The sequence below is a fragment of the Panthera leo genome, chromosome D1 (genome assembly GCF_018350215.1).
Source record: "Panthera leo isolate Ple1 chromosome D1, P.leo_Ple1_pat1.1, whole genome shotgun sequence".
Classification (NCBI taxonomy): Eukaryota; Metazoa; Chordata; class Mammalia; order Carnivora; family Felidae; genus Panthera; species Panthera leo.
Window position 1 is genome coordinate 106220950 of NC_056688.1, and position 64366 is coordinate 106285315.

The 64366-nt window shown below is 49.5% G+C and overlaps 11 protein-coding genes and 1 non-coding gene across 32 annotated transcripts; 5 read left to right on the forward strand and 7 right to left on the reverse strand.

The window, feature by feature from the left end:
• Positions 1-268: 268 nt before the first annotated feature.
• On the reverse strand, positions 269-2517 carry CD1H11orf98 (chromosome D1 C11orf98 homolog). The gene is made up of 4 exons (XM_042906017.1): positions 2378-2517; positions 2100-2224; positions 700-797; positions 269-615 (listed from the first exon to the last, which is right to left on the reverse strand). Exons 1-4 carry the CDS (start codon positions 2414-2416, stop codon positions 506-508), a joined length of 372 nt encoding a protein of 123 aa, XP_042761951.1. The 5' UTR covers positions 2417-2517; the 3' UTR covers positions 269-505.
• CSKMT (citrate synthase lysine methyltransferase) lies at positions 2513-5286 on the forward strand. 5 transcript variants are annotated; one of them, XM_042906013.1, is made up of 4 exons: positions 2522-2593; positions 2869-2958; positions 3052-3193; positions 3383-5286. In XM_042906013.1, the coding sequence occupies exons 3-4, from the start codon at positions 3118-3120 to the stop codon at positions 4036-4038; spliced, it is 732 nt and encodes a 243-aa protein (XP_042761947.1). In that variant the 5' UTR covers positions 2522-2593; positions 2869-2958; positions 3052-3117; the 3' UTR covers positions 4039-5286. The 5 variants fall into 5 exon arrangements, with proteins under 5 accessions (XP_042761946.1, XP_042761947.1, XP_042761945.1 ...); XM_042906012.1 differs by having other exon boundaries at positions 2513-2585; positions 2869-3193; XM_042906011.1 differs by having other exon boundaries at positions 2869-3193.
• Positions 2645-2792, forward strand: LOC122201531. The gene has a single exon (XR_006194228.1). It is a non-coding gene; the product is annotated as a small nucleolar RNA SNORA57 (small nucleolar RNA).
• Positions 4459-6982, reverse strand: LBHD1 (LBH domain containing 1). Its single transcript, XM_042907221.1, has 4 exons — positions 6173-6982; positions 5934-6093; positions 4553-4780; positions 4459-4463 (listed from the first exon to the last, which is right to left on the reverse strand). Exons 1-4 carry the CDS (start codon positions 6320-6322, stop codon positions 4459-4461), a joined length of 543 nt encoding a protein of 180 aa, XP_042763155.1. The 5' UTR covers positions 6323-6982.
• A 406-nt stretch (positions 6983-7388) lies between these two features.
• On the forward strand, positions 7389-8897 carry LOC122200432 (ubiquinol-cytochrome-c reductase complex assembly factor 3). The gene is made up of 2 exons (XM_042906018.1): positions 7389-7679; positions 7771-8897. Exons 1-2 carry the CDS (start codon positions 7560-7562, stop codon positions 7918-7920), a joined length of 270 nt encoding a protein of 89 aa, XP_042761952.1. The 5' UTR covers positions 7389-7559; the 3' UTR covers positions 7921-8897.
• Positions 8898-10358: 1461 nt separating this feature from the next.
• On the reverse strand, positions 10359-13016 carry UBXN1 (UBX domain protein 1). The gene is made up of 10 exons (XM_042904922.1): positions 12933-13016; positions 12738-12825; positions 12545-12598; positions 12350-12456; positions 12197-12266; positions 11766-11957; positions 11620-11671; positions 11365-11478; positions 10668-10860; positions 10359-10501 (listed from the first exon to the last, which is right to left on the reverse strand). The coding sequence occupies exons 2-10, from the start codon at positions 12794-12796 to the stop codon at positions 10452-10454; spliced, it is 891 nt and encodes a 296-aa protein (XP_042760856.1). The 5' UTR covers positions 12797-12825; positions 12933-13016; the 3' UTR covers positions 10359-10451.
• Positions 13017-15005: 1989 nt separating this feature from the next.
• Positions 15006-17851, reverse strand: LRRN4CL (LRRN4 C-terminal like). The gene is made up of 2 exons (XM_042904765.1): positions 17070-17851; positions 15006-16490 (listed from the first exon to the last, which is right to left on the reverse strand). The coding sequence occupies exon 2, from the start codon at positions 16483-16485 to the stop codon at positions 15763-15765; it is 723 nt and encodes a 240-aa protein (XP_042760699.1). The 5' UTR covers positions 16486-16490; positions 17070-17851; the 3' UTR covers positions 15006-15762.
• A 72-nt stretch (positions 17852-17923) lies between these two features.
• Positions 17924-30255, reverse strand: BSCL2 (BSCL2 lipid droplet biogenesis associated, seipin). Of its 9 annotated transcripts, none has more exons than XM_042904762.1 (12): positions 30113-30255; positions 27679-27884; positions 25929-26245; positions 24421-24502; positions 20697-20840; positions 19545-19679; positions 19266-19363; positions 18980-19121; positions 18753-18819; positions 18499-18588; positions 18315-18395; positions 17924-18177 (listed from the first exon to the last, which is right to left on the reverse strand). In XM_042904762.1, exons 2-12 carry the CDS (start codon positions 27784-27786, stop codon positions 18017-18019), a joined length of 1425 nt encoding a protein of 474 aa, XP_042760696.1. In that variant the 5' UTR covers positions 27787-27884; positions 30113-30255; the 3' UTR covers positions 17924-18016. The 9 variants fall into 9 exon arrangements, with proteins under 9 accessions (XP_042760696.1, XP_042760694.1, XP_042760697.1 ...); XM_042904760.1 differs by having other exon boundaries at positions 18499-18591; XM_042904763.1 differs by having other exon boundaries at positions 18499-18582; positions 30113-30254.
• Positions 27491-29591, forward strand: GNG3 (G protein subunit gamma 3). 2 transcript variants are annotated; one of them, XM_042904767.1, is made up of 4 exons: positions 27491-27519; positions 28272-28493; positions 28923-29022; positions 29305-29591. In XM_042904767.1, exons 3-4 carry the CDS (start codon positions 28924-28926, stop codon positions 29431-29433), a joined length of 228 nt encoding a protein of 75 aa, XP_042760701.1. In that variant the 5' UTR covers positions 27491-27519; positions 28272-28493; position 28923; the 3' UTR covers positions 29434-29591. The 2 variants fall into 2 exon arrangements, with proteins under 2 accessions (XP_042760701.1, XP_042760700.1); XM_042904766.1 differs by lacking the exon at positions 27491-27519 and adding an exon at positions 27826-27907.
• Positions 30256-35260: 5005 nt separating the features above from the next.
• Positions 35261-45736, reverse strand: HNRNPUL2 (heterogeneous nuclear ribonucleoprotein U like 2). Its single transcript, XM_042904888.1, has 14 exons — positions 44691-45736; positions 42521-42656; positions 42155-42231; positions 41816-41955; positions 41422-41512; positions 41212-41324; positions 40493-40756; positions 40208-40330; positions 39703-39831; positions 38985-39153; positions 37093-37293; positions 35935-36008; positions 35572-35679; positions 35261-35456 (listed from the first exon to the last, which is right to left on the reverse strand). The coding sequence occupies exons 1-14, from the start codon at positions 45229-45231 to the stop codon at positions 35379-35381; spliced, it is 2244 nt and encodes a 747-aa protein (XP_042760822.1). The 5' UTR covers positions 45232-45736; the 3' UTR covers positions 35261-35378.
• A 534-nt stretch (positions 45737-46270) lies between these two features.
• On the forward strand, positions 46271-53285 carry TTC9C (tetratricopeptide repeat domain 9C). Of its 5 annotated transcripts, none has more exons than XM_042904891.1 (4): positions 46271-46356; positions 46915-47209; positions 50173-50355; positions 52502-53285. In XM_042904891.1, exons 2-4 carry the CDS (start codon positions 46972-46974, stop codon positions 52594-52596), a joined length of 516 nt encoding a protein of 171 aa, XP_042760825.1. In that variant the 5' UTR covers positions 46271-46356; positions 46915-46971; the 3' UTR covers positions 52597-53285. The 5 variants fall into 5 exon arrangements, with proteins under 5 accessions (XP_042760825.1, XP_042760826.1, XP_042760824.1 ...); XM_042904892.1 differs by lacking the exon at positions 46271-46356 and adding an exon at positions 46357-46439; XM_042904890.1 differs by lacking the exon at positions 46271-46356 and adding an exon at positions 46448-46820.
• Positions 53286-59990: 6705 nt separating this feature from the next.
• On the reverse strand, positions 59991-62585 carry ZBTB3 (zinc finger and BTB domain containing 3). 4 transcript variants are annotated; one of them, XM_042905017.1, is made up of 2 exons: positions 62380-62585; positions 59991-61885 (listed from the first exon to the last, which is right to left on the reverse strand). In XM_042905017.1, exons 1-2 carry the CDS (start codon positions 62431-62433, stop codon positions 60284-60286), a joined length of 1656 nt encoding a protein of 551 aa, XP_042760951.1. In that variant the 5' UTR covers positions 62434-62585; the 3' UTR covers positions 59991-60283. The 4 variants fall into 4 exon arrangements, with proteins under 4 accessions (XP_042760951.1, XP_042760952.1, XP_042760950.1 ...); XM_042905018.1 differs by having other exon boundaries at positions 62343-62585; XM_042905016.1 differs by lacking the exon at positions 62380-62585 and adding an exon at positions 62167-62334.
• Between the last annotated feature and the right edge of the window lie 1781 nt (positions 62586-64366).

The following is a 64366-nucleotide window of genomic DNA, read 5'->3' on the forward strand; positions in this document are numbered from 1 at the left end:
TCATAAAGGTGACATCGTGAGCTGGGCTGAAGTCAGATGCTTAACCAACTGAGCTACCTAGGTGCCTCTGACTTTTTTTTTTTTTTTTTTAAGTAATCTCTACACCCAATTGGGATTCGTACTCACAACCTGAGATCTAGAGTCGCATGTTCTACTGACTGAGCCAGCCAGGCACAGAGGCTGGCTTCTCGTTGCCTTTGGGTCCTATTTCCTGTCTCGTTTCCCCACTCACAAACCCCGCCCGTTCCTACATTTAATCACACACATCTCAGTGAGAAGTCTAGGGCTTTATTACAAATTGAGCTGACTGTTAAGGACCCCCGTCTCCCATCTTCCTTCTCCACGCTCTTCCTCTCAACGCATTCCTACAGGGCGGCTCCCTAGGCCATTAAGGAAAAGGAATCTGAGAAGAGCAAAAAGGGGCAATGCCTTCTCCAAAGTCCTCCGAAATAACCAGAGTCCTCCTGGCTCCAGCTGAGAATCTTCCGGTGGGAGGCGTGGGGATTTAGCTCTTATCTTCGAGGTCCTCCATGTCTACATCTTGGGGGGCTTTCGTCTTCTTTTGCCGTTTGGGCTGCAGTTCACTAGTCCTGGCTTGCCTCGTGGGGGCTTCCACTGAGCAAAAGCAAAGAGGAAGCATGAAGGACCCCCAGTGAATCCAGGCTGCCCCCTCACCTCACCTCTTTGCCCCAGCCTCACCTTCCATGGCTGCTTTCTCTTTCTGGGCCAGCCGGATCTGCTGGAGGAGTTTTCTGCGCTTCTTCCCAGAGAGAGTAATGTTGGCACGTGCACTGGACCTGAAGGGTTGGTAAGAGCAAAGATGTCCAGGTTAACCGGAACCACCGCAGGCTGGTTCTGGCTATTGAAAACGCCTTTGGGGCGCCTGGGTGGCTCAGTAGGGTAAGCATCTGACTTCGGCTCGGGTCATGATCTCACAGTTTGTGAGTTCGAGCCCCACGTTGGGATCTGTGCTGACAGCTCAGAGCCTGGAGCCTGCTTCCGATTCTGTGTCTCCCTCTCTCTCTGCCCCTCCCCTGCTCTCTCTCTCTGTAAAATAAATAAAACATGAAAAACTAAAAAAAAGAAAAGAAAATGTCTTTGGACTCAAGTAGAAAGACCCTGAAAATCTAGGCTCTGAGTTAAATCTTTCCAACATTTAGCCACTAACATGCTTAACACTACTCCCGTACATATATATAGAGTACTTAACATTGTTAACACTTGGTATATGGCAAGAATTTGTAAGGGAAAACTGTTTTTCCTTCTATCTTCAATACTTTTTAATTTAATTTAATTTTATTTTAAGTAGTCTCCACGCGCAATGTGGGGCTTGAACTCATGAACTGCAAGGATCAAGAATGGCCCGCCCTACCAAGTGAGCCAGCCAGGCGCCCCTATTTTCAATATTTCTGACACCCAGTTGGTTGAGTGTCTGACTCTTGGTTTTGACTCAGGTCACCATACCAGGATCGTGGGATGGAGCCCCGTGTGGAGCTCTGCGCTGAGCTTGGAGCCTGTTTGGGATTCCCTTTCCCTCTGCCCCTCTCCTCCACTCACATTCTCTCTCTCAGAAATAAAAATATTTAGGGGCAGCTGGGTGGCTCAGTTGGTTAAGCTTCCGACTTGGGCTCAGGTCATGATCTCACAGTTCGTTGGTTTGAGCCCCGCTTCGGGCTCTGTGCTGACAGCTCAGAGCCTGGAGCCTGCTTCGGATTCTGTGTGTGTGTCTCTCTCTCTGCCCCTTCCCTGCTCATGCTGTCTCTCAAAAATAAATTTAAAATGTTAAAAAAGTTTTTTAATAAAAAAGTTTAAGTTTACTTATAAAAATTTATGTGAAGGTACAATGTTATCTAGGGAGGTGGGTGAGTCGACAGTTCTTAGATTCTTAGTCGGGTCCAAGACCCAAAGAGGTTGTGAGCTACCAGTGTTGTCCGCACGCTAGCAGGGTGTAGGCACAAACACAGCTGACAAACGTGCCTTGTATAAAGTCAGTGCACAAGAAAAGCGGAGGTGATACCTGCTGTGGAGATCGACACGGAGGAGAAAGGGGACTCGGGGCGGGAGGGGGCGGGGCAAAGGGAAGAGAGTCTGGCACTCACGCCCGCTTCTTGAGGTGGTGCCGCGTGATCAGGCCTTCGTCTATTACAGCTCCCACCACCCGGTGCTTCAGTCGCCTCTCCCGGTTCAACACCCGCCGTCTCTTGAACAGCTTCTTCTTCAGCTCCTGAGGGGGAGGAAGATGCTAATCAGACGGAAGCCGCGCACCGCGACCCAGGACCCCGCACCCGGCGACTCCAGCCCATAGATCTCATCTCTGGCGAGATTAGAGGGCTCCAAGACGCGTGGGGAAACGAAGTCGGGGCTCCCACACAATCACCGTTCGGGGCCGGTTGATCTTTCCCCCGGGAGCCCCCATGGCTGCGCAACGACTGTGGTTCGCGGCGGGAGTTTTGGCTCTGCGCAGCGTCCGCGTAGGCCCCGCCCCTCGGCCTCCGCGAGCCAATCGCAGCTCAGGGGCGGGTACTGAGGGTATATAAAGCAGCTCGGCGGCGTTCTAGTTCTCTCCCGGGACGGCGAAAAAGTAGGTGCGTAGGTAGGTTTCGGATACGAGGCCCGGCAGGGGTTCTGGGCGGGGCCTGCTCACCCTCCTTTTCTTGGCGGGGGCCGGGTGTACGGTCCCGGCCCCCGTAATGTACGGAGGCAGAGGGAAAGGGCTCTGGCCCCTCGGCGTCATGTCTTCGGTGCCCGCGGCTTCCGGTCCGCGGGTTCTATCCTCAACCGCCGGGACACCGGCTCCAAGGAGCCCAGCGGAACCGAGGTTCTACAGGCTCCTCCTTGGGGTGCTCACGACTTCTCCTTTTATTTCAGATTTGGGGAGCCGCCCCTGGAACCGGAGCTGTCGTGTCCCCCTCCTCTTTTAATTTACCGTTGCCAACAATAAAGGCCTTTCCTGCCGTAGTAAGTGTGTGTCCGCGTTTTTTCCATGGTTGTCATTAGGCTGTTCGCGTTATCCCACAAAGCGGAATTTGCAACCTTTCTCTTGGACCTCAGGCTCCTTCGGGAGTGCGGGCGACATTTCGCAGAAGGTTCTCTGGCCGACCTTGCCGGGATCTCCAGATGGCCGCGCTGCGAGCAACTCTCCACGTGGCGACCCTGGCGGCTGGGGCGCGCCGAGCTTTGTTGGGTAGGGAAGGTAGGCAGAGTGGGAGGGCAAGGCGGGTTCTTAGTGACCCTAATCCCTGAAATTGTGATTCTTCAAACCCCAGGGTATATTGCACGGGTGTTTTCTTTTTTTTTTTTTTTTTTGGTTTTTTGTTTTTTTTGCAGCAATCTGATGAAACTTGGGCCCTGGGTGACACATGTGCCCCACTCGTGTCCACAGGCTCCCTGGCTGGTAACTACCTGGCCCACCGTTGCCTCTGGGATAAGCTCCACAGCGGTCCTGGAGTCGGCAGCGTCCCCACGTTCGACTGGTTCTTTGGGTATGAGGAAGCCCAGGGGTTCCTACTGCCGCTGCTGCAGGAGGCACCGGCTGCCTATCCACTGCGGGTGTTGGACGTGGGCTGTGGGACCTCCAGCCTATGTACAGGTCTCTACACCAAGTGTCCAATTCCCGTGGATGTGCTGGGGGTGGACTTCTCTCCTGTGGCCGTGGCCCACATGAACAGCCTCCTGGAAGGTGGCCAAGACCAAATACCCCTGTACCCTGGGCACCCTGCCTCTCGACTACAGTTCATACAGGCTGATGCCCAGAACCTGGAGCCCGTGGCTCCCTCAGGCTCCTTCCAGCTAGTGCTGGATAAGGGCACCTGGGATGCTGTTGCCCGGGGCGGTCTGCCTGGGGCTTACCAGCTTCTGTCAGAATGCCTAAGGGTCCTAAGCCCCCGGGGGACCCTGATTCAGTTCTCCGATGAGGACCCTGATGTGCGGCTACCCTGCCTGGAGCAAGGGTCCCAAGGCTGGACTGTGACTGTGCAGGAGCTAGGCCCTTTCAGGGGCATCCCCTACTTTGCTTACTTGGTTCAAGTCTCTCATTAAAGACTTTAGTTCTAACTCTATATAATTTTTCTGTTGGGTGAGGAAAGAGGTGAAGGGAATTTTTTTCTTCTTTGTATGACGGCTGGGAAGCGAGGATCTTAGGGCTGGCCTCCATATTTTCTAGCCGCGTGCACATATTTTTGAATGTCTCCATGCCCCAGTTTACACCTCGGCAAGGTAGGAATAATAATAGGTGGAGTTGGGATTACATACAATGTCAGGTGAAACATTTAGCACTTAGCAATGCCAGGCACAAGATGAGTGCTAACTAGAGAAGGCTTCTAACCCCTACTAACTGGAATACCTATGGGCACAGATCGAGTTTCTGGGGGTTTTTTGTTTAAAGAGAGGAGTTCTTAATCCAAATCCCAGCACTGACTGACTGATGTGAGCCAGTGGCCCAACCTCCAAGCCTCAGTGTCAACCTGTGAAAAGGGGAAGATTGATAGGACAGCCAGAAGGGCCTCCTAACAAACTTCACTGAAATGTTGAGGGAGAGAGAACAGATACTTACCCTCAAAGCTCCTGGGAGGCAGGAGGTGTGAATATTCCACAAAGCAGCTTCTACACACGTGGGAGCCTGTTGCTGGGTTCCAGAGAGGACAGGGGTTGGAGGCTTCCTGATACTCTGTGTCCTCGGGAATCCAGGAGACCTCTTGTTCTACCTGTTCCTGCCCCCAGCTGAGTTCTGGGTTAAAGGTTCTTAAGGGAGATCTGGGGTCCAGTGGGCTCCAAGTCCAGCCTGGGGGAGAGGAGAGTTGAAGAGCCCGTTAAAAGTGAAAAGTATTCCTGGGGGCGTTTGGGTGGCTTAGTCGGTTAAGTGTCCTACTTCGCCTCAGGTCATGATATCAGGTCCTTGAGTTTGACCCTCAGTTCAGCTCTGTGCTGACAGCTCAGAGCCTGGATCTTGCTTCAGATTGTGTCTCCCTCTCTGCCCCTCCCATGCTCACACTCTGTCTCTCTCTCTAAAAAATAAATGTTAAATTAAAAAAAGTGAAAAGTATTCCTGATACATTACTGACTTTTTGAAAGATGAAGCAAATTAGTTTGATGTTTTTTTCTTTTGCTTATAAAAAAGTAATACAGCAATTGTAATTAAGAGCCTAATTTCATGGCCTCAGTTTTCTCATGAGGATAAAAGGGTCTCCCCCACTGAGTTCTGAAAATCATGAGATAAAAGTGTTTAGCACAGTGCGTGGCACACTGTAAGTCCTAATAAATGAGCTTTTTTTTTTTTTTTTTATTTTTTTTTTTTAACGTTTATTTATTTTTCAGACAGAGACAGAGCATGAACGGGGGAGGGTCAGAGAGAGAGGGAGACACAGAATCTGAAACAGGCTCCAGGCTCTGAGCTGTCAGCACAGAGCCTGACACGGGGCTCGAACTCACGGACCGCGAGATCATGACCTGAGCTGAAGTTGGACGCCCAACCGACTGAGCCACCCAGGCGCCCCTAAGCTTTTATAACAGTATCAGACATGGGGGAAATTCTGGAAGAAAAGGCATCCAAAATGTAACCTCTCTGGGTAGTCGATTTGGGATAATTTTATTACATTCCCCACACACACACAACAAATGATGTAAATATTTTAAAACATTTAAAACATTGTTTTAGAATATTTTAAAAACAATGTATTTTAAAATATTAAGTATATTTTAAAAATAATTAAAAGGCATCACCCATCTGACATTACAACTTCCCTCTAATGTTCAACTTTGCCAGACACTTTGACTTTTCTCTCCACCTCTATGTTATTCTTCACTGCATGAACTAAGCACCTACTGTGTGCCTGGTACTGCTTAATGCAGAGGACACAACTGAGTTTTCCATCTGGGCCCTGCCCTGAAGAATATCCAGGTCGCAACGGCCCCACTGAAGCAGCCGCCTCCCTCACCTGCCTCTTCACTTTGGTCCTGGAAGAAGACCTCGGCCTCCTCTTCCTCATCAGTGAGCAGCAGCAGCTCCTCTTGTGGCCAACCCAGCTCCCCGCTCTCTTCACTCCCCTCAGAAGCTTCCACCACAATGGAGGGCAGGCGAGTCTTTTGAGAGACCACCTGAATCAGGATAAGCAGGGTGCTTGGACCAAACTGGAAGATGAGTCAGCAGCAAGACACAGGGTAGGGGAGTACTAACCTGAACATCCTGGTGACCTTCAACCCTGCCAATTTCTCCTCTGTCCATCCACAGGGGGCTGGTCAGCCTAGGACTTTCTGGGTGCTGGGAGGAGCCTGGGCTATCTCTAGGCCAAGGCCCATCCTCGCTGCTCCCTGGCACAAGGGCCATGGGTTCTAATTCTTAGAGGGCAGAGTGGTTGAACTCAAAGTGGAGTACCCCTACTCAGACACTCCACAGACTGCTCCTTTAATCCTTGGAGCCTGGCCCCTAATCACTTCTGAGAAGAGAATGACAAGCTAGGAGATTATGGGCCTTCCAGGGGAGGGGAAAATCCCAAGAGATGGGATAGGAGCTTTAGGTCTCACTCCCCGGTGTCACTGGGAAAGGCAGGAGGGTAGGAGTCAACAAGGGCATCTGGATTAAAGCCCTGGGAGTGAAGAGCTTTGCTAACAAACTTGGAATTTCCTGATTCCTTTGCTCACTGGGTCTCCCAATTTGACATGGTTCTTTGTGTCTTACTTAATGAATATTTATAGGGTGTTTACTATTTACCAGTAACTGTTTTTAAATGCTTTATATATCAACTCATTTAATTATCCTAAAACTATGAGAAAGATACTGTCATTAGCCCTATTTTCTGATGCAGAAGCCGAGGCACAAAGAACTTAAATGATTTGCCCAGAGTCACACAACTAAAAGGTGCTTTCTTCTCCAAACTAGAACTCGGTATGTTACTCCAAACCCAGAGTTTTCATGCCAGGGGTGGGGTGGGGGAGCCAAGGGTTTCCCATGATGAAAACAAAACAAAACAAAACAAAACAAATTTACTTTCAATACGTTAATTTAACAAGTAAAATAAAGAAAAATAATAACATATGTATACCTTTCCCCCCACCCAGTACATTTGGCTTTGAGTTTTTGTTCAGAAGTTGAGATTTGGAGTGGATCAATAGACTGATGTAAGTATCTGGATGTCCGGTATGTGCTGTACTGAAAAACCACAAGTTATTGTAGGAAACTACAGAGCACAGCCCTAGCCCTGTATCGACCAGGAAATTTCGGAACTGGGCAGCCGTAAAACCCACAGCAACCATGAAGACACGCACTCCGACACGCACGCTCCCTTTAGCAATCCCACTCTGGACTTCATGGCAATGGGTCCGGTGCTCGGCCCTCAAGTCCAACGCTTTTGGACGCGCTCAAGCTTCCCAGTTAAAACCAGTCTTTTAAGACCCAGGTGCTCTAGATTCGAAGGTTTCGCTGATCAGGCCCTCTAGCCCGGCCCCATCTCTATGGTCTTCTCCGTGGGCCGCTCTAGCCAGCGCGGGGAGCGGTGAGACGTCGTGGCTCGCCTTCTAGGCTGCGGGAGGCTCCGGAGAGCGCCTCGCTGGTCGCGCGGTCGGCCATGGAGACCTTGCGCAAAGCGCTGATCGTGGGTGCCCTTCTGGGCGCCGGGGCTGGCGTGGGCTCCGCGCTCTTTGTCCTCGTGGCTCCGGGAGAGCAGCGGAAGCAGGCGATGCTGAAGGTGGGGGCGACTGGAAGTCCGAGGTGGGGTGGGCGGGCGGAGAGCCCCCGGGCTGGGGGTCAGGACTGCGAACCTCCCTTCCCGCCCGCAGGAGATGCCCGAGCAAGACCCGCGGCGCAGGGAGGAGGCGGTCAGGACCAAAGAGTTAGTGCTAGCCACTCTGCAGGAGGCAGCGGCCACGCAAGAGAACGTGGCCTGGAGGAAGAACTGGATGGGCGGCGGCGGCGGGAAGTCAGCGTGAGCTGGGACTTCCATCGTGGGCACTGGGACCTTGCTCCCGCGCAAGAGTCGGAGGCGGCCTTTCTCCTCCGCACGCCCAGCGGGGAGACCCGATCGAGGATGCCGCGCCCAGGCCTCCCTGAGGCCCTGGGAGCCGCTGCAGGGTGAGCACGTCCCCTATCAAAAGATGCACTGACTGCACTTTAACATCCTACGTCGCGGGCGGGGGCGTCGGATATGGTGAACCCGAAGGAACCAATAAATCACGTTCCTCCGTCCAGTCTGTGAGCCCTGCAGCCTGGCGCCTCTAAATGTCTAGAGTGTTCTGGGGGGCCCGTGCTGGGGAAGCGGATGACTGTGGCTCCCATGTGCCCCGCAGCGACCAAAACATAATGTCATGTGGTTGTTCAAGCGTACTTTTGATAACCAAGTGACATTCTTGAAATCAGAACTAATGCTGGAAAATCCTGTAGCAATTGGTGCCCAGGGAGGACACTTTGGGTTTCCTGTCCTGTGAGGTTGGAGAGGGGCTTCTAGCATTTAACATACACTATGATGCTTTCTGGGGCTATTGAACCTTTGGAGGTCAATTTGCTAGGAGTGAAAGGAGCATGCGTTCAGTAAGACAGATCTTGATGAAAGTCCTGCATGTTACAAAACCTCTTGGAGCCTCAGTCCTGTTACATAAAAGGTGGTAATTATCTTGAGGGTTGTTGGGAAAAAATTAACTTAGAAATGTAAAGTGCAGTGCTTGGCACAGAGCAGCCTTTGATATAGGTAGTGGGGTTTTTCCCCTTCCAGGTTTTCACTGTAGTAGTCTGTAATCCCCGAATCCAGTCATGGGATCTCCTGGGAATCTCTGAAGGAGCGAGATAATTTCCCTGTGGTCTGCCTCACATCCGGTGGTTCCAAAGAAGATAGCAATTGAAGGGGAGGGGGGAAAGCTTGCTTTTATTTATTATTTATGAGAGTGTGTTATTTATTTTTGAGAGAGAAAGATACGGAGTGCAAGCGGGGGAAGGGCAGAGAGAGAGGGAGACACAGAATCCAAAGCAGGCTCCAGGCTCCGAGCTGACGGCACAGAGCCCAATGCAGGGATCAAACCCACGAACTGTGAGATCATGACCGGAGCCGAAGTCAGACACTTAACCAACTGAGTCACCCAGGCTTCCTCAAGAGAGAGAATCGTAAGCAGCTTCCACGCTCAGCATGAAGCCCCACACAGGTTTCAAGCCCAAGAACCTGGGATCATGACCCGAGCTGAAATCAAGAGTGGGATGCTCAACGGACTGAGCCACCCAGGTACCTCTGCTTTTATTTAAATAAAGCCAGGACAATAAATAAAGCTTGGTTAACACTGAGGTGTAAACCCAGATGGTGCACTGGTGCTGTTTTCACCCGATGGATGAAGTCCTAAGCCAAATGCACTTGTTATGTGTGATCTTTGGTTTAACCGTGGCCTCTTTCTAGCAGGGGAATGAGAGGGAAAAGGTCAGCAGCTGTTTGAGGGACTACGAGGATGAGAGCAGCAGTGAGAGGCTGTGATGAAGGAACTTGGGAGGTTCAGAGCCTGAGCCCTAGAGTCAAGCTCCTCAGGTGGGTTGGTTTCCATAAGTCACATTCTTTCGTGTCCCAGTCTCTAAAATGGGATAATTGGGGGCACCTGGCAGGCTTGGTAGGCAGAAAGAGACCACGACATTCAGTCTCAGGGTTGTGAGTTCAAGCCTCACACTGGGTGTAGAGATTAAATAAAAACTGTTATACAAATAAAGGTGGCATAACTGTACCAACCCCAGATAATTGCCTTCATATCTCTGTTAACACATACATTTATTTTGAGAGAGCGAGCAAGCACGAGTTGAGGAGATGCAGAGAGGGAGAGAGGATCCCAAGCAGGTTCCATGCTGTCTGCACAGAGCCTGATGTGGGGCCTGAACCCATGAACTGTGAGATCATGACCTGAGCTGAAGTCAGACGCTTAACTGACTGAGCCACCCAGGTGCCCCCCAAATTACTCTTTAATAGCTAATACTTACTGGGAACTTATTAAGTGCCAGGGAACTACACTAAAGCACCTGTATCAGCGTTATGTAATACCCATAACAATGAATTAACAGGTACTATCATCCTTATTTTACAGGAAGCAACTAGGCTGGCTTCAAGAAGTCAAGGCGGGGGGGGGGGGGCGGGTGCCAAAAAAAAAAAGAAAGAGGCAGGCACACAAGTAAGGATCTCAGGCTTATGCACTACCTTACCCATAGGAGCAAATTGTGCTGCTCGTCGTACTCTACCCCCAACACTTCTCTTAACTTCCCAAAAAGAAAGATCCAGAGATTGTAATCAAGTTTCTGTATGGAAACTGAAGATGAAAAATAAGGTCTGCTTTAAATGCCTTCCCTGTAACTTCTCCCTCTGCCTCAGTTTTGTCCCTCCCAGCCACTCAGGAAGGAGTCAGGCACATACAGAACTCAGAGGGTCTATTTATTAGGAAGGAGATGTCAGTGCTCTATCAAACATGAAGATGTCAGAGAGGGATGGTGGGATAAAGGCCTCTCAGCTGGGACATTTCTTGGCCACAATGAGGACAGCAGAAGGCACAAGTCCTGAAGATGGGAGAAAACAGCTTTGACCTCAAAGATCCTTGCTCTTTGCCCCCCAAAATTTCTGGCTTCATACCATCCCCCCAAAGTCTCTTCCCCTGGCATTCCTTCCTTTCTCAGGCATCCCCTCCCCTCCCCCAAGTCCTGTTTCTGATCGCACGTGTCATACCCAGCTCCTGCAGAGGCCGTTCCATGTCAGCCTCTGAGAAGGCCCGCCGGGGGAAGCCACTGAGCAACTGCACGGGGTCCTGGTCCCCTCCAGGCTCTTCTCCACGGTGGAGCTCCACATAGAGCCTCACAGCTGCCAGCTGTTCCCGTGCCCGGAACGTCTGGGTCAGTGAGGTCCCATCTGGCAGCCTGACCTAGAGGGCAAGCGTGAAACACAGTATTGTGAGCGTCAAAACTGAGTGAGGTGCTCAAGTAAGGAAAAGAAGAGTTGCAAAGTTGGCTCCTGCTTCCCGTTAGACTGGACCGGCGTAATTACTCTTCAAAGCACCTCATGAACAACCACTTATGCTGTGGTTTACTAAGCACTGAAGAGAGGCTCCCAGCTTCCTCACATTTTAACAAAGACAAGATCACCCAAAAACCTCTAGATAAACACCACGTCGTGCAAGTTGCTGTGTAATAAACGAAATGAAAACATGATCAACTAAAAAGGTAATTGCTGAGTAAGAGAGAAGTATGGATTTAAATAAGACTAGAGCAAGTGAAATGCGATATCTTTCCTAAGAGTAGAGGAGGTAGGATTTCAAAAGTCACTTACAAAGAAGGGAGAGGTTTGGCAGAGGGAACATAACTGAAAAAAGCTCTGAGCCAGGTAGACAAAGGGGTCCCAGAAGCAAGACAGGAATTAGAATCAGTACCTGTATGCGACACTGGTCATATTCCCGCTTGGTGGGAGGCTCCTGGCTGGGAGAGGAGGGAACAGGGCCTGGCTCTGTTGGTGGTGACGGCCGAGAACCCACGCTACCACCATACTGGAGGACAAAGGAAAACACTGATCAGGCTCACCCACTCTTAAAAGAAACACACTACGCCCATCCTTTTCCTCTGAAGCTAGAAAAGGGTTTCTACTAGCCTACCTACTTCATGACCCCAGTGTCTTCCCAATCACCTACCTTCTTGGCTCTCTCTGCTTTGTCTCTTTCAATCTTTTCTCGGACTCTTTGTCTGGAATGCAGACAAGAAGAAAGTAGGTCGGACACTGACAAAGCAAATCTAGATTCCTTTCTCCTCTCGTATCCAATATCCCCATCACCCAGACCTGGCTGCTAACTCTTCAGCCTTTTCCCTCCTCCGCTCTTCAGCAGCTCGGCGCATCTCATCTTCCTGTAGCCGCTGTCGGGCAGCTGATAACTCTTGCCCTTGTTTCCTGCGCTGCCGTTCCCGTTCTAATGCCTCTCGCTCCTCTCTTTCTTCCCGCTCCCGCTGCTTCTGGGCCACCAGCTCCAACATCCTGTGTGGCAGAAAGGAAAGAGCTCAAGAGAAATGGACACAGATTGGGAAGGCGAGTTCATAATGGATTCAAAATGAAATCAGGGAACACGCGTCCCAAAAGAGGTGAGAGAAACAAAGAGAAAGCCGCCAAGGAAGGACGGAGGGAACACGGAAAGTTCCAGGTTCTTTGATCAGACTTGTGCATCATGAAAAAGTGGAAGGTGACCCTCAGAAATGTGACATTGTTCGTGACTATACCTTTTAGTCTGTTCCTGTCTCTCCTCTTCACTCAAAACGGGTTTGGCTTCTCCCGCGTTAGAGCTGGTTCCTACAAACAAGCAATCAGTGTTACTGGCCGTTCATGCTCCTCGAGCTCTCGTGAATAATCACACTGTGTCCCTCAGTCAGGACCTTCAGGGCCGCCTGGCTCCGAGGAGGTGGGTTCCCGTCCCAGGACGTGTCCAAGGGGGGTAGGTAGAGGCTCGTCTACATCGGGGTCGTCTTCGTGCTCCATCAACCTGGCAGGGGAAGTCGGGAGGGACGTTAACAATGAGGCTGCCCCTTCCAGCAGTCCCCAGTCCCCTGCCACCCGGTCTGAGCGCTCACCAGTCCATTGCAGCCTCGATGCCCTGGTTCCCCGTGAGGGCCAGAGCCTTCTCCCTGGGGGCAGAAACACCGTGAATAGCGCCCGCGAGCCATGGTGCGGGTCAGGCTGGGGCGTGGAGCCTGAGACCAGGCTGGGGGAAAGGCGCAGACAGGTCCGCGATCCCCGCGGGCCAGGGTTAGGGGGCTCCCTTACGCGCGTCCCCTAGGGAAGCCCATCTCGATGAGACTCTCCAGAGCCGTCAGCTCCGCCATGGCGCCACCACCGCCGCTTCCGCGGGGACCTGGAGGAGGGCGAGAAGGAGGGCGCAGGGAGGTCAGCGCTGGGGCGTCCCCGAGCCGCCGCACGGTGCCGCCCCCCGACGTCCCAGCCGGGCGTTCTCTTACTTACCCGGCTCTAGACCCGCCGCGGACACTGACGAGAAGAAAGCCGAAGGGAAGCGGAAGTGCCCGGATCTGTTTGGGTCACGTGGGGGCGGACGTGGACGGGTGCCGCCGAGAGCCAGAAAACACAGGCCCGGCTCGGCTCCGCTGCCCGGGCCCCGTGAGGGCGGGGAAGGGCGGTGCATCCGAGGACGCTGACGGGGGAGGCGATACCCCCTCCCCCCCCAGACTGGGACGCCGGCAGCGGTGGGGAAGAAGGGTGGTGCGGCTTTGAAACCCAAGGGCGGAATGAGGCAAGCTCTGAGCGCAACCAATTGGAAAGTTACTTGGCTTGTTGATCGGGAGCCATAGACATGTTCCTACTCTTTGACCCACTCATCCTCTCCGGGGAATTGAGCCATCCTCCGCTCGCCTGCCAGAGGGATCTTTTGCAAAAACATAACTCTGTGATCCTGTCATCACCTCCCTGCTTAAATATTCTCCATGACACTCCAGTCACTTAGAACGAAACAAGTGCTTAGTAGTCTGGCTTCCTCCGTTTTTTGTTCTTGTTGTTGTTTGTTTAGAGGCCTCTGTAAAGTGAGAATAACAACAATAAGCCCTTCCCTTAGGCACCTGGCAGGAGTGCGCTGTGTACATGTTGGTAGTGCGCAGCGTCATCTCCCACCACTTGCTGGTAATTTGTGCAGATTGCAAAACAGGCCGTCTTGCTTTTCCAGGCGCCTGCACCTACGAGTCCCTCCGCCTGGGCTGTCCTGCCTCTTTGGTGGGACTGGTTAATTCCCAATTTCAGACTGGACCCCAGGTTTGCTTTCTAAGGGAATCCTGCTTTGAGCAACCCCCATCCACCTCCCAGCTCCAGTATTTACCCCCTTAAGCATTTATTCCCCTGTGTAGTCCTCGTTGATTACTTAGCCCTACACGCTAAGGGCTGTTAGATCCCTTAAGGTAAACTCACTTTGAATGTTTATAAGGAGGCAGAGTCATACTAAGTTACTAACATTGATAGTATATGCCCTGGACTTTTATAGAATTAATGTATATTTAATCATCACAACAATCTATTTGATTATACTACTGCTAGTCACAGGAAACACACACAGAAAAATGTCACAAAGCTGGTCAATAGCTAAGCTAGGATCCAAACCCATGCAGTATGCATTCACTACACCACTGTGCTATGTTGCCTCTCCATAGTGGAGGGAACATCAGCTTTGGAGCTGGGCATCCTAACTCCTTACTTGTAGCCTCAAACCGTTTAGAACCTCAAATTTCTCATCTCCTCAAAGGGGACACCGTCTTTTGTAATAATGCGGTGAAGAGTAAGTAAGAATGCTTGCAAAGCACGTCTTGAGTAAGGAGAGAGTGGGTCCTCGTTATTTGTAAATGAATAAATGCTGAGGAAATACAGGAAGCAAATTAAAAAAGGGACAAAGTATTCACTACAGTGTGGCAAGTGCATTATAGATAACAAATGTATTCTAAATTTATCCTAGAGGTCCAGTAATTTTTTTTAAATCCATAATTATGTAGGACTGTGTTCTTTCATCTACTTCCAGGTCAGTACCCTATAGAAATGCAAACATGTGAGGATACACAGAGACATCACAACAAACACTGAAGACAAATGTTCCATTAAAGGGCGACAACTTCTGTCAGTTAAGGAGCATCGTCCTATGGAAAGTTATGCAGCCTTTGACATAACTAAGGAGGTTACAATTTGCCACAAATCATGGAACGTTGTGGAACATTATCCGTCATCCCTTTAGTGAATAAAGAAAACATTTGCACTGAACAAAGCACTGCTCTGCTAGGGGGTGATTACCTCCCGAGAAAAAGGGGAACTTTCCTTTATATTCTTCAGTAGTGCTTGAAACTCGTAGAAATGTTATTTCAATAATTAAAAGTTATAAGACCAGCAAAAACGAGGATTGTACTCTGTAGCCATCCCAGACTTTTCTACATCCAGTTAAGTGAAAGAGAAATTCGAAAATACACACTACTCTGGGGGGAAAAAGGACACACGATGCTGAAAAATAGGTGTGTGGAGGGAAATGAAAAGGATCATGAAAAATGCAAATGTCTTCCTTTAACATATCCTTTAATGTTGGTACAGTGGATGTGCAATAAACACAAATTGAGGGGAAGTGGGGGACATCCCTTGGGTTTGGGGGTCCCAGACAACAGCTCAGGCAGGTCCCTCTTTCCATCCCGTGTCAGCCATTCATTTTCACCCACTTCAGACACAGGTGGATTCTGACCCCGGTGTGCCCATCTTTGATATCTAAACAAAAGGCAACAGCGGGAATAGCCTTGCCCCAAACTCCCATCCTGCAGCAGCTTGTTCTCAAAATCCCATTGAGGCCACCAATGCGCCAGAGCCCTTTTGAGGGTGTATGACAGGGGTTGCGATTGGCTAACTACAGCCAACAGGTCTAATGTGGCCGGGGCCTGATTCCTCAGACCCATGAGCTAAGAATGGTTTCTCTGTTTTTACACTGTCGCATGGCTAAGGAAGTACCTATGCAATACCTTTGCTTTTGTCCTCTGGACCTGCAAAGGCTAAATCATTTACTATCTGGTCCTTTAAGTAAAAAGTTCCCAATGCCTTCTGCTCTGTTCCAAACCTTGGCCTGGAGCAGGACAGAAAGTCTGGGACCTGAACAAGCTCTCAGGTTGAGCACTGAGACTCAGCTGGGGCCCGAGTGCCTGGCCACCGACTCTGCTGTCCAGGCTGCTCAGGGCAGCAGTGGGAACTGCCTCCTCCCAGGGAGTCCAGGCCGAGCTCTGCTCCCTAAGCCTAGGCTCCGCTGGGCCTGAGAGGCCCCCAGGCTGCTTCAGAGCCCTGCTGCGGGTCGGGAGGCCACCCGGCGGCGGGGGCAGCCCCAGCGCTCTCGCAGGCAGAAATGCCAGACCAGAGCAGAGCAGCTCAGCAGGGCCAGCACTGTGCCCACCCCGATAGCCACGTGGACCAGGGTAAGCGGTCTGGGGGGCACGGCCAGCCTCCTGCAGGGCCCGAAGGGAGGGCCACCCACCTCCTCGAGGCCCTCCCCACCTGCCTGCGGCACGCTGCTTTCTCCAGCCCCATTTGCAGCCACCACGCAAACGACGTAAGCGCCCCCGGACTTCAGGCCCTTCAGTTCTGCTCTGCGGACAGTAGAGTTGAGGGGGGGACCCTTCTGGGGAGCCCCGTTGCCCTCCCATAGCAGCAGCCAGTATTGGTGGACCGGAGAGAAGGGGGCGCACCAGTGCACCACTGCGCTGCCATCCTCGGCCACCACGTGCACCTCTCCCAGGCGCGGAGGGTCGGGCGGCTGCGTGGGGCTGGAGAGCCCAGGGCACAGGCAGGCCCTGGGTCCAGCCCTCTGCAGCTCCTTGCACGGCACCTGAAGGTGACGGCAATGGTCATAGTCACAGGGGACGGCCCGCAAAGGAGGCCGTGGCCGGGGTGTCTCATCTTTGTCCTCTTCCTTAAGGTCTTGAGGGGCCAAGGACTGCGTTCTGGGAACCAAGGAGAAGGTGACAGCCAGGAGCCACAGAAGACAGGGAGAGCCCAGCATGGGGCCTGCAAGGGAAGGAGGTGGATAGGTCAAGACTGCCCAGACGCCATGTCTTCTAGGGCCCTTCCCTCAACAAAATCTCCAGGGACGGGGAACACAGCTGGGGGCCAGGAGGAGACCAAGAGAGAGGAGGAAAGGAGACTGACACTCTTAATTTGTCCACCAACTTCTGAACAGGCGATATGTACTTGGTTTTGGGCAAAAAAAACAAGCAAACAAAAAAACCCCCAAATATAGTCTGACACATGGGTGTGTGACCAGCCATGTGCGAAGTACCAGAAACAGTTAATGAATAAGCAAAGTGCTGGAGGGGAAAAGAAGAGGAAATGATTTATTCAGCCTGGGGAAGAAAGGTGGAATATTTCCCAGCTGCCACCCAGAGAAAAGATCTAAGTAAAACAATCATCGGTGGGAGACAGACACAAAAACCCAAAAGGAGACCGAAATGAGAGAGGAGAGGGAACAGAAGGGGAAACTAAGGACCTTGGAACCCTCTCCACCTGTCAAGGGAGTTCCAGTCCCTGCCTGCTCCCCCCCCCCAACCACCTCCCACCACTCTTCCCTGGCCCCCAGCAGCCTCTCACCGGTGGGTGGGTCTTGCGGCAGCTCAAATCTTCAAGCAGACGTCTTTGGGTCTGAGGCTGAGCCCCCAGGCGCACAGGCTGCGCAGTCAGGTTTTGTCAGTGTCTTCTCTTCAATTTCAATTCTCTTTTGGCTCGAAGCTTTTATACCCTTCAACTATGATGTCACCACGTAGCCCCCCTCCCCGGCCCCCCCTCTATCCCCGTGAATGCCAAGAAGCGGGCTGGTCCCTTCAGAGGGCCTGAGTCACGGGGCCAGGGAAGGGGGTGGGGGGGAGCCACATGCAGCTGTTTCATCTGGAGGCCGGGATGCCTGGGTTCTGAAAGGGGATTGGAATGTGGAAAGCAGCCAGGAGCTGAGAATCAAAAGGCTGAAGTTATGTGGAGGGGTGAGGAGGGGAGCATGAAACAGAGGGCCACCTGGCTGGAATCAGAGAAGAAAACAGCCGTGGGCAGCATGGGGCCTGGGCTACAAAATGCTGTTTCGGTAAAAATCATACCACATCCATGGCAGTCATTTCCTGTCTTCTGCCTCCCAATGGACGGAGAAAGGGAGGGGTGCACAGGCCAGAATGATGTAGCCCAGCTCTCCAGACCCGCCCTACATGATCCCCCTCCCCAGAGGGAGATGAAAGAATCACGTGGATGGAGTGGGCAGGATAGGTTTTCTCTCCTTGGACCTCCTAGGTTTGTGAACGGGAACAGCTGTACCCAAAACAGTCCAAGGTCTGGAGGCCTTCCCCACCGGCAGCCCCCAACAAGACAACCTCCTCCAATTCGGGGTGGCAAGGACGATGCCTGGGGAACACGGGATTTCCAATGGCCTTGAATCCATTTCAAGGAGTCAGGGAAGCAGCTGGCATGAAAATAGTTTATTGGGGGAAGCCACAGGAAAGGGAAGGGAGGCAGGTGGGAAAGGGCTGGAATGTGGGGACTCTGCCTCGTTCTCTTCAGGAACTAGAGCAGGTGGGCCGCTGTCGGAGATTGCCCACAGAGGGTTCAGAGCTGCCCAGAGTCTCCGGGGCAGGGGCAGGGGCAGAGGCAGGGGCAGGGGCAGGGGCAGGAAGGTTGGCCTCCGTCAGCAAAGCTGCATCCACCCAAGAGCCTGAACCTGGGCCAGGGGAGGGAGAAACAAAGTTAAATCGGAAATTAACCAACCAGGGGCCCTTCTCCCCCAACCAATATAATGTCCCCCCTACCCACATGCCACCCCACTCCGCCTGGGCCCCTGTGCCGAGTGCCCCTCACCATCACTGGCCTCTGGCTCCAGCTCCTCCTCTCCAGTCAAGGGCTGCTGATCGCGTTTCTCCTCCTCCGAGAGCTGACCCTCTGCAGCCACAAGGGGAACGCAGAGGTCAGACTGGAAGAGGCTGAAGGGGACACCTGAGGAGGTGTTAGGAAGGAGGATGGGAGAGCTGCGGCACCACCATACCTGCCCCTGGCGGGTCTTCAGGGCTCTCACCGCAGTCCTCTGTGATGTCTGACAGCTGCGTTGACTCCTCCTGGCCTTGGGGCCCTGTGCCTCCAGAGCGGGGAGAGGGCAGGGGAGGGCTAGGGTGGCTGCACCCAGGCGACGCCTCCTCCAGCCTGTCCTCTGACCCTCAGCCCAGCTGTGGGGGGCCTAAAGCTTCACCCTGGATAACACGGGAGTCCCCTGTCACCCAGCTCCCCAACCGTCATGCCCACCTGGAGGGTGGGCAGAGATTCTTCGCTGCACTGCCTTCCGGGAACTGTCTCTTTTCCGGACGTTTACCTGTGGAGGAGAAATTAGTGAGCAGCAAGGGTGTGCTTCCCGCGCAGTGATCTGGGCCCTAACGCCCGAGCCCCATGACACGCCCCAGCCCGCCCCTCAGTTAAAGAAGGATCATGAAGTTGGGGGGCGGGGCAGGGGGAGAGAGGAGGTCCTTCGTGACCTGCAGAGACAAGCGGTGGCGGGGCCAGATGCCCCCCCACACCCACTGCATGTAGCTGAAGAGCACGATGACGCTGAGGAACGTGAAGTTGCTGGCGATGCCGATGAAGGCACAGGTCATCGGGAAGTTGTACAGCAAGTACCTGAGGCAGGAAGTGGGCAGCGGTTACTGGAAAGCACCAGCCTCCCCGCTTCCCAGAAATCATTTCTGGGGAAGTTCAAGGCAGTTTCCCTCCAAGACAGCCCCCAGGGGAGCTGCGGAGGCCCCCACTCGAGCGGCTCCTCACCTGAGCCCGGTGAAGTGGGCGTGGATGCGGAGGTAGGCTCCGTACATCTGGACGCGCTTGCTGTGGATCTCGATGATCGCGCCGGTGGTCGGCACATACTGCGGAGGGCGGGGCAGCGAGCGTCAGGCCGGGGTCCTGCTGCTGTCACTCTTCCCAGCCCAATCTGAGCCCCACTTGCGGCGTCTGTGGCCGCCCCTGCTGACGGAGCCCAGAGGCTCCTCAGGTAGAACTCTGAGCTCCTGGGGAGAGCAGTCTCTAGTCTTCCTTCGCCCCCCTTACCGAGTTCTCTCTGTATTCCGGGTAGAGCTCCACCTCCAGGAGCTGCTTCTGCTCTGCAAAGCCAAACAGCAGGAGGCTAGAGAAGACCAGTGTGTCAAGCATCTGGAGCAGGTTTGAGCGGTAATGCAACATCACCTGCCGGAGCCAGGGCGAGGAGGGGAGAGGTTGGGGATGGGTACCCCCAGACTGCCGCCGCCCTACCAACCCCTCAACCTTCCTCGGGTCCCCTGCTCCCTCATTTCCACTTCCTACCATGCCCCCACCCCCCCCAAACAAGCCTTGGCCCAATCATTCCAACTGCTTGAGTAACATCCCTCCTCTCCTCAATCCACGTCTCCATTCCAGCGCAGCAAAGGTCCCTCTTCTAAGAACTTCATGGGTTAAGCCCAACACTGTCTCTGATCTTTCCCCCACGCAGTTCTACGATCCAGAATAGACCCTACGTTCCAGTGCTCCAGCTGAAGCATTTTTCCCCGTGTAGACATTCAGAGATACGCTTCATCACGTGGCTCTGTTGACAGTTCATGTTAAGAATGGAGTCTTGGGGCCTGGGTGGCTCAGTCGGTTAAGCAGCCGACTTCAGCTCAGGTCATGATATCACGGTTCGTGAGTTCGAGCCCCGTGTCGGGCTTTGTGCTGACAGCTCAGAGCCTGGAGCCTACTTCGGAGTCTGTGTCTCCCTTTCTCTCTGCCCCTCCCCTGCTTGCTCTCTCTCTCTCTCTCTCAAAACTAAACATTAAAAAAAAAAAAAAAAGAATGGAGTCTAATATTTATTGCACGCCCACCATGTGCTAAACCCTAACTGGTCTTGCTATGGGACCATTACTTTCATACCCAGTTAATAAGGCTTTGTAACCAAGGAGTTAAAGAAGTAGTCTCTCAGCTAGTAGGTTTCTGAGACAGAATGCCAGCAGACATCCGCCGGGCTCTAAAGAAGCCCATTTTGGCTCCCCTCTTCAGGCTTTGCCCCAAAGCTGGACGTGCTCATCAGATACCTGGGGTGTCTGTCTGGCTTGGTAAACTGACTCCTCTTCCCGATCCTGATGTGTCTGTGACCTCCAGAGCTAGGATGTTTTCTCCTGGAACCCTACCCAGATATTCTGCCATCCGCTGTCATCGCCACACCCTCCCAGATAGGCCACGGACACTTACGGAGCGTGAAGAAGTGGAGATGATTCGGCCACCTCTGGTGTAGCATGAAATGGTGACTAAGAACATGCCCAAGTCTTGATTCACAGGGGACTCTGGCAGCTCAAGCTCTAAGGTGACGCGGTACGGCTGTCCATACATCAGCACCTGCCCAAGGTAGCCCCCATCTCTCTTCAAAAAATTTTGTTTTTAATTGTACGGTCTCTGTTCCACTTCCCCCCATCCCTCCGAATAGGGCCACAATCTCCCTGATTAGCGGAGCAGGCCTCTCAGGGCTCTCATCCCAGGAGGGTGCTGCCCCCTTGTGGTGGCCAGGTCCCTCCTACTTCGGAGAGCTTCGGCATCCTATGCTTTGGCTAAACCGCTCTCTGCTCTGTTCTGAGAAAGGCTGCGTCACACATTTCTTTTCCAAAAGTGAACCATCCTGTTGCCAACTGGGCCATCTGTGACTCAGGCCTCTGTCCCCGTGAGGCCATCCCCCTGGGCCCAGCCCGCCTTCACTTATATTATTAATTAACCAAGCACCAACTCCCGAGCCACCTCTCAGGCTCTGTCACTCCAGATCATCTTTGTGTCACTCTGGGTCCTTACCTGGCTTCTTTTGGTAGAACCCTGAGACTCACAGTGGGAAGGCGTCTTCATTGGGCTTAACCTCAAAAAGCTAAAGATTTGCCACCAAACATACCCTAGTTTTTCCTGACCATTCCTGTACTCTTCTAACCCTTTATTCAGCTCTCAGCTGTAGCATGACCTCAGGGTGCATATACAAGAATCACAGGGGCAAGAGTAAAGTTTCTGTATTTAAGGGAACGGATTTTTTCTTTCTTTTTTTTTTTTTTGAGAGAGAGAGAGAGCACGGGGGAGGGGCAGAAAGAGAGACAGAGGATCTGAAGCAGGCTCTGTGCTGACAGCAGACAGCCTGATGTGGGGCTTGAACTCACAAACCATGAGACCATGACCTGAGCCGAAGTGGCACACTTAACCGACTGAGCCATCCAGGGACCCCCAAGGGGAATGAATTTAAAAAAACCAAAACCAAAACCCAACCCATAGTGAATCGCCTCCAAAATCCAGATATGATTGAGGGTGTGTTGAGCACTATCACTAAGGTAAAACGTGGAAAACTACTTCTCAAAGTCCTTTTTTATACAGATTCTGCTTTTCAGAATGAAGTACTATCTGTTGGAAAAAAAAAAAATGGATTCCATGACATTCCTAGCCCCCAGAAGAGGCCTGATGAAGCCAGCTGCTTCACTGAATTCTTTGCAACATTATAGTACGTAGTTCTCAGGGTGGGTTGGAGGGAAATAGAGTGACTCCAAGCTTATGGGTAGGAGTTTCTTTTTGGGGTGATTCAAATGCTCTAAAATTGTGCTGGTTGCTTAAAGTCTGCATACGCTAGAAACGACAGAACTATAGATTTTAAATGGGTGAATTGTATAGTATGTGAGTTATAGCTCAATAAAGCTGTTTCATATATGTTTTTATTTTTTATTATTTTTTTAAAGCTTATTTATTTTTGAGAGAAAGAGACACACAGAGTGTGAGTCGGGGAGGGGCAGAGAGAGAGGGAGACACAGAATCTAAAGCAGGCTCCAGGCTCTGAGCTGTCAGCACAGAGCCCGACGTGGGGCCGGAACTCACAAACGGTGAGATCAGACCCGAGCTGAAGTCAGACGCCTAACCGACTGAGCCACCCAGGAGTCCCATATAGATGTTTTTAAACTAGTAATTCCGTCTAAATAAACATCATCTCCTCCAATGGGATCGATCCACGGAATTGAATGTCAGAATCTTGAGAATGACTCCACACTTTTGTTCACATCTGTCTGCCTGATGGGCAGATTCCCCTCCTGTTCCTCCTTTCCCACCCAACAATCACCCTTCCTTAAAAGGTCTACTTTGAGCCTCTCCCTCCAATCCTTCACAACTTCTTCTGAAATGCAGAATCTGTATCTTACACTCTGCTACTTTATATAATGAACGAAATGATCAACCCGCTTTAATTACCAGGGACTACCCTGATTGGAGTCCCTGATATTGACATCCCCTCACCCTTCATCTTTCCCTTCCTTCCTCATCCAGCAGCCTCACACACAATTGTTTTAGGCTCTCTGAGCCACCATGCGGATCTCCACAATGGACAGCCACACGACTGTATGCACCATTTCAGGTGCAGATGTTCTGTGGCTTTGTTTCTAATTCCTTCTCAATGTATTCCATTTATTATTATTTTGAGCCACAGAAGCACACTGAATCAATGCCTTCACAGACGACTCTGTCATGATCTCCAAACTCCTTTCCCGGCAGGATTAAAATGAGAAATCTCTGCCTTGCAACATCCAACATTCTACCTCACTACTTTGAAATCTTCCATTTGGGACCCACTCACCTGGGACCCAAGGTAAGTGTTCTTGATAGTGTATGGCTACCTGGTGGTTGACTGGAAGGAGGGAAAGGATACGCAATCTCCCAGGTTATTGTATTGTCAAACAAGTCCAGGCTAAACACCAATCCCAGGGGACCCCAGATGCTAATGCTTACACTCCTCCCTTCAGAGTGACCATTTATTTCTATCCTGTGTAAGTCAGTGTCCTCTCAAGAACCACTTTTAAAAGACACTTTCCGGGGTGCCTGGGTGGCTCAGTCGGTTAAGCGGCCGACTTCGGCTCAGGTCCTGATCTCGCGGTCCATGGGTTCGAGCCCCGCGTCGGGCTCTGTGCTGACAGCTCAGAGCCTGGAGCCTGTTTAGATTCTGTGTCTCCCTCTCTCTGACCCTCCCCTGTTCATGCTCTGTCTCTCCCTCTCTCAAAAATAAATAAAACGTTAAAAAAATTTAAAAAAAAAAAGACACTTTCCAGGGGCACCTGGGTGGCTCAGTCAATTAGGCACGCAGTTGATTCTTGATTTTGGCTCAGGTCATGATTTCACGGTTCATGAGATTGAGCCCTGGGTTGGGCTCTGTGCTGAGCGTGGAGCCTGCTTGGGATTCATATTCATTCATTCTCTCTCTCTTTCTCTCTCTCTCCGGATTCATATTCTCTCCTCCTCCTCCCTCCCTCCCTCCCTTTCTGTCCCTCCCTGGCTTGCTCTCTCAAAATAAATAAACATTAAATAAAGTTCTTAGTAAGTTTGACCACTGATTATTACTAATTATGTTGCTAACGACTCAAAACACTCTGGTCATCAAAAACAATGTTGATGCTCCAAAGGTCCTTTTGAAGTGTTCAGGGAGCCTACCCTTTTCAGAGCCTCCACCAGCTTGCCTAATATAAATAGATGCACCCCAATTCTGCATTTCCCAGGGATTCTGGGTTTGTTGAAGTCATACCGGCACGTGGCCCATCTCCTGGCACAGTACCCTTTGTAACGGCAGGTTACACATATTTGTCAACAGTTTCATAATCTTACATACAGGCTTTCAAAACGCTTGGGTGGTTTCCATCCCAGTCCAGTGACATAGCTGATTGGTTGATTCACATTCACTGAGGTCTAAAACACATCTAATAGCTAGAGCTTGTCTGAAATAATCTGAGAGAGCATCGCTAACATCTGCAGCAGGAACATCCACACGCTTCAGATTTTACTTTTCCTTTAACCTCCTTTTCCTTGAGAGCCTTCCTCTTAGTCTCCATTGCTCAATCCCTGCTCACCAGGTCTTTTTCAAGCCCTCCGATTTCAAGTCTTCAGAGCTCTAATGAAACCTCTCTTCAGCTCCCATACTCACCCGATCACGTCCACCCTTAGCCAGCGAGACATTGGCAACAGGGAAGGAGCAGAGTAAGGAGGTGGAGGAATCACAGTCAGTCCTAGATGAGAATGGGGATGATACTCTGCTAAGTTAAGAGGGTCTGCCTTACCTGTCTGTACACTTCCTTGGGCCCCTAGGGCTCCCTCTTGTCCCCCATCCCTTCTTCCAGAACAGGCACCCTTCTCTCTGTCAGAGAGAGATGGAGAAGAAATGCAGCCAGGAGATTCAAGACACCTGAATGATTCTTTCTCTTCCTGCCACCTCAGCTCATCTCCTCTCATTAGAGTGGAAATTCTTAAGCAGGACTCCATGGACACTTCGTTGAACGGTTTCAGACTCAAATGTTTCTAAAGACCCACTTGGAGAGCTTCATAAAAATGCGGATTCCTGGGTCCTAGCCCCAGAGTCTGATTTAGTAGTTCTGGTCTGGGGCCTAGTTTGAGGAAAGTCCTCCCAAGGAATCCACAGATGGTCTTAAAGAGGCTGACACACCCCTCCAACTTGTAAGCAAAATTATACATGGGTGTGCGTATGTATATATACATATATATACACACATACATATACACATATGTGTATGCATACATATATATATATATATATATATATATATATATATATATATATGTAAAGATGTCTGTATAAGCTTTAAGTAAGTTCTACACCCAACATAAGGCTTGAATTCATGACCCTGAGATCAAGGGTCACATGCCCTCCCGACTGAGCCAGACAGATACTCCCTTGCATACATGTTTTTATAGCAGAAAGGGCCATAGCTTTCATGAGATCTATGCCTCCTAAAAGTTTAAGCAGCTCTGACTTAGAAATTACAGTTCATGATCAGGGACTCAAGACGGGGGAGGGGGGAAAATGACTTTGGACCATTGATAACAATGTCCTTGTCAGCATCTCTAGATTAGTCCTATGGCTCATGTTAAGAGAAGGGGAGATGATTTGGTTAAGGCCCGTAAAATCAGAAGGAACTGAAGTCCCAGGCAAGAAGCAGGACTCTGGGACTTTAGGTACCTAGTCACTTTGTGCTTGCATAATCTCTATTGTGCAGGATTATCAGGAGGGGGAGGAAGGCAACTTGTTGCTTTCCTAATACGTTCTTTACTGAAGGCTAGCTTAGTTCTGAGATGACTCGAGGGATGTGGTTGGCTAAGAGGTCTAGAGCGGCCCTGAGAGAGGTCTGATCCAACCCAAACAGAACAGACCCACACAGTGACAGCCTAAAAGAGGGATTTTTTTTTTCCTTCTTTTTAATCAAAGATTTCAGTAACCAGAGGTAGAGCTAGGACCTCAGAGCACTACCAACCCAGAGCTCCCTCAGCCTTGGGCTGTGGAAGGTAAGAAATCATATAAACACACTGGGCTCCAATGTTCTCCTCTGTAAATGAGGGGGTTGAACTGAATAAGCTCTAAGGGCCCTAACAGCAATTCTCTCAAAGGATGACTCCACTTCAGGAGAAGACCCCTCTCACCTGTAGTAGAAATGCACAGGGCTGAGGTGGCTGACTGTCGGCATGTAGGAATAGTAGAAAGAGCCGTAGAGGAAGACAGACACCCAGAGCAGGAGAAGGACGGTACAGAAGAGCACCCCAAACTGCAGCAGCAGCTTGCGGGCACGACCCGCCAAGACGTGGCCCACCTCCTGGGCCCACAGCAAGGCGGGTACTGGTGGGTCATTGACCATGGCAGGGAGTGCGGAGTGTCTGGCCCCAGGTTCAGGCTTTGAGTTCTTAGCTGCTCGGTCACTTGGACGCCACCCCTGGCCATGGGATGAAGAAGCTGGTGGTTCCTGGAAAAAGACGGAGAGGGGGGGAAAAATGGCTCTTTCCCCAGGGATGGTGGAGACAACAAGGACAAGTTTACTGGACTGGCTTGGAGGAACCAGAGATAGCTGGACAGACACAGCATAGACTTTGTTTCATATGGCTTTTCTCCAAATGGCTACGCTTCCCAACCAATTATCCCTTCCCTTTCTTTCACTGTGCTTTCTTCACCCCCAGTGACAGAACAACTTCGCTGAATTTGTCCTCTGGACACCTGATTCTGGGACAGGGTACCTTGACACTCATCCATAGCAATATATAATATACATAAAACGAGCACCTTAAAAGGCTTTTACACACGTGATGACACGGAGTCCACACTGCGAGGTGGCTGCACGGAGAGGCTGCGCGACTTGCCTAAGGTCGTACAGCCGCACTGAGAGCCAGCTGCCTAAGTGCCGTCAGAACTGTCTCCGGAGTTTCTCCTCTCCCGAGCGCACAACTGCGCTCGCTCCCGGACAGGGCCGCCCTCCACGCCGGGCCGGGAGTCCTGCAGCCAACGGCCGCTCCCCGCCACCACCCCTTCCGGCTGGCGGTGGGCGCGGCGCCCGGAGCCCCCACCGAACCGCGCCCCCAGGGAAACCAGCCCGCCCGCCGCCGCAGCTCTGCAGACTCACCAGCTCGCGGGCTGCCGGGGCAACGGCTACAAGAGACTTCCGCCTCCCGTGGAAGCCCCGCCCCCTCCCGCCGGCCGCCTCTGCGGCCCCGGGAGGCGGGACCTCACTCAGGGGAGGAGCCCGGCGCAAGGGGCGGGGTCTGCCGGGCGGCGGGTTTCCCACCTCGCGCTCCGCGCAGAGTCTCTCCCTGCGGTGGGTTACCCAAACCAAAGAGGACAAGCGCCTTCCTTCAGGCCTCAAGATTTGCCCCCACGGCATGCTATGAGTCAGCAGCATCCCCCCCTCAGACCGGCCCTCCGCCCACCTTCACCACCGGCCATTTAAACCCCGCAAAGGGGGAAAGAGGCGGTTATCCAGCTGGCGCTGATTTTTGTCGCCCACAGCTCCTTGCACCTGTAGGCGTCCTAGGCGGAGGGCACTGCCGGCTGGCCGGCTGGCCCCTATTCACAGCTGTGATAGTATTTCAGCTCCGTGTTTTGTCTCCAGCATTTGGGATCGACCTCCTCTGACCCTAACTAGACTCCCTCAGAGTCCCCACAGCGCACCAATCTAGACTAGATCTTGGCAGACGGTACCTTCTATTTTGTACATGACTCTTCACCCCGAATAACATCCCTCAGAGGGTAAGGTCGGTGTACGTCTTTGCATTCCACACAGCACCAAGCACAGCTCTGCAGGTCTGGGAAGTATTCTATCAAACCAATTCCCCCCACCCAAAACCCACCCAGGAAGCCCATCTGTTTCAATAAACACCCAATGACTCTCCCCACAATTCCCCCTACCTCTTCTTTGTCCGATTCTTTGATCTGGTATCTGCACACCTCTTTCCCCCCAGCTTCTTGTTCTTTAGGCATCTTCCTGACGTCCCTTGTCGCCCCTGGATCTTCCATTCGAATCACTTGTGGCTAGAATATGAACTGGTTGGTGATCTAGAAGCTGGTTACCTGTAGCTCATCACATTTTCCTGGGTATAGGGAATGGAGGGTCCCTGGGAAAGACAAGAAGATTCAGGTACTACATGCTATGTCAGAGCGGAGGGAGGAGGGGAGGGCGACTGCCCAGCTGATGTCAGATTTTCAAATGAGCAGGGTCCCCCGCAGCCAGTACTGACTCCACTGCAGGGGATGTCACAGGTCCAGACCACCCCATTTAAAGGGGGGGGGGGGGAGGAGAGTCGGCCTGGGCCTCAGCTCCTTCCAGCTCCTTCGTAGCCCAGACTCAGAATGCCTGCAATGGGGGAAGGGCAGCTAAGAGAGACCGGTAACAGTGGGGGTGTGTGTAGGGGCTGCAGTCAGCAGCCAGGCTCCCCCATTGGCCGGGCAGTTGGTATGCTCCAGTATCCGAGCAGCTCCTTCTAGCATCCTTCATCCTTCAGGTACCAGCGTCTGGGCAGTGCTGGAGCTTCAGGAACTGGGTCCAGCCCTCGACGGACCTCTGCCCCGACCCTCCCCAGTGGCCTTCTTTGTGTCAGCTGCTTCGGCTGCTGCAGCAGATACTTTCAGCGGCAACTCCCTGCAAGGTGGGGCACCCATCTCAAGCAGGTTTTGTGCACCCCACTGACTACTCCCCAGGGCTGCCACACTGCCTGTGGCTTCAGGTGAGTAGGGAGCATCCTGCTTTTCTCCCGTTGGGGCTCAAGGGGGCAGGTGGGGGTTACGTGCCCTCCTCAACAGGGCGGGGCTCTTGCTGGTTGAGGCTTCCAGAGCTGGGAACACATGGCTGGAAGAGCCAAAAAGCCTTAAATCGTTTGTATGTTTAATGATCTGTGGCCCAGGTCGTGTGGGAATTTGGGGGGGGGGGGGGGTATCTCATCCCACCTTCTCCATTTCCTTAGCCTGGGAAGACAGGGATGGGAAAGGCCCCTGGAGGATGGAGATTCGAGAAACAAAATACTGGGCCACATGACCCCAGCCTTGTAAAGGCAGATGAAAAATGAACATGGGAGGGGGGGGGGGGTCTTCAGAGAAGATTAGGCAGCACCCACCCACCTCCATTATGCTCCGAGCTATCCCTCTCTTTTCTCCAGGATGAAAGGGGAGACCCCTGTGAACAGCACTATGAGTATTGGGCAAGCCCGCAAGATGGTGGAACAGCTTAAGATTGAAGCCAGCTTGTGCCGGATAAAGGTGGGTGGACCCTGGATCCTATTAGTTGGCCCACTTGTGCTGTAGGTCCCCAAACCTCAGGTTAAGAGAGGTTTTCTTTCCTTGACTCCCTGCCATCAGGGGAGGAGTCTCCGGTTCTGTAAGGGCAGCCGTCCCCTGGCCGCTGGCCGCTGTCGGGAATGAGGGAAGAGAATACTGTCTTAAGGAGCCCTAGAGATGGCAAAAGAGAACCCATTTGGGGAGGGAGGCTGCAGCCCCTCTCAGGGGATCTGGCTAACCATTCCCCTCCTGGCTGTGTCCCAGGTGTCCAAGGCAGCAGCAGACTTGATGACTTACTGTGATGCCCACGCCTGCGAGGATCCCCTCATCACCCCTGTGCCCACTTCGGAGAACCCCTTCCGGGAGAAGAAGTTCTTCTGTGCCCTCCTCTGAGTCGCCCCGTCCCTCCCCACAAGCTCTTCACCTTTCCTTCTCCTAGGCCCTTCCTTAGGTCAGTAACTGTCTTGAGCCCCTGAGGGTCCCTGCATCCCATCCCTAGCCCTTGTCCAACCCTGTGAGGTTATCTGAAGCACAAGGCTCTCCGTCACCTATCTGTCGACCCCATTTCCTCGCCCACTTCGGCCGACCCCAAGTACCCCCTGACTAGGGGAGCCCCCTTAGCTCCGTCCCCAGAAGGGCCGTCCGACTGCCAGCGTCCTGCCGGCTTCTCTCTGTGACCCGCTCAGACAATGGAGAGAGGGATGGGCCGGGTGCTTGCTCTCAGTCTCACCTGGAGCTATCAGAAGGGTAAAGCCATTTGAAGAATAAAGTCATCCAGAGTCTCAGAGGACAGCTCCTGTGTTAGCGTTCTTGGGGAGAGGATCATCAATCTGTAGATCTGGGACTGTGTACGGCAGGTGAAAGGCTTGCCATACCCAAGGAATAGGGCTAGTCAAATCAGTTTAGGCACCGTCTAGGATCGGAGACCGCCTGGATTGGGGGGATGGCGGGCGCAAGAGAGCGTCTCGAGTGGAAGAATTTAGTTACAACAGACACTCAGGGGGCCACGGAAAGCACTCACACCCCCGCGCGCGCGCGAAAGCACTGAACGCAAATGAAAATGAAAACAGACCGAACAGGGCGGCTCTTAGGAAGGGATCTTGAGGGCAGTCGCAGACAGCAGGAACTCAGTAACGGAGGGGAGGAGCTCGGCCCCAGTTCCCGCGAAGGGGCAGGTTTTGCTTCTAAGATGGCCGCGCCCACAGTGGGCCCCTTTCCAAGATGGCCACCGCCAGGGGATCCGCGCCAATATGGCCGCCCCACGTCACTGGGTTTCACCGTACAGGGCTTCCGAGCTATCCCCATACTTAAAATGGCGGCCCCAGGCATCTGGAGTTCTCAATATGGTCCCTTCTGTGTTCATCTGGTCTCAAAATGGCTGCCCCTGCCCTCGTCAACTCGATGCCCATTCCTACCCACCCCGGAGTCTCGAAGTCGACGTCCCCCCAATCCAGGTGAAGGCACACAGGTGACTATAAGCAAAGATCGTGGGACAAGGGGACCCCGGCAAGCACAGCGTAGCAGGCGCTGGGAGTGTGGATCTTGCGAGGGAATCTCGTTTCTACTGCTTGCCAAGCAGAGGATGCCTTTGGAGTGTAAACAGAAGTGTGCGGTCAATGCCCGGCGCCGTTCCTCTCAGGCGCCCTTCCTTGGTTGCCTCCTGGTGTCCCTAGGAGCTGGATAAGCCCGAAACTGTTTCAGTTTGGGCTTCCTAGTAGAGCTTACTATGTTCCCCTTTCCCTCTCAGACCCATTCGGTCACATCCGCCAGAAACAACGTCCCCGCCCCTCGCGTGCCTACCAGCCTTCGTAGTGGTCCCAGCATGCTGTCTGGCCAGATGCCAAAACTAAGGCTTAAGGTCTCACGAGCGCCTCCCAGATTCAAACTTGGCGAGGTTTAGAAGCCCAGAATGCTCTTCTAGAAAAAAGCCTTTTCCTTCCAAGGGCGAACATATGGAGGTGGGACCAGGGCCAAGGCAGGTAAGCTAACAGTCCGAGGGTGTCTGCTTCTTATGCACTATCAACATCCCCCAAATTCAGGAATACATCCTAACCGTAGGAAGCCTAGGTCATGTTTCTTGCTGGAATATACTTTGCGGGGAGGGGGGGCGGGGTGCTGAAGGGAGGAGCCACCCTGAAGTAACAGAAGGGTGACCTGTTTTAGGGTGACCTGTTTTAGGGATAGCCATCACCCCCAGCTTCCCCACACCCCCACTTCCTTCACGCAGTAAGACAGTAAGCGTACAGGAATGCAGAGAGGAAACCAAGGGAATAAAGGGCATTCTACCAGGAACCGAACTTAGTCTCCTACGGATGTATCCACAGGTCCAGGGGCACCCGATGAACTTGGGGCACCTTCAGGAACAGCAGCTTTCCAGCTGCTGCTGAATTTCTGAGCCCTAACAGGCCCTGGAGGTAATCTAATTCATTACCTCATCCTACAGTGGGGACCCTACTACCCTCATTCTGTTCAGGAGTCCGCTTTAGTTTCTTCTTGGGTGTTTCATGAAAACTCCTGAAAGGATCAAGTCTATTTTAATCCCTGCATCCTGAAAGTGTCTGGCACATAGCTGGCACTCAAATATTTAATGAATGATTGTACTATATACGCTTAAGTAGCAAGCAATGCAGAGCAGTCACTAAGAACCTTGCTCTTTTTCTACTGCATCAAAGTGTTGGGCAAACTCCAGAAGAGTAAGTGAAAATTTCCACATAAGTTCAGACTTGGTAAAAAGCCAGAAGTGCTCAACAAAGGTAGTCTTGATAGGAGTTGTGTGTGTGTTGTTTTAAGCCTCTGCTTAATTTTTCTGCACAACTTTCATACTCCTCAGATTGGGGGTGATGGCTGTAGCCCTAGCTGGGGAAAAAGGGGGTTTAAGAGGTTACCAGAGACCAGACGTTAACTATAATTAACCACTAAAACTTATTAATTAGCTCTAACACTGAGTAACTTTAAATATTCCAGAGTATGGGCAAACACTGAAATCGAGGATAGCCTTTATATATACACAGCTGTAGGTCCCTGGGGTCTGAACATCTGTCTCGTACAGAGGGAGGAGTTAGAGCAGGACCTGTATCTGTTACAGCACAACCGTTCCCAAACTGGGGTTGTGAGCCTGTAGGCGTCTCAGCCTTAATGAGTCCTTGAACATGTATTAGAATTACAATTAGGATCAGTTAGTGCTAGTAATGCGGTGGTGCTTTTGTTAATTCAAGTGACATTCTCATTCCCCAAAATAAGCCCTATCTAACATCTTCCATGGTATAGGAAGGCTTTTCCTCCTAAGTGGCAACTAATCATTAATAAACTTACTTGGCTCCCAAATGGAACCGGCTTTACCTTGAACCTTAAGCATTTGAGTGGTTTTAGTACAGGCCAAATGGATCATGATTTATCATGTATTTTCTTCTACTCCAGTGGCCCAGGCGCTCAGAAGCAGGCACTAAGGAGGCTAACAATCATCAAGTGAATAGCAGAATCAGAAGGGAGTAAGAGCCACGCAAGAGGAAAACCAGCCTTGGTTGAACCCAGTATGACTTGAGGAAGCAGCACCAGAAATCGGTCAATCCATCCCCCCCCATGACACACTCCACCCCAGTCAGTGCAGCCACAGGAGATAGGGTGAATTCAATCCAAATGGTTATTTATTCTAAAACTGGAAGCTACGGTGCCTACATTTTTGCCAGGATGTAATGAGAACAGGGGAGGAAAAAGTTACAGATGTAAACAATGACACAGTTACATTTTTTTTTTTTAAACGGTAAAACCCTTTTTTACTGGCCACTTCCAAGAATGCTTTACAGGTTGTGCAAAAACATTTACAGGCTCCATGTGGTGTTTGTTTTTCTCACAAGCATTTCCATCTACAACAACTACAAAAGACGTCTGATAAAACACTAAACAAGTCTTCTAAGGAAAACAAGGCTAGGGATCCCTCTTGGTAAATCCACATTTTCCCCGTAACAAATTTTTTTTTTTTTTTTTTTTCCACAATAAAAAGACAGAAACAAAACCCAGACATCTACAGTTGCTGCAAGGGATCTCTTGGGCTAAACCAACAAGGATGTGGCAGTTTCACTCTTCATCCATCAGAAAAACAGCGTTTTTGTTTTTTTTTTTAAAGATGACTTTCTGGTGTCAAAAATTAACAGCAAGTACCTTCCCCTGGCTCCCCCCACCCCCCCAATCGGCTTAAGCTCTTTGCCCCCCCCCCCCCCGCCGGCCCTGAGGGCCTAGCACCCCCAAACCATGTGAGAGACTCTAAAAAGATACTATTCGCTGGAGGACTGAACATTTGAAAAGGGATGGCAACTTCCGCCTCAAAATTCAATTTTCTGTTGTGACATAATCTGGCCCTAAGGGAATTTCTTTGGGCTCCAGTTTTTGCCTCCTTGCCTTGACACTACGAGCAAAGCTCTCTCAAACTCCCTTAACGATAAAAAGTGAGCGGGTTACAGAAAGGTTCATGCAATCACTTCACTCACTGCCTCACACAGATCCGTGATGGCACCACAAGGAAGCAGGCGCCAAGAGAAAGGACATTGTTAGGAGCAAGCAAACTTCCTTCGTGCCAGCACCCCTCTTCCAGCCTCAGGGTCAGAGGTACTTGTAGGGCAGAAGGGTGTATCGGGCAGGGGGTGACCAGAGGACCAGATGTGGGCCTGCCTGCCTCGGGAAGGGCTGCATGGAGGTATCAATGGAGGGAGGGAAAGGTCAAATCTCAGCACAGAATTTTCGGCAGAGAACTGCCCAGGGGAGGAAATGGACACGTCGTCTGGTAAGTAACACAACGCTACCCTGGGTCTTCCCTCACTAGCAAGTGCTGCGATACATGGTGTGTGCAGAGTAAGTTCTAGGCTGACAGAATGCTGAGCAGGAAGATGAATGAAAACTGAAGCTGAATGTTGAAAGAGCATTCTCATGTCCCACCCATATTCTCGAGCCCAGCAACCTGAAGCTGTTCATCAAGAACTGGGAGGGGGTTGGTAAAGTTACAAACAAACACTATCCCAATAGAAGTCTCTCGGCGAGAGGCCTCTGTGGGGACATGCAGGGACAGCACCCCCAGACAAATCCTGTTTGAAGATGCTGGGAGGGGGCGCTCCCTCTCATGCACACATTACACGCACTCACATTCTCGCTCTTCCCCAAGTTCAGCAGCCCCACTCCGAGCTGCCTCCCACCCCCCCCACCCCGCCCCCCGCCCCCCCGCCCCCCCCTTTCCTATTCACTCTCTACCTGTGTATCAAAAAAACCAGTAGGGCTCATGCCCTCCACACTGTATAAAATAGTTGCTATTCTCAGCACCTGGGCCTGGTAGCCCACACCACAGGATTCACCTATATACATCTCCTGCTGCAGTGAAAAGAATCCTGCTTCGTTTCTGTGTGAGCTGAAACCCTGAGAAACGCTCCTTCTCTCGCACTATAAGAGGACAGATGCTCTAACAGAGATGATTTCAGGGACTTCCCGCCTGTCTCAAGTTTGGAAGACAGAGTAGAGACTGGCAAGTCACAATCTTCAGGCTGAGGGCTTCGATGCCCTTCTCCCCCAGGAGTCTATGGAAACTCATTAACGGGTACATGGAGGGTGCCGGCTATTCTGCCCTGCAATCACGAACGGTCCCCGTGCCTCCTTGGCCTGGGAAGCCTCCAGAACGGAGCCGCCCGACGGGTGGTCTTCCAAGCCTCAGCCAAACAGCACGAGGCACGGGAAAGGGGAGACAGGGACGCTTTGGCCTCCCAGCCCACCAGACCGGATATCCCAAGAGGGAAAGGTCAGTAAAGAAAATACAAACGGTTAGTTGGTGCAAGTGATTGAGAAGAGCCAATCGTTTATTTTCACTGCCCCGGTCACAAGTGCTCCCTCTGTCCCCACTCCTGCCTGCTCCGGGGAGAGCGCCCTCATGGGCGTCCCCGCCCTCTCCGCACCACCTCCTCCGCTCTCCCTTCCTTGGCTGCCAGTCCAGCTGCCTTAGAATGTCAGAAGGGTGACATTTTTAGTTCTTTTCCTGTCCAACCGCAGGATACAGGACAGGCAGCCCTAAGTGCCGCTTTCTGCACAAATGTTTTTTGATTACAAATATCTAACTAGGTTTGAAATGTTTTATAGAATAAGACAATATTCTTTTCAACAAACTTTTAAAAAAAATGTACAGTTTTGTCGTTTCCACCTCCCCCCTCCCCTGCCCCTGCTTGCGCACCCTCCCCCCCACCGCCCCTCCCCGGCAGCTCAGCCCCACCCGAACAGCCCCTGTTTTCCTTGGTTGTGTTTTGGGGGGGTGCCTGGCACCCCTAGAGATTCAGCTTCATGGCTGACAGGCGAGCATGACAGGGGCTTCACCGATACCCTTGGTAACCGTAGTAGTTCCTGTAGTATCGGTCTCTGTCCTGGGGGTGGTAGTAGTAATTCTGCCACTAGAAGAGAGGGGAAACCCCATCACTCAGAGCCACAGCTGGCCAAGCACGGAGAGGCAGGACACTCATTCCTCTAGTCCTGCCACCCCCGCCCCCATCCCCAGAGGATACTCACATCCCGATTGTACTGTCTGTAATAGTCTCTGTATCTGTTGTACTCATAATCCCGCCCGTAGAATCGATCATAGTCTCCCCTGTATCGATCGTAGAAATTACGGTAACCCTGAGAAAGGAGAAGCGAAGACTGGTGGGCTTTGGGCGTCAGGATCCACTGCCATCCCGTTTTGAGTGAGACACACATCAGAGCTTGACATTATCAACAGGCTTAATCTTCCCAGAATAAATTCTTCCAGAGGAACACATTAAATGGGCAAAACCCTAAGCCCTGAGAAAACAGCCCAAACCACTCTGCTCCCCCAAGCCAGTAGGAATGGCCATCACAACCCAGAGGGAGGAGCAGAAGGAGAGCTGCACTCACCCCTCTGTTTCCAGACTGCCCCCAGTACTGCTGCCCGTAGGCCCGGTTGTCGTAGCCTCGGCGCTGCCCGCCCACTGGAAGAGAAATGGAGAGCGTGCTCACACAGCTGGCATGGGGTCCTGGCTCCACGTCTGAGTGGAAATCAAAAAGTCGGAGCCAAAGGCAATTCTGGGGGAATAGGAAGCCTGTTTCTGTCAGGCTCACACGGTGGTAATTAAGGCACCAGCCAGGAGCTTTTTAAAGAATCTGAAGGGGGGGGGGGGGTGGGCAGAGAAATAGAGACACAAGAAAACCAAGCCACCTTGCTTTGGAACCTGCCCAATTCCTGCAAAACATTTAAGATGGCAAAAGGATACATGGCAGAGTTAGAAACAGGAGTAAAAACTGCCATTCGTAGAATCACCGACTTTCAGTCTTGGAAGGGACCCCAGCTATCCTGTACCCCAGACCCATTATTTTATGCGAATGAAAAACAAAGTCTAAATAACAAGCTCCTTAGGGCAGAAACCTGGTATTCCCAGTGCCTGGCACACAGCAGACACTCAGAAGCTTTGCTGACTTACACACACACACACACACACACACACACACACATTTTTAAGGTCAAGTGAATGCACACTGTGGGGTTAACTGACAAACTAGATAGACATGCAGGAGAGAAGTGAATTCTACTACTAGCTTAACTTACTTTGGAACCCCCCCCCCCCCCCTAAATTACTGAATAATGCATTCACTTTCTGGTCTGCACAGCTGGCTTGATCCAACAGACAAAAGCAGCAAGAAAATTCGGGTTGGGAATCTAACCTCACTGCGTAAGTCCTGAGGACATACTGGAAAAGCGAAGCATGAGGTAAAGTGTGGGGCTCGTATTTAAGAATGAAAAAACACCTGCACGGGAAGCTTGCGCAAACGCTTTTCGAGACACAAACATTTTTGTTGAAAAGTAACTCCCTTTTGCTGAAGGATTATGGAAGAAGCGCAAGAAGGTGGTTGGTGGGGAGGGAAGGACACAGGAAGCATATGCTCCTATAATATAGAAGGTACTTCCTCATTGTCTGGGACTGGACTTGGTTTCCTTAGCCTTTCCCTGTGGCTCCTGCCGTGCGCAGCACAAAGAACAGACTGAGGCAGGGGGGCTGGCAGGTCCCCGGGACTCACCATAGCCTTGGCCTCGGCTTCGGTTCTGCCGGTTGCGCTTGTTTCGGTTGTTTCGGCGGTTTGTCCGCTTCTCGGAGGGGGGCAGCAGCTTCCTTGCCTCCTCCTTGTACTTAGTGACAATGGGCTGAGCTTCCTCCTTCTCCAGCTCCCCGTAGGTCACCTCATCCATATAGTCGCATTTTTCAGGCAGAGAGAAGTTGGCTGTAAGAGGAAGGGAGAAGCTTGTGGGAGCTGAAAAGCGCATACACCTGCAAGATCTCACCCCAAAAACCCCGCTGTAGGAAGAATGGGATTTTCTATGCACGTGAAGGTGCTGGGTTCATACCCACTGGCTTATCAGAAGTTTCCCCTAAACTGTAACAGTCCCAAGCAAAGGACTACTTGCAAATTAGATTTACCAGTTCTCAAGGGATCCGTAATAAATTAACAGTGAATTGGGTGAAAGTTTCTTATCAGGACAGATGAAGGTAGCCGGAGGCTAAAAATAACTGAGGAAATTTTGGTTGTTGGTTAGATAACATGCTAAGAGAGACTCCATGAGAAAGTGACCCAAACCAAAAAGCATTTACTTATCTATATGAGGAGAGAACAGGAGACAAGAGTACAAGCGGCCTCATTTACCACTTGTGCATGATGGGCCAGCACATTAGCCGGTCTCTAGACATCAAGTTCTGAGGGTGAGTCTCAGTGGAATTCAGCTCTATGGGGCTCTCTTGATCCTGAGATGAAGCCAGTCAGCCCTCAGTTTTATAAAACTGAACTAAATTCCTCCAAGGACCTGAATCAGCTATGGACTGGCATGGTTCACTCTGAGTCAACTTGGAGAATCCAGCTCTTAGATGTGTAACTAGCTCCCATGCCTGGGCATTATCAGAAGTTAAAGAGCCAGTAGCCGAGCAGACAGGTGGGATGACAGAAGCTAAAGGCAGCAAAGGGGGGAAAAAATCACACTCTAGAGGGAACAAGGGAACAGCAGGAAGTGGGATCAATCAAGATGGTTAATTCTGCCTCACGGAGATGCTGCTATAAGGCTTTGTATCATATTAAAAACTTCAGGCACACACCAAAAACCGAAACAAAAAAACAAGCCTAACGTGATATTAGAAATCAAGACATACTGGTAAGATTGTTCACTCCAAACTCCCCCCCTCCACCTTAAGATATAAATTCAATGAAGACAAAGCTTCATTTAATTCACTATTCCCCTATGCCTAAAAGAGTACTGGACAAACAGTGAACACCCTTGAAACTTTTACTAAATGAATAATGGAATCAACAAAGCCTCAGCTTTGAGTTTTAATCACCCTGTGGTCAGTCACTACCTCACTTTTTGTATCTTCTCTGGAATGAATCAAGGAGTTACTGCTGGGGCGGCTGGGTGGCTCAGTCGGTTGAGCGTCCGACTTCCGCTCAGGTCATGATCTCACAGCTCGTGAGTTCGAGCCCCGTGTCAGGCTCTGTACTAATAGCTCAGAGCCTGGAGCCTGCTTCTGCGTCTCCCTCTCTCTCTGCCCCTAACCCACTTGCATTCTGTCTCTGTCAAAAATAAATAAACATTAAAAAAAAAAAAAATTAAAAAAAAAAAAGGAGTTACTGCTTCTCCAGTTACTCTCCTCATTCATTTACCTACAAGTGCTTCCTTGATTTACTCTTAATTTACCATTAGTTTACTCTTTGGATTACACTTTTATTTTTCAGGTAAGCTCTATGTCCCACCCGGGACTCGAACTCATGACCCTGAGATCAAGAGATGCATGCTCTACCGACTGAGCCAGGTAGGTGCCGCCAGATTTACACTTTAGATGGGGAGAATCGCTCCAAGTGCTAAGAGGCCTTGGAAAGGTGTGCACTGACCAAGGACAGGCTCCCTAACTTGTGTAACATTAGCCCACCTTTCATCTCCAGCATTATAGACTCAGGCACATCATCTCCCTCCACTTCCTTCCTCAACTCCAGCCTCTTCTTCCAATCTTCCTCATTAGGAACAACCACCACCACTTTTCGACAGAAAGTCTTGAACAGCAACAGCTTCCGCCGTTGGCCAGAGTTGTACACGTTACACTAGGGACAGAAAGAACAAGAGATGTTTCAGGAATAAAAATTACCACTCGTATTCAACCGAAACACTTACTGAGCATCTTTTACAAGCGAAGCAAGAAATTAGGGGTCTTATAGACACAATTTCCTCTAATTCTTCAAACTCTATATGACAGGTATTACTCCGTTTCGCACATCAAAAAAACTGAGACTCAGAGACCAAGACTCGTCAAAGGCCACAAACCTAGTTAAGTGGTGGAGCCAGGAATCCACACAAGCTCCACCTCTCTTCCCATTGCCTCTATTATGTGTTTTATAGTCTGGTCCATATACTCTCTGGTAAAAACACGAATAAAAAGGTATCCCTGAATTCCAAAAACATTATGACTCAGTCATAGAACACAACCACTCGGTCATACTTAAGGAACCTGTTTCTGATCCTTAATTCTGTCTCCCTCTACATACGCACCCCGCTTGGACTGTAAGCCGTTTTATCAGATTAAATAGATGCCAAATCTTTCATCTTTGGACGGTCTGTAAAATCAGGTTTCTTGTCAATGTTTTCAACGATACCTGATCAAGAATGAAGTTCCTCTTTGTCCGGGAAGCAATCTGGACCAGCTTACTAAGGCACTGGGAGGCTTGCTGAACTAAAAGGTCTCTGCTTTTGGGGTCCATCTCTGGCTCCTCAAGCCCCTTCATCTGATGAGTTCAAGAGGAAGTGAAGAGAAACACAAGAAGTTATGCAGCAAGTTAAAACCCAAGAGTCACTGGTAAATGCCACCTCTTTTAATGCGATCAAAGCTATCATAGCTATTCATAGCATATCATTCCTATTCCTCAATGCTGTGAATGCATGCTGTCCACTCCCTAAGAGTCATTTCCATCTTGATCTGGACATGTTCCAGGTTTTATCTGCTTTGAGAAATCTGACAACACAGCAAAAAAAAAAAAAAACAAAAACAAAAACCAAAAGCCCTAAACATATATTAAGACCAACTCCACCAGGAAAGGGTTATAGGCATTTACTTGGAACCTCCAGAGCAAATACCACAGCTCACCTCTCCCAGCAACTCACCCTCATTTGACTGATCACAGTCTCAGCTCCCAGGACATTGTATCTTTTCTCAGGGTTTTCTTTTGCGTATTTTAGTGCCCACTGGGTCTTTCCAGATCCAGGCAGTCCAACCATCAGAATCACCTACAAGTAAACAGAACCAGGAATGCCATGAAAACTAAGTGAGGGTCAGGTTCATAAAGCCCAATTTAAGAACATCATCATCTGCCCAGTCAGGTGAAGCTTTAAGAAAAGTCTTCAAGCCAACCATTCCAAAGCGTAAGTTTTGCACACCGTTTGGCATACCTCACACTGATCTATTGTCTTGGGAGGGACTGCAGTGCGCACACGCTCCTCGACAGGCACAGCATGGATGAACACAAACTCTTCCGGTGGTGGGAAGAAGGGCTCCTCCTTCTGACCAAAGTTTAATTCTACAACACAATTTTTGCAGAGGACATGGGGTAGGAGGGCCCGTTCTGCCAGGGATTCCTTGTTGATCCGGAATGCCACACCTAGGTCTTCTCCATTCTTGGAAAAGGAAAGTTCTACTTCTTCAGCCTCAAAATTCTACAGTGACAACAAACAAGAGCATTCAAGACCTTACAGGAGTTGAGACTGATTAAATCTTGCAATTTAACCTTTAAAAGAAAAACAAAACAAAACAGACTGCTAAACACAACTAAGCAAACAATACATCAAATGCATAGAAGAGTGGGGTGCCTGGGTGGCTCAGTCGGTTAAGCGTCTGACTTTGGCTCAGGGCATGATCTCGCGGTTTGTGAGTTCGAGCCCCACATCGGGCTCTGTGCTGACAGCTCAGAGCCTGGAGCCTGCTTCAGATTCTGTCTCTCTCCATCTCTCAGCCCCTCCCCTGCTCATGCTCTGTGTTTAACGTTAAGTAAACGTTAAAAAAAAGTTTGTTTTAAATGCATAGAAGACAGCAGCTGTTAGGAAGCAAGTTGAATTCCCAGTGCCCTCTACTCACTTCTCACTAAGAATCCACAACTTTTAGGAGCACTTACAGCAAAGCAGCCAATGACATCATTCTCCCCAAAACTCTGGCCAAATTCCTCAAATTGCCCATTCTCTGCCTTGAGTCCTCGTCCATCGAAACCATAAGAGAATTCATCCTCACCTAGAACAGACAGCAAATTAGTTACCTATACCCAAATTTCCCACGGAATAAACGGCACGGCAGCAAACACTAACGATTCAGTTAAAAAGAACGTTACCAAGCTGTGGACGGGAAAAATCAACAGACCATCCAACTCGAAGCAGAGAAACCTCTGTGCAGCCTTCTTTCATCGGGAGATTCTGGGTTACCTGGCCAAGTCAGAAAAGGAACTCTCAGATACTCCGACCAACTCAGGAGCAAAGTCTGAGCTGGAAAGACAAGACTTGTGTATCAACTGAAAACAACTGTCACAACTCAACCTCAGAATACCAGCGATCAGTGAATTTAAACCAAAGCCACGGGAGTCAATTTGTCGGTTACCGAAGCTAAGGTTATCATTCAAGTGTGGTGCCTTTTCTGCATTAATAAAATACTGGGGGGCAGGAACCAGTACGTAGCAGTCTAATAAATAATTTAATAAACAAATGGTCTTAATGAGCTGTATACACTACCTTGGCCTCAAAGCAGACTTTCCCCTTTGTCACACCGTAGGTACTCCTTGCCCCAGACCAAAGGGTGGGGAACTTCTCTGAGAAAAGCGGCTGCCCTCCATAGCGGTCTTTGCTCACTTGAAAATGGAGATCCGAGGTATCTGTTAGAAAGAAACAATCTGTTTATTCCAAAGCCCAACACTTGAAAATCATCAACAGAACGCAAATCTACCCAGGTGTCAAGAATGGATACAAAGTCTCCTATTGCTAAATCTCTTAAAATTCGCAGGCCATGAAGTTTTAATCTCCAAAATCACTTTGGGTTGGTTGAAAACCCCAACCTGTCTGCCTTATACATACACGTGTCCAGGTTCACAAGAGTTTGATCCTCCTCCTCATCTTTTGCCTCTTCTTCAGGGGGTGGTGGAGACTTTGAGCTATAGGTATGAAAGAAAAGCAAATACGGTGTATCCAAAGCCCTCTTCTTTGAGGGGTGTCTGTATCAAGTCTTAAACTATCAGTGAATATAAAATTCCAGCAGACAGCTTCTATCAGCAAATGAGAAAAGAGCAACAGGAGCTTTCAGAGTGGATTCAATCTGAAACTTACGCCTAGAAAAATCTATTGCATTTTTAAGCCACCCCTTTCCATACTCTCCAATCAACATCAGGTAGATAACAAATCAGAGCAGACACCCCTTTCAATGAAGGGGACCGTTTCCCTCACCGGCTGTGGTAAGCCTCCTCTCGGAATTCATAGTAAGCTCGGCCATGTTCATCCTTCTCATCCCGCTGTCTCTTTACCCCCCGCCGCTCACCATCTGAGCCTGCTGGTTTTGACTTTTCACTATCTTGGTCATCTCCTACAAAAAGGAGGGAAAGAAAATCAGTTTTCATCTTGGAGCGTAGAATAAGCTCAGAACCAATAGAAACTAAAGGGGCTGAGTAGCTGTCTAATCAGAATAGCCAGGTTCTTCCCACTGTATCCACAGAACGTTTTATTTCCAAAGATCATCTTCCTGTCACTGGCTGATTATTTCATAAGAAAGAAAAGAAAAGAAAAGAAAAGAAAAGAAAAGAAAAGAAAAGAAAAGAAAAGAAAAGAAAAGGAAAAAAAGAAGAAAAAAGAAAAGAGAAAAGAATGGAAAAGAAAAAAGGATGGACATTATGGGCTAATTACAGTCAAGCAGCAGATAAAAATTGGACAATTTTTGCATTCTAAATTTATCTGCTTAAATCAGGTCAAACTTGCAGATTTTCCCACCAATATGACATTTAAAAAAATCCTCTAAGTCTTTAAAGAATTTCATAGGTTAATTTAATTTTGACTCTTGATTGTCAGGTTTGGATGTAAACTAGGCACTTAATACACATTTTCCAACATTTTCCCACAGCTTCATGATACAGAAGCCTGAGCGTATGTGTCTTTTTTAAAGAGTTTGCCTTTGCAGCTTTACAATGCACAGCCATCCACAGCTTTTACTTGTACAGCAAACAGACTCAGGTGCATATTCACAGCTGTACTTCTATCATGGAATTTTTTTTTTTTTTTTTAACTGAAGGTTGCCAAGAGCAAACCATTAAGTCACAAGAGACCCATAAATAATACTGCATCTTTACTGCACATAATTTGGGGTAGAAAGGTGTTGTCGTATATTTAGCAACATTCTCTGCAAGAGGGAAAAAAACTGGACTTTTTCTTCAAGCTTTTGTAGTTTGCAACGTTAAGGTTTTCAACAATAATTTCCTTAAAGCGGTCCTTTATCCCTCAACCTTTTTTATCTTCTATTTGGGATACACACGAAGTCAAAGGTTATGTAATGGGATTTTTGTTCCAGGACACAGAACAAACAATCTGCAACTTGCATGTGACTGTCTTAGAAAGGGTTCCAATTATACCATGATTACTTATAGCATCCTAAAAAAATGTAAGAATTAAGGCACCCCACTACACAGCAAGACTTGGAAGCACCTCTAGTTTTCCTGCCTACTCTCACAGATAATTACGGATTTGGTCTAACCATCCAATCACTTCAAAAGAAGAGAGAGAAAGGTCACTAACTCCCTGGGCAACTCTACACACTCTCTTCCACGAGGTTATTCCGTGAACCCCCCGACACCTCAATAGTTCCAATTCAGGAAGTCAGGGACCTAAAATTTAAAAATGCTTTAAGTGCACAGCCAATCCACAAATTTGTCCATCGGCAGACTCAGTGGAAAAATTAAAACTTAATCATAAGAATTCAAGCAAGGTAAAACATCTAGCCAACTGGTGTTAACTAACTTACTCTAAACGCACTAGATTAAGACTTTCCCTTCACTAGTTAACTATTAAACTCCACACCCTCAAACCACAGGCTGCTAAAGCAGGAGCAAGGTTAGATTTTCAGATTCACTGTGTGGCTCAAGCGCCAGTAACGTGATGGAGCGGACTTTGGCGAACTTAGCCTATTGCTTAATATTTTTAAGGCGGAAATACCAATAGGTAACCCAAAGGCCAAAGCCTCCAACAGTCCTGTCTGGCTGTCCCTGCAATAGCCAATTTCTCATCGCATTCCCGCTTTAGGAAAAGATAACCAATACGGCGGGAGACTGCTCCACAGGTAGCTCACAAGCAGTTCGCATGCAAAATCGCTCACTTCCATCCACCACCGCCAAGGAACCAAGTTAGGCAGGAAGCTCCCTCTTGCAGAGAGGGGGGCCGCCAAAGGCAGTCAAACCCTCCAGAAAGGTGGGTAGAGAACGAAAGCCACCTCCCCTGGGGAGAGAGTCCCACCAAAAGGCGATGGGAATCTTGCGCTTTCGGGCAAGCGAGAACAAGGAAACGGACCCCGCAGTGCATGGCTGACTGCTGGGTCGGGGCAGTTTGGAGCCGGGCTCCGCTACCAGCTCCTCACCCTGTTCCTCTGCGGCCTTGTCACCCGGAGCTTCGGATCCTGGTGTCTCGTCCCCGCTCCGCTCCTCCGGCTCGTCTTCCTCCCCCTTGCCGGTGCCCTGCTCTTCGCCACCATTTACCCCACCTGACCCGGCCGTGGCCTCCTCTGCCGGCTTCTCGGAAGCATCGGGCTCGGCCGCGGCCTCCATGGCTGCCGCCTCCGGGGGCTCCGGCGGCGGCTGCGCGGCCTGGCCCGAGGCCTGGGCAGGAGGTGGCTCTTCGTCCTCGTCCTCAAGCAGCGCCTCCTCGTCCTCCTCCTCCTCTTCTTCGTCCTCCTCCTCGTCCCCGCCCGGGCCACCGCCCGACGCGGCCACAGGCCGAGGCTCCGCCTTGCAGGCCCCGCCGGGCCCGGCCCCGCCACCGCCGGCCTCGTCCTCGAGCATCTCGGCGTCCAGCGCCTCCTGCAGCCGCTGCGCCAGATCCACCTTGAGGCCGCGCGAGTCCAGGCCCCGCCGCTGCAGCTCAGACCGCAGCTCGGTCACTTTCAGCCGCTTCACCTCCATCGCCACCGCCGCCTCCTCCGCCTCCCGCCGCCTCCTCCCCTGCGAACCGTCGACCGAGCCCGACCGCGCAGGCGCCGCCGCCGCCCGCCTCCGCCTCACGCGCCAGCACTGAGCCCGCGCGAGCGAGCGCACGCACGTACGCACGCAGGCACGAAGGCCGCGCGCAGCCTCCGCTACGTAGTGTTTGTTTCTCCCTCTCCTCCCCTCCCCCTTTCGGCTCACTGAGCCCAAAACAACGCAGCGGGGAACAGCTTTCCTTCCTGCCCCCTCGGTTCCCCTGCCGCGGGCGGGCGCGCGCCGAGGACGACCGATTTCCCTCCCCTTACCTCCCGCCCCCTCTCACCCCTGGGCCAATCGCCGCCAGTGATTCCACCGCGCAGCCGCACCGGAGCCGGAGCCGGGAAGGACTGGCTACGGCTCAAGTGCCTCGTAGCACGGCGGCGTGTGCGCGCCCGCCTTCCGTACTTCCAGCCATGGGCTCTGCGCAGACGCCCGGAGCTCCCTTCCTGCACGCCCCTCCCACCCCGTCACCACCCTTACTCCCGTCTGGCTTCCGATCGAGCTGTCGTCTAAAGTCTTGCTTGCTAGTCTTTCTTCCCTACTGGCTATACGTCCCCCCCAGCTTCTTGAGAGTTAAAAAAAAAAAAAGCCCAGGAGGGATGCTGTAGCGACTTTAAAGCCGCCTAGCAATTGTCTGCTTAGTAAACAAAGGGCTTCCTCAAACTAAGGAATACAGCGACACCCTCCCCCCCACCCCGGCCCTCTTCTCTGAATCCTTTAACTTCTCTACCCAGCAACAGACGCCTGGACCTCGCCTTTTAGCTTTCTTATTGGCCAACTTGAATCGTCATCTGCAATTCTGATTGGTTATCCGTGATCGGCCGGATTCTTCCAATTGGCGAAGCTGACGGGAGATTTCCCCGCCGCCCCGCCCCGGGTTGATCTGCAGGGGGCTGTAGAGGCGGGGTAGCTTCTGCGGGATTATTTTTCCGGGGCCGCTTTTGATTGGACGGTGTGGCGCATTGCGCGCGACCCTTCAGATACCAAACTGCCGAGACGTCGGTCCCGGTCGTCTAAGTGCTTCCGCCCGTAAACCGAAGCCGAGGGGGAGACTTCCGTGCTTGGGTATTTGCAGAGGGCGAGGGGTTGGCCGCGGAGCTTGGTGGGCTTGTAACTGAGCTGCTCTGCGGCCGCGCCAGCTTAAGTCTGTGAGTTGGTTGCACAAACCACATTCAGCTCGGTCCCCAGCTTCTGATACCGACATAAACAAATGCTTATTTAATACGCGCAAAAAAAGACCAGGAGTGGTGGCAAGCCCCGTAGACCTTTTTTAGCAGTTGTCCCCGCCTATTCCCTTCCACTTCCGGGTCAAGAAGGTGTGTCCAAGAGAAAGGAGGAAGCAAATTCCGCCGGCATTCCCACGCCTGCCACAGTTCCTTAGCCCGGCCCTTCCTTTTTCGGGAGGGTCTCTTCACCCCGGAGTCTCCTCTTTATGAAATCACTTAATCTCTGGCTTTGCTGTTCCCACATCCTCTCCCTGATTAGTCCTGTACGTTTAAAGATTGAAAATTACTACAGAGAAGAGACAAGTAAAACTCATTCCCGGGGGGCGTCCTGGAGAGGGCTAATTTCCTGCCTTCTTAAATCGGCTATCTAAATCAGTTGTTTTGCTCCCATCTCCAGAGCTTCAATTGCTCTTTCGCGTCCCAGTTCCACAAGAGCTCTGGGCGACAAAGAGTTATGGAGAAGCGCCTGCAGGAGGCTCAACTGTACAAGGAGAAAGGGAACCAACGTTACCGAGAAGGGAAGTACCGAGATGCTGTAAGTAGGTACCATCGAGCTCTGCTTCAGCTGCGGGGTCTGGATCCAAGTCTGCCCTCCCCGATACCTAATCTAGGACCTCAGGGCCCGGCCCTCACACCTGAACAAGAGAACATACTGCACACCACCCAGACAGACTGCTACAACAATCTAGCTGGTAAGAACAGGGCTGAAGGGTGGGTAGAGTATCAGGGCAGGCACATGAAAATCCGTGAACATTAGGGAAAAGCACGGGTGTGCTTTTCTGCTGTCATGTACTTATTCTGCCATGAATCGAAATACGTTTCCAATCTATGGGCCTCTAAATGAGTTTCTATAGAGCCATGCTTCTCAAACTTAACCTGGAGAGTTTGTTAACTCAGCCCCACCCCTAGAGATTCCGATTTAATGGAGCTGAGTGGGAGAGGCACTACCGATTTGCATTTCTAACAAATTTCCAGGTGATGCTGATAGGTTTAGGGAATTTTGCACGCTCTAGAACAAACACTGAACTTATGTTTAGGGCGTTGTTTCTTTAATATTTATAATAGAGGAAAGAAGGCATTTGCTCCAGCGGGTGGTGTGAGACATTATTAGATGTTTGGACAGCTTTTGTTCGTTTTTCTCCTTCCTTTAAATCAGTTCCTGGATAACTAGGATCTCCCATCTCCATATGAACTTGGGTGAAGAGATGGATGCCAGAATCTGTATCACTAGGATTGATCTACTAAAAGAAAGGAGACTTCGTAGAGGTCTGTTCTATGGCAGGCAAAATAATCATGGAGCTAATTAAATTATTTTGGAGTATATTAAAGCATTCTAATGACCCCAGCTGAGGCTATGGAAATTATTAGGGTTAGTTTTTATACTTCGTAATGGTTGTTTAAAAGTGATTTTTTTTTTTTTTTTTTTTTTTTTTTAACTACAGTAGTTTTCCGCTATGGTTTGGTGAAAATCTAGCTTTTTTACAGTGTGAGTCCAGTGCTACTCTCAGATTCAGGTAACAATAGTCATTATGGTAGCTAATGTTTCAATTCATTAAGTTCAATTACTTATTGGGTACTAAGGAACTAAGGATATAGGAGTATAATAAGGTAAAGAGTGCTGCTCTCTCGGAACATATATTCAAGTAAGGGAGATGGACAATTAACAAAGGTAACATACATATTATATTGGAAGGTGGCAAGTGCTGTGGAAAGGAATAAAGCAGATGGGCACAGTGAGTGCCGCAGGCATGGGAATGTTCACTTTTAAAGAGAGTGATCAGCCAGTGTCTTCACTCTCCAGGTGGACCTGAAGTCAAAGCCTATGGCTTAGCCATCCATAGAGCGTCCACTTGGGAGTGCTTGGGAGATGCTCCATAAAGAACTTACTGGATTAGCCATTTTCACTTATTGAGTGCCTGTAACACGTGGGGCAGTTTATGTACAATATCTCTCATCTTCAAATTCTACAAGATACTTGTGATTATCCCCATTTTACCGATAAGGTAATGAGATCGGCTCGCTGCTGAAAATCCTCCAATGGCATTTCATTAGACTTAGGGAAAAAACCCAAACTCTGACCCTCACCTTCAGGGCCTGACATGGTCTGGCTCCTCCAATACACGGAATTTGCAAAACCCATTTCTACCTTCCAGCTTTATAGACTTTCTTCTTTCTCAGCTAGAATGCCCCGTCCCTTGAATGACCCTTGTCATTCAGATCTTGGGTCAAAAGTCACTTTCTTCGAGAGTCTTCGATAATCAAGCATGACCCTGGCTTCATTCACTTCATCCCAATACAGTTCTGTTTTTTTGTTTTTTGGGGTTTTTTTTTTTTTTTTCAAAGCAATTTAGAAAATCCGTTTGTTTATTGTGTACTCCTTCTACTTGGGGACTAGGATGTGAGTGGTGTTTACTCATCAAGAGGTCTGCCTTGTTCCTCTTACCCACTGCTCCTAGCTCTCCCCAGCCTGTGGTCGGTGCTGCAGAACCAGTTGTCAGATAATGAATGAAGCTACAGTAATGGGTTAGTTAAGTATAAACCATATGACCACTTGGTGGGGATATTGTAGAAGGGATGCAGACATAAGCCCAGGCCCTTTAAGTCCTCGGAAGCCCTGATTCTCCTTTCTTCTCAGCACCATGATTAAATAATACTATGTTTAATTCCTACAGTCATGAAATAGGGAGCACGTTTCTCTTCTTAATTATAGAAAGGCTGAGCATTGTCTCCTAAACAGATTTGGATTTCAAAGTCCCATTATGTAATCCAAGGGAGTAGTGAGTAATATATCATCATTTTTAATGATGGGGACGCCTAGGTGGCTCAGTCGGTTGGGCGTCTGACTTCGGCTCAGGTCACGATCTTGCAGTCTGTGGGTTCGCGCCCTGCGTTAGGCTCTGTGCTGACAGCTCAGAGCCTGGAGCCTGCTTCGGATTCTGTGTCTCCCTCTCTCTCTCTCTGCCCCTCCCCTGCTCATGCTCTGTCTCTCTCTGTCTCAAAAATAAATAAAAACGTTAAAAAAAAATTTTTTTTTAAATGACGATTTGGGAATTAGAGAGTCCTTGGTTCAAATTTCTTATTCCACCCAGAAGCTGTAGGATCTTCGACAAGTTCCTTTACGTCTCTGAGCCTTGATTTCTTTGTCCACTAAATGGAGATAGTAACACTTAACCAATTTCGTAGCGTGGATGAGAAGATTAAATGAGATAAAGCACAAAGCACGGTGCTGCTATTTCCTCACACAATTGATGGCAGCCATTGTTGTTTGTAAAGCTGCAGTGTGATAATTGTGGTTAGATGGAGGGCTCAAGATGGAGAGCCTTGGGTAGAAGAGAAACAGAGAAGAAGAATTTTAAACACATTTTAAAGTATGTTCCTGTCAGTTTTATAGCTGGGCCTAACCCACCAGTAGGCACATAATAAGCGTTCAGTAGATATTAAAGTTGATTAGAAGGCATGTAATGCTTTTGTTCACTGTTGCATCCCCAGTGCCTAGAAGAAAGTCTGGCCCATGGTAGACCTTTGGATGTATTAGTTGGGTGAGTGAATGTTGTTGGTATCGTCCTCTGTTTGATGCAGCCTTGAGTTGGCCACTAGAACTTCACGTAATAAGTCCCTCTTTGCTCTTCTGTCTTCTTTTCATTTGGCCTGTTAGCCTGTCTCCTTCAGATGGAGCCAGTAAACTACGAACGAGTGAAAGAATACAGTCAGAAAGTCCTGGAACGACAGCCTGATAATGCCAAGGCCTTGTATCGGGCTGGAGTGGCCTTTTTTCATCTGCAGGACTATGACCAGGCTCAGCACTACCTCCTGGCTGCTGTCAATAGGCAGCCAAAAGGTGAGAGAGAAGGGGACCGAAGTGGTAAGGACAAATGAAATTGTCTTGCTGAGGTGGTATCGGTGGAATGGGGGATTTATTTTACTTCTTTCAATTTACCGAATTTTTAAAAAGCTTATTTATTTTGCAAGAGAGCGAGCGAGCACATGCATGCACACGAACAGGGTACAGGGCAGAGAGAGGGGGAAGGAGAAGGAGAATCCCAAGCGGGCTCCACGCTGTTAGCGCAGAGCTCGATGCGGGGCTCGATCTCATGAACTGTGAGATGATGACCTGAGCCAAAATCAAGAGCCGGGTGCTTAACTGACTGAGCCACCCAGGCGCCCCTTGAAATTTTTTCGACTAGGTAATAATATATTCATATAGTTCAAAATTCAAAAAGTCTGAAGAGGTGTTTGAGAAACTGGCCTTCTTCTATTCCTGTATTCTTGCCTCCACAAGAAAGCAATATTGTACACCCTCCAGAAGTATTATGCTTCACCAGGCATACACACCATCTCCCTTCCTTCCCCCGGTGAAAGAGATTGTAAAGCATTGTTTTTCAAGTTTCTGTTCCGAGATTGTAACTGAAGTAGGATCTGTATTCCAATCAATATACTTGCTGATCCTCCTTTCTGCCAGTTCCCCAGCTGGGTCTGGCCTTGGCCTTAGCTATCATTTTATTCTTTTAGCTCCGCTAAGCCCAGGTATGACCCAGAAAAGGGGCAGGCCTACCTAGAGAGAATTTGAGACTTGGTACTTGTTTCCAAGGCAGAGATACCGCGAAGTGGATAACAGACTCACTCCTGTGTTGGTGGTTCAGCACTGAAAATTCTCTCCCATTTTGCATTCTGGCTCAGAGTGGCTACTAGATGCTAGAGGTAGAGGGTCCCCCAGGGTAACGATGCAGCAAAAATTCTCTAAATGATTGGGGGAGGGGGAGACACCTGGCTAGCTCAGTCGGTGGAGCAGGTGACTCTTGATCTCAGGGATGTGGGTTTCGAGCCCCCATGGTGGGTGTAGAGATTACTTAAAAATAAAACCTTTAAAATCTTTAAAATCAAAATGAAATAAATGAATGGGAAAGCCACTGTGAATTAATAAAGACATAAAACATGAGGCATTTGCTCGTGTTTCTTACCTTCAAGTACATAGATGAACTGCACCCATGTAGAGTATTTTAGAGGCTCTGCTGTAACAATAGCTGTTTCTTCAAGCTCTTTCTCATGATCAGATTAAGAACCAGCCAGCCCTGACCGTACAGAGATTTTTCTCCCTGGACAGAGATTTTTTTTTTTTAATTCAAAGTGGTATTAATGAATGAGATTGACTGTTGCAAAGAATAGTTGTGATCTATTCAGATCTTAGAAAGATTTTTAAAATCAAAAGTATGTGTGGGGTTGGGGAGTGGGGAGATGGCAGCAGGGTAGGAGGACCCTAGGCTCGCCTCGTCCCACGAATGCAGCTAGAGAACTATCAAATCATCCTTAATACCCCAGAAATCAACCTGAGGCCTGGCAGAACAAACCCCGCAACTAAAGATAGAGAAGAGGTCACATCGAAGAAGGGCCAAAATAGCATTTAAAGTCATATACCCATGCTTATGTGTATTTCTTCACAGGAAGATTCCTGGACTTTGGAGAGTAAAAAATACTCTGCATGTTTTATAGATACAAACAAACTTATTTTCCCAGAGAATATATTTATTCTGATACTTACAGAATCAGTAATAAGTAAGCTCAAATGATTCCAGATTCAGAAATCTGGTTCTCCTCAAACCCACTTTCTATAGGAAGTCCTTTGAAAGATTGGAGTCTTGATTCAAAATAATAGTGCTGGTTTTTATCGTTTATGTGGAATGTCCTTTGCGGTTATCTCTGATCTATTTTTGTAAAATAACCTCATCCCTAAAGTGGGGGGTTAAAATGCTAACTTGCATAAACCAGTGACAATAACTTGGTATTTTCCCTAAGTATTCATAATCAGTATGTTTGTTTTGAACGTTTTAAAGGGACTTGTTTATTATTTTTATCCACGCCTAAAAAATATCTGACTCTATAAAAGTCAGTTGTGGTGGGGAAAGAAGTGTGTGAACCATCCTTTCCTACCACAAGGTGTGATCATGTTCTAACTGTGTCTCTAATTGCCTCCTTTGCCCTATTCTAAGACGCCAATGTCCGGCGGTACCTCCAGCTAACTCAGTCGGAACTCAGTAGCTACCATCAGAAGGAGAAGCAGCTGTACCTGGGCATGTTTGGTTAACAAAAGAAGAAAGACGCTCCTCTACTTGAACTTAGGTGAACCATTAAAGACCCATCGAGGGGAAACCTGAGCCTCAGCAAGAGAAATTAACCCCATACCTCTGACCCAGGTGGATTTCTGTTTTCTTTCTAGCTCTGCACAAACTCTTTGGCACTTAAGCAGGCTGTGTCTTTTTTTTGCCTGTCCATCTACGTATTTGTATAGCTTTCCATACGTGATATTCTTGGAGATGTTTGCTTTGAGAAATACAATCAGCTATATGTGAAATAATCCTGTCTATGGCATAGATTTTAACGATAGATGTTGTTAGATGTGCCCATATGCAGAGGAAAAAGCTCATAAGGATGAAATCACGATCACAAAGTTTTTTCTTTGGTTCCTCAGCTTCCCAAAGCCAAAGTTACATAGGCCACAACCCAGGAAATATATTTTTTTGTGAAAATAGACAATTACAAGTTGGACCCACATGACTTAAACGATTTGAAATTAACCATTTTGATTAAATCAAATTCCTTATGTACATTCAGACCTCCGCCCCACAAAAGTATCTGGTTCCTATTTTTTCTGGTGATAATTTCTAGTCCCTGGTATTGTTCATACTCAGATCATTCATACAATATGCTTATTTATTTTTTTCATTAAACTCTCCTATCTTAAAACCTTGAGTCAAGCATTTAAGTATTTAATAAGTCTTCAGCCTCGTGCCAAAAAACCCCCCAAACCCTAAGTAAACATTTTCTTTTTTAACACGTGCATATCTATAGTATGCTCATTTCTCTTAAAAAAAAGGGTGGGGCGGAGGGGACAGGTTGCTGCGTCTTCTTGAAACAATACCATGAAAGAGCAGGATAAAAACATCAGTCTGTTCTTTCCCCGTCACCTTGTATTATGCAAAAGCTCAGTTCCTTACAGAGGAGGGAAATGAGGAAGAGTTCTCCTTCCCTAGTGCTTAAGCTCCCCATGGAACTTTCTGGAAGTTTTGTCAGTGCAGGCTGTGGACCCGGTACAGTCATGTCTCCGTAGGAAGTTCCATCGACCAGGAGATCCTTTGCCATTTTGTGCGCTTGTTGTGAATAATGTTCACAGTGTATTATGGGTAGAGGCAGTAAGCATGTGTCGCTAGCCATTACATAAGGACAGATTTCAGAAAGAACAATAAAAACAATCCCAAGTCCTCCGTATTGCCAAGTGTGCATGAGTTTTCCATTTATCAGTAATGCCCCCTCCCAATGAGCCAGGCTCCGCTCTGCGTCTCCCATACCCCTTAAATAATACAACTTACAATAAAAAGCTTTTCTACCAAATAATCTTGTGAGTCTAAGGACAGAACTAACGAAAATAGAATATTTCATTCCTTTCCCAAGCTGCTTACATTTCTAAGCCTAGGTTGTTGACAAAATTATGTCATGGTTGCATGTTTGCTTTGGGCAAGTTTTGCTGATTTTCTTCTTCTCTTTGTTTCCCCCCCCCCCCCCCCCCAAAGACTAAGCTATCTTCTGCATCAATGAGGAAAAAATAAAACTGATAATTCAAAAATTGTATTTTAGATCAGGCAGTATTCCTTCATTTGTATGTAGATAATGGACTGACCTATATTTTATTTCCTGAGTTTAAGCCTACTTCCTTACAATTAAAAAAAAAAAAGCATTTAAAAACTGAAAAAAATAACAAAATAAAAACATATTTTAGGAATGTATTGCACTGATCCTTTTATTAGCACGGTTAAGAGACAAAGTGGTCAGGCTTGCATTTCATTCTTCATTTTGAAGGCCAGCTTCCAATGGAGATGTTAATGAACAGGAAAGTGGACAAAGATGGGCAGCCAGATGTGGGTGTGGAGGAGGTCTAGCAAGCCCACATCCTGAAGGAAACAGCTAGAGGGCACCTAAATGTCAGTACTCAGAAGTTTCTGGAGGAGGAGGGTGCTCACCTTACGAGTCCTTAATGGATTCCATGCAGAATTTCAGGGTGTGATTGAAGAGAAAGCATTGTAGATGTGAAGGTCCATACTTTGGCACATAACGGACAGTTGAGAGCAGTGTCTCCCGAACTCCTACCCACTACCTTTACAATTTTGCCAAAACCACATACTACCTATACTATTGTTTTCAATATTTTATTTAAATATATGTTTTTAAATTTTTTTTTTTAATGTTTATTTATTTTTGAGACAGAGAGAGACAAAGCATGAACAGGGGAGGGGCAGAGAGAGAGGGAGACACAGAATCGGAAGCAGGCTCCAGGCTCTGAGCCATCAGCCCAGAGCCCGACGCGGGGCTCGAACTCACGGACCGCGAGATCGTGACCTGAGCCGAAGTCGGACGCTCAACCGACTGAGCCACCCAGGCGCCCCTTAAATATATATTTTTAAAGAAAACTTGGGACAGAAGAACATGTTAATAATACCAAGGGGGTTTACTCAGCAAACTGTAGACTGTGAAACTGGTAAGACAAGTAACCCAGTTCCTTCAATAAATAAATTACAGGGAAAAGGAGAGAGGCACTTACAGATTAAAAGAGGCTTTGGGGTACCTGGTTGAGTGTCTGACTCTTGATTGTGTATCAGCTCATGATCCCAGGGTCATGAGATCAAGCCCCATGTCAGCCTCTGTACTAAGCATGGAGCCTGCTTAAGATTCTCACTCCTGGGGTGCCTGGGTGGCTCAGTCGGTTGAGTGTGGGACTCTTGATTTCAGCTCAGGTCATTCTCAGTTTCTGGGATCGAGTCCCATGTAGGGCTCTGCCACTAACAGCATGGAGCCTGCTTGAGATTCTCCCACTTTCTCTGCCCCTCCCCTGCTCATGTGCACGTTCTTACACTCTCAAAATAAATAAACTTAAAAAAAAAAGATTCTCTCTCACTGTCCCTCTCCCCCCACTACCGCTCCTGTGTGCACTTACTCTCTCTAAAATTAAAAACCAGAACAAGGCTTAAGGGGCATCTGGCTGGCTCAGAAAGGCATGTGACTCCTGATCTTGGGGCCACGAGTTCAAGCCCCACGTTAGGTGTAGAAATTATTTAAAAATGAAAATCTTAGGTGCCTGGGTGGCTCAGTTGGTTAAGCATCCAAGTCGATTTTGGCTCAAGTCATGATTTCATGGTTCGTGAACTGGAGCCCTGAGTCAGGCTCCGCACTGAGTATGGAGTCTGCTTGGAAATCTCTCATTCCTCTGCCCCTTGCGCACACACACACGTTTTCTTCCTCTCAAAATAAACTGAATAAACTTAAAAAAACAAAAACAAAAAAGAAAAACCTTTAAAAAGAATATTGAAATAAACTTTTTAAAAAAGGCTTAAGAGGGGCGCCTGGGTGGCTCAGTCGGTTGAGCGTCCGACTTCACCTCAGGTCACGATCTCACGGTTCGTGAGTTCGAGCCCCGCGTCAGGCTCTGGGCTGATGGCTCAGAGCCTGGAGCCTGCTTCCGATTCTGTGTCTCCCTCTCTCTCTGCCCCTCCCCCATTCATGCTCTGTCTCTCTCTGTCTCAAAAATAAATAAACATTAAAAAAAATTTAAAAAGGGGCGCCTGGGTGGCGCAGTCGGTTAAGCGTCCGACTTCAGCCAGGTCACGATCTCACGGTCCGTGAGTTCGAGCCCCGCGTCAGGCTCTGGGCTGATGGCCTGGAGCCTGTTTCCGATTCTGTGTCTCCCTCTCTCTCTGTCCCTCCCCCGTTCATGCTCTGTCTCTCTCTGTCCCAAAAATAAATAAACGTTGAAAAAAAAAATTAAAAAAAAAAAAAAAAAAAAAAAAAAGAAAAAAAAAAAATTTAAAAAAAAAAAGGCTTAAGAGACATCAAATAAATGTGACTCTATTTTGGATTGTGGTTTGAAAACAAAACAAAGTTTATGAGATGGGGCGCCTGACTGGCTCAGTTGTTGGAGTGTATGACTCTAGATCTCAGGGTTGTGGGTTTGAGCCCCATGTTGGGTGTAGAGATGACTTGAAGTCTTTAAGTAAGTGAATAAATAAAAGGTTATGAGACAATCAGAGAAATTTGAGTAAAAATTGTTGGGAGTGAGGGGTGCCTGGTCAGCTCAGTTGGTGGAATGTGTGACTCTTGATCTCGGGCTCATGAGTTCAAGCCCCATGTTGGGCATAGAGCTTACTGGGGGAAAGAAAAGAATTATTGTCAGTTTTGTTGAATATGATTAATGGTATTTGGTCTTTTTTTTTTTTCCAAGGGTTCTTACAGAGATGCACACTGAAATTGCTTACTAATAATTGGGGAGGGGACTAAGGAACACTTGCTATCATTTGCCAAAGGAAAAAAAACCCACAAAAGTAAATACATTTTACAGTAAAAATAGTACATGACCAGGTAAGTCATCTTTGGAAACATTGGCTTTGGAGAAATTAAAATTGAAATCCAGGGGCACTTGGCTGGTTCGGTCGGTAGAGCCTGTGACTCTTGATCTCAGCGTTGAGTTTGAGCTCCACATTGGGCATAGAGTTTACTTAAAAACAAATAAAGTCGGGGCACCTGGGTAGCTCAGTTGGTTAAGCGTCCGACTTCAGCTCAGGTCATGATCTCACAGTCTGTGAGTTCCAGCCCCGCGTCGGGCTCTGTGCTGACAGCTCAGAGCCTGGAGCCTGCTTTGGATTCTGTGTCTCCCTCTCTCTCTGCCCCTCCCCTGCTCATGCTCTGTCTCTCTCTGTCTCAAAAATAAATAAAAATATTAAAAAAAAAAAAAAAAGTCAAAATCCAATGCAAAGGACTGAAATGGTGACTTTTGTGAAGCTAAGCTTGGCCAAAAATGTCCAGTGATTGAAGAGGCAATAGACGGCAAGTGAAACCATACACTTCTAAAATTGCCAGTCAAGAAAAGAATTGAAATCCTAAATTAGAAATATATATCTCTAAAGCTGGAGAGCAAAGGGTGGTTGAAAACTTAAGTCAGCTTATAGCTCAAAAACAAAGAACTCCTCAGGGTGAAACTTTTAATAGGTGGAGCCTGGCCCATACCCTCCTCAAATGAGGCTGATTTGGGCTCAGTAGAAGGCAGCGTTATCCAACAACTAGGGCTGTCCGATAATAGACTAGGTTTCCTTTGGGGATGGCAAGTTCTTTTTAAAGGTTATTTAAGTAATCTCTACACCCAAGGTGGGCCTTGAACTCACGACCCGGAGATCAAGAGTCACAAGCTCTACCACTGATTGAGCCAGACAGGTGCCCCGAGTTCTTTTTCAAGCAGGGGTTTCACAACCGGCAAAAGAAGGATCCATTGTTGGACCAGAGGTTAGATGAGCTCACCTGTGGTTCCTTGAATCCGTGGTCGAGACCATCGAGAGGAGTGGAAATGAGAAAATTCTCTATTGGTCCCACCTCTACAGACCGGCAGAAACCGTTCCTGGCGTCCAGCAGATAAAGTGAGACAAAAGACAGCTGTGGCCTTTTGTGTTGGCTGCTGCTTTGAACATCTTGCAGATTCCTAATTGCCATCGCCAATGAAAAATGCATCTCATGCTGGGAACTGAAAGCAAATACTCCCTCTTGAGGAGAATCTCACCAAGTAACAGATCCTTTTTTAGTTAGGTAGAACGCATGGCTGAGATAGTAACAATGGTTTATGTTCTCAAGACTGTCTGGAGAAGGTCTGTACATTGTATACACATGCAGACACAGATATTATGCCTTGCTTTTAGGAAATGATGTTCTGAGACAGCTGATTTTTTTCTCTAGGTCTCTCCATATATAATCATATGTGTATAATTTTTATATAATTCACATGCCATAAAATTTACCCTTTTAAAGGCAAGTCATTGTTTTCAGGCATTTTGATTTGATCTTGTTCTAGGAAAGACTTTGGAAAAGGTGCTCCACTTAGAGTAACTTACGGGGTGTGCATGTAGATCTTGCATTGTTACAACAAGGAGCCGAGGTAGGAATATATTTGCACCAATAAAATTAGCCCCTTGGAAGACAAACTAAGAAGTTATTCCAACACAAGGAAAGTGAAAGGCATAGAATTCATCCAGCCATGAAAACGTTAAGCATCAACGTTTGCATCCCTTAATGCCCCAGAGAAGGAGCTTTTCTTTGGCCAAACCTCCTTCTTCTAACTCAAAAACAGTAGCTTGCTCGCAAGAGCAAGTGCTGGATATGACAGACAAATCCAAAAAGAAAAGTTCAGAAAATTTACTCATTTTCATCTTTTCCTAAATTTCCCTTCCTTTTTTGCATTCAGTTGCTTACGTGCAGAACAGAGGAGGGTTTTTCGGGAGCCCTCTTATACCATGGCCCTACTCTTCATACACACCGGGGTAGGCCCTTCTCTTACATTCCCAGAACTCCCAGAACCCACATCAACACCCCAGGCTCCTTATTTCTTTGCTGTCTTTACTGCCAGTAACGAACTGCCTGTGTGACCCCAGCTGAGTAATCTGACTTCTCTAGGCTGTCCTCGTGCTTTCTAGGTGAGGGAGTTGGACCAGAGGAATGATAAGATTCTCTCTCCGGAGTATCTTGCTTTTAGTTTTTCCCAAGTGCCCATCCTGTCCATACCACAGGCCCTCCACCTGCCCCACAAGCCCACCACCCTGGAGCTTCGTGCTTTCTGCCTTTCAGTTCCCCATCTTCAGAGACCTCAATTCATATTATGACACACAGGCAAGAATTTCAAGTAATGGATACAGTATTTGTTGTTGAAACAGTCAGCCAAAGACTTTCTATGTTGGAAGTAGAGGTCACGTGGTAAGGGAGCAAAGCCAAACACTTAAGAGGACAAAAGAGAAAACTAGTTCTTGGTTAACTGTCTTCAACCATGTTCTAACTCGGCGCCGTGTGCATGGCATTTGAAGCCATGACTCAAATTCTGCTTGCCCCTTAACTTGCCCTGTGACCTTGAACAAGTTAACTTCGATTTTTGAGTCTCGAGTCGGGGCGCCTGGGTGGCTCAGTCAATTAAGCGTCCAACTTCTGCTCAGGGCATGATCTCGTGGTCCATGAGTTCGAGCCCCACATTGGGCTCTGTGCTGACAGTTCTGAGCCTAGAGCCTGCTTCAGATTTGTGTCTCCCTCTCTCTCTGTCCCTGCCCCCCCCCAAAATAAACAAATATTGAGTCCCAAGTGTCCTTGTCTGTGGAAGAAGGGAGGCGGGGGAGGGGGTGCTAACACCTCGTAAAATTGATGACAACTGAGTATTTTTATGAAGTCCTCAATACAGCCCAGGACACAGGAGCTCAACTACAATAACCCATCATCCTGTAAGAGTCCCTAATTAGCACACTTCTCCTAAGTCAAGTCTATGTTGTCCTTTGCGCATCTCACTTTTTCCCTCATTAGCATCCTGACTCCTACCCCAGGTACAGATATCAGATTCCTAAAAGGTCCACAGGAAAGTTATGAAAGAATCAGGAGGCATGCGGGTTTGGGGAATAAACCAGCCAACACCAGTTCAAAGAGATACTTTCACTGCTACCTTTATGGTCCAGGATGCAGGGTGAGAAGTGATTACACCTCAGCAAAATTCCCAGTGCCCTTGGAGAAGGGCTCATTGAGTCGCAATGCCCCATAAAGTCCTGCTGCCTGGCTGGGGAAAGGAAAAGTGGGAGGAATCCTAAGCCCAGGGCACAACGTTCCTTCTGCTCCCTGCACAACCCACCCCTCGCAGGGGAAATGAGAGGCTTCCAACCTGTGCTGCCCCCTGATGATGGCAAGAGCAGGCCTAGCCTCAGCTCCTGCTGATGTCAGTTTTTGGGGCCAAGTACAAAATCTTTGGGTGGCCCTCCACCACCGCTGTTCTGTCTGTCTGCTGTAGGGGAGCCATGCAGGGGCTGCACCCCCAGGAGGGGGCCAGCCTCTGGATCCGGTTTGCTGCGTTTGGCCAGGTCCTCATTGTGAGCCTTGCGGATGTGGCGGTATAGGTCCCCTGACTGTGTGTAGCTGCGCAGGCAGTAGCGGCACTCATAGGGTCGCTCGCGTGTGTGCACGGTGGCGTGGCGCCGGAGTGTGTAAGAACAAGAGAAGGTCTTCCCACATGTCTTGCAAGTGGGCACATCCTCCGTGAAAACTCCAAAACTTCCCGGGGTTGCTTCATACTCAGAAGGCAGGTAAAGTGGCTCATGCAGGGCCGGGGGGGCCGGCAGCGGTGAGGTCACCAGTCCTCGGTGGTACTGCCCTGGACCTGGCAGCAAATGGTAGGACAGATGAGGATCTGGGGGCAGGAAGTGGTCACTTGGTCCCACCTCCTCTAGTCCTGCCCTGGGCTCCTCAAAAGCCTCTGGCTGAGGGGGCTGTGCGCCAAACAAGGCTCCTCCAGGTGGGAAGAACCCCTCGGGACCCTGAGGCGTTTCCTCTGACACATCTGGCTCCTCATCGGAAATCACAATAGCTTCCACTTTCACCTGGACCAGCTCAGCTTCGGCTGGTGCTGGAGCCTGGGATGGAGCTGGGGCTGGGGTTGGGGCTGCCGCTGGAGCTGGAGGATAGAAGCCTTGCAATGGCGCTCCGGCACCCCTTGGTTCCACCATCCTCAGACTCTCACCCACATCAAGGGGAGCCAGCGGCTCCACTGAAACTGCTGGAAGGCCAGAAGAGAAGTAGTTTGCAGGAATGGTCTCTGTGGAGCTACTAGGGCTGGCAAGGGAGACATCAGCCACTGGTGGAGGGGGGGGGCGTAGATGTGGCGGGTCAACCTCCATGCCAGGCTGTGTCGTGTCTGCCCCACCGGACACTGGTGGCTCATCTGGAGGACAGACAGTTGGTGAGGGAGCTGCAGGGCCCTTCCATTCCCCTTTGCCCCAGTGGCCTGATGTCTCAGCAGATGCCAATGAAGGCTGGGGGCCGCGGGAGGGGTTGGACAAAAACTCCAAACTAGGGGGCTGTGAGTTGGTTTCCTCCTCCTTCTTGGTACTGTCTGCCTCTGCCAGGGCCCGGGCTTGCAGCCGCCGCTTACACACTTTAACGATGTCATTCATGTGCAAGTAGCTGGCAGCTGCCAGCACATCCTCCACGGGGGTATCCCCCCTCAGGGCCAGCTGGCCAGCGTACATAAAATCCAGAAGCAGCCCAAAGGCTGGGGCTGTGACAATTTCATTGTGGATGCACACCAGATCCCTCTTGTCCAGTTCCCGCTCCTTGTAGAAAAGCTGGAAGAATGGGCTGCAGGAGGCCAGCACAGCCCGATGGGCCAAGAACTGGGTGCTACCCACCATTACGGTGCAGTCACAAAGGAAACCCTGGGACCGCTGCTCTCGGAGGCTCTGCAGCAGCTGCTGGCTGTGTTCTGGGAACTCCATAGCACCCCACGGATGGAAAAGGACCCTAGAAAGGTCCCCACCAGTGGCTCCCTGGGAAGAAAGGACAGTAAGTTAGGGCAGGTAACCTCCCCAGCAACCTTAACGTCAATCCTGTGCTATCACTTGCCACTCCAAAGCCTCTGGCAACACCGTCCTGACCCCAAGACGCCCGCTGGAATCGCTACCCTTGTTTCTCCCAGGTCACACCCAGGGGGTCTCCTTTTAGCTCCGCCCCCTCGGCCCAACCTTAGCAGCAGGCCCCGCCCCTGTTCGCAAAGGCACCGCCCCGGAAGTCCCGCCCCCTAACCAGCCTCCGCTTCCTCGATGCCCACCCGGCGGCTTCCAGCAGCTCCTCCAACTAGGAGTCTCTTTTGCTTCCAGGCCTTCCCGGGAGATGCCTCCACGCCCCACTCCAGGAACTCCCCTGAGCCTCTCTCTCTCTCTCGCATTCCAGGAGCTAAGAAGTCCTAGGGTGGGAACTAGAAGAGAAAGCTGATCCTTCACCCACCAGCGAGCAGCCACCGGCGAACTCCGCCCCTTCCCACCTTCTCAGTTTTCATTGGCTCAAATTTGCCTTCCCTCGGTACGGATTGGCTCATTGTCCACTGACCATCCCCCCGCTCTGACTGGCGTCTGCAAGTGGGTGCTGGTGGCCGTTGCTCAGGCAGCTAGGCTCAGGATTGGCTGGCGCTTCTGTCCTAAACTTTTCCTCTTCGTCCCGCCTTCTTTGCCTCAGAGACCTCTTGATTGGCTGAGCTTCTCCCATCTACCTGAGGCAACAGGAGGGCGGGGACCGGCTCCATGGAGACGAGCGCGACGCCCTCTGGGCGGGGCGCGAGGCTCGATACCCCGCTGAGTGTTTGTGCTCAGGGCAATGGGGAAAGGGAGAACCTACGAGCTGGTGTAGTACCCAGGGGGCCTGCCTCCTGACCGGGCTCTGCCGTAACGGTGGGCATTAGCTACGTCTCTCCGAACTGCAGGTGTCTCTTGAAAGTCCCTTCTTCCCTCAAAAAAAATGATAAGATGCCTTTTTGCTCCACTACCCCCAATCTGATGGTTCCAGGCTCCTGGCTCAGTAATGATGGTGTCTGAGAACTGGCAGCTGCACCAATGCTCTCGTACGATCCTTAGCCTGATCTCTAGTCAATTTACAATTAAGAGTAATTAGATTGCCTTTCTCTGTGTCTGGAGCAGCCTGGGAGGTGCTGATGGAAGGGAGGGAGTGGGCTCAAGGCCTTCAATTTTCCAGTCCAGGAGAAAAAAGAGTGTGGTTAGTTTTGTTTTGTTTTGTTTTGTTTTGTTTTGTTTTGTTAAGTAGGCTCTATGCCCCACGTAGGGCCTGAACTCAGGACACTGAGATCAAGAGTCGCATGCTCCACCAACTGAGCCAACCAGTTGTCCCCAAAGCATGATTACTTCTGAAGAAATTTTTTGAGGGTACTTAGGCAACCAGAAGAAAGGGCTATAGGTTGGGAGGCAATGATACCTGCCTCTTCTCTGACTAGGGCAATGTGTTTACAGGGTTACCATGGTCACCACCACACTAGGCATCTTAACTTTGTTCTGTAGCCCCTCCAATGAGACAGAACCAGAATTAGGGACATTCATCAACCTTTCATCCTTGTACTAAAGACCTGTGGGCCATACTGGCCTCAGCTTGAGACCCCATCTTTTCCAGATACCCTTCCAAGCCATACAATATTGTATAGGAATTAAAACTAACATGAGCAACATTTTCATTTTATAAAAAATATCTATATTTTCAAAACCCAAAACATGCAGTAATAATAGTAATATTGTTTTATATTTTCCCAATTTTCTTTAATGTCTTATAAACAGATGGATTCTCACATCTGCTTGTGTTTTCAAGGTATTATGAGATATTGTTTTGATTATGTGAAGAAAATTTGACCTCACACAAGTATGAATGCATGGAATTTCCATTGCCCGTGGGGAGGAGTTTGTATTTTATTCTGAGGGTAACCGGAAGCCATTGATGAGTTTTAAGCAGAGGAGTGTTCTGATATTTTAGTTTTCATTTATTTTCTCTTTTTTTTTTTCATTTATTTTCTCTTTTTTTTTCCATTTATTTTCTTTTTTTTTTTTTTAAATAGGCTTCACACCCAGCACAGAGCCCAATGAGGGGCTTGAACCCACTACCGTTAGATCAAGATCTGAGCTGAGATAAAGAGTCAAATGCTTGGGGCACCTGGATGGCTCAGTTGGTTGGATGTCTGACCTTGGCTCAGGTCATGCTCTTGCACTCCGTGAGTTTGAGCCCCATGTCAGGGTCTGTGCTGACAGCTCAGAGCCTGGAGCCTGCTTCAGATTCTGTGTCTCCCTCTCTCTCTGCCCCTCCCCCACTCATGCCCTGTCTCTCTCTCTCTCTCCTTCAAAAATAAATAAACATTAAAAATTTTTTTTAAAAGTCAAATGCTTAATCAACCAAGCCACCCAGGTGCCTCATGATTTTAGTTTTTAGAGGCTTATCCTGGCTATTCTGTGAAGTAGGGGATCAAAGTGGGAGCAGGG

Bases quoted from the DNA above. Each gene is read 5' to 3' on its own strand.
- LBHD1 (XM_042907221.1), bottom strand. From the start codon at position 6,322: ATGGCCCTTGTGCCAGGGAGCAGCGAGGATGGGCCTTGGCCTAGAGAT. The intron at 6,094-6,172 runs GTTAGTACTCCC...ATCCTGATTCAG, and splicing joins AAGGTCACCAGGATGTTCAG to GTGGTCTCTCAAAAGACTCG. The intron at 4,781-5,933 runs GTGAGGGAGGCG...CCTCTCCCCCAG, and splicing joins GGACCAAAGTGAAGAGGCAG to GCTGGACTTGGAGCCCACTG.
- BSCL2 (XM_042904760.1), bottom strand. From the start codon at position 27,786: ATGGAAGATCCAGGGGCGACAAGGGACGTCAGGAAGATGCCTAAAGAA. The intron at 18,820-18,979 runs GTCACGAAGGAC...TCTCCTCCACAG, and splicing joins GCCACCGCTTGTCTCTGCAG to GTAAACGTCCGGAAAAGAGA. The intron at 18,396-18,498 runs GTATGGTGGTGC...TTGTGGCTGCAG, and splicing joins TGAAGACCCGCCAGGGGCAG to AGGGTCAGCTCTCGGAGGAG.
- GNG3 (XM_042904767.1), top strand. From the start codon at position 28,924: ATGAAAGGGGAGACCCCTGTGAACAGCACTATGAGTATTGGGCAAGCC. The intron at 29,023-29,304 runs GTGGGTGGACCC...GCTGTGTCCCAG, and splicing joins CCAGCTTGTGCCGGATAAAG to GTGTCCAAGGCAGCAGCAGA.
- ZBTB3 (XM_042905016.1), bottom strand. From the start codon at position 62,283: ATGCGAGAGAGAGAGAGAGGCTCAGGGGAGTTCCTGGAGTGGGGCGTG. The intron at 61,886-62,166 runs GTGGGCATCGAG...CTTTCTTCCCAG, and splicing joins GAGCTGCTGGAAGCCGCCGG to GGAGCCACTGGTGGGGACCT.
- CSKMT (XM_042906012.1), top strand. From the start codon at position 3,118: ATGGCCGCGCTGCGAGCAACTCTCCACGTGGCGACCCTGGCGGCTGGG. The intron at 3,194-3,382 runs GTAGGCAGAGTG...TCGTGTCCACAG, and splicing joins AGCTTTGTTGGGTAGGGAAG to GCTCCCTGGCTGGTAACTAC.
- LOC122200432 (XM_042906018.1), top strand. From the start codon at position 7,560: ATGGAGACCTTGCGCAAAGCGCTGATCGTGGGTGCCCTTCTGGGCGCC. The intron at 7,680-7,770 runs GTGGGGGCGACT...TCCCGCCCGCAG, and splicing joins GGAAGCAGGCGATGCTGAAG to GAGATGCCCGAGCAAGACCC.
- TTC9C (XM_042904889.1), top strand. From the start codon at position 46,724: ATGAAATCACTTAATCTCTGGCTTTGCTGTTCCCACATCCTCTCCCTG. The intron at 46,781-46,914 runs GTACGTTTAAAG...TCCCATCTCCAG, and splicing joins TCCTCTCCCTGATTAGTCCT to AGCTTCAATTGCTCTTTCGC. The intron at 50,356-52,501 runs GTGAGAGAGAAG...CCCTATTCTAAG, and splicing joins TGTCAATAGGCAGCCAAAAG to ACGCCAATGTCCGGCGGTAC.
- CD1H11orf98 (XM_042906017.1), bottom strand. From the start codon at position 2,416: ATGGGGGCTCCCGGGGGAAAGATCAACCGGCCCCGAACG. The intron at 798-2,099 runs GTGAGTGCCAGA...CCAACCCTTCAG, and splicing joins CACCACCTCAAGAAGCGGGC to GTCCAGTGCACGTGCCAACA. The intron at 616-699 runs GTGAGGCTGGGG...GCTTTTGCTCAG, and splicing joins AGAGAAAGCAGCCATGGAAG to TGGAAGCCCCCACGAGGCAA.
- LRRN4CL (XM_042904765.1), bottom strand. From the start codon at position 16,485: ATGCTGGGCTCTCCCTGTCTTCTGTGGCTCCTGGCTGTCACCTTCTCC.
- HNRNPUL2 (XM_042904888.1), bottom strand. From the start codon at position 45,231: ATGGAGGTGAAGCGGCTGAAAGTGACCGAGCTGCGGTCTGAGCTGCAG. The intron at 41,513-41,815 runs GTAGTGTATACA...TGACTTGGCCAG, and splicing joins AAGTCTGCTTTGAGGCCAAG to GTAACCCAGAATCTCCCGAT. The intron at 35,680-35,934 runs GTGAGTGCAGCT...CTCCTTTCTCAG, and splicing joins GGCAGTCTGGAAACAGAGGG to GGTTACCGTAATTTCTACGA.
- UBXN1 (XM_042904922.1), bottom strand. From the start codon at position 12,796: ATGGCGGAGCTGACGGCTCTGGAGAGTCTCATCGAGATGGGCTTCCCT. The intron at 11,958-12,196 runs GTATAGTCACGA...TCTGCCACACAG, and splicing joins AGACAGGAACAGACTAAAAG to GATGTTGGAGCTGGTGGCCC. The intron at 11,672-11,765 runs GTCTGGGTGATG...TCTGCATTCCAG, and splicing joins GCTGAAGAGTTAGCAGCCAG to ACAAAGAGTCCGAGAAAAGA.